The sequence below is a fragment of the Hoplias malabaricus genome, chromosome 16 (assembly GCF_029633855.1).
Source record: "Hoplias malabaricus isolate fHopMal1 chromosome 16, fHopMal1.hap1, whole genome shotgun sequence".
NCBI classification, from domain to species: domain Eukaryota; kingdom Metazoa; phylum Chordata; class Actinopteri; order Characiformes; family Erythrinidae; genus Hoplias; species Hoplias malabaricus.
Window position 1 is genome coordinate 3012464 of NC_089815.1, and position 60948 is coordinate 3073411.

The window sequence follows — 60948 nt, forward strand, 5'->3', positions numbered from 1 at the left end:
TATTGTCCTATTTTTCGAATGCTTGCTGGCATTGCGTCCTCAAAAAGAGGAATGGAAACATACATACACTTGTTTTGAGTCATTCTCCAACACACACACACATACTTGAGTTCAGAACATACTCCTGCTATGACACACAACACTTGCCCAAATCAATTCCAGCCTACTGACAGAGCCCGGCGCTCCTTTTTATTTGTCAGATAGAGGATGTAAAATGTCATCCCTGCATATATTTGAATAATGCATTCTGCATTACTGAGGCACCTTCACCCTGCATTAACTTCTCACCACTGTAGCTTTCGCTGATGGGCCGCACAGACCCATCTCACGGGTTTAGGCTGCAAAATGAGCTCACAGCACTGAAGAGAGTGAATGAATTGCCTGCAGTGATTGAGGAAAGCTATATGTTATTTTTAAAAATAAGAGTCAGATGTGCTGTGGATGTACTTCCATCAGTAACTGCTGCTGTTTGTAAGCTCCTTTAGGTTTTAGGGGTTGGGTCCCATAGCGTCCAACAAAAAACCCCACCCTGTGCCATGGGGAGTGATTAGAGTGGCGTTTGTGATCCAGAACTAATCATGCAAAACAAGTGCATGACTTCACTAATGTTTTTGTGGCTGAAAGCCACCAAATGGTGTGTTCTCCCTGTGTCTGTGTTGGTTTCCTCCGGGTGACTGTCTGTGAGGAGTGTGGTGTGTTCTCCCTGTGTCTGCGGGGGTTTCCTCCGGGTGACTGTCTGTGAGGAGTGTGGTGTGTTCACCGTGTCTGCGTGGGTTTCCTCCGGGTGACTGTCTGTGAGGAGTGTGGTGTGTTCTCCCTGTGTCTGCGTGGGTTTCCTCCGGGTGACTGTCTGTGAGGAGTGTGGTGTGTTCTCTCTGTGTCTGCGTGGGTTTCCTCCGGGTGCTCCGGTTTCCTCCCACAGTCCAAAAACACACGTTGGTAGGTGGATTGGCGACTCAAAAGTGTCCATAGGTGTGAGTGTGTGTATGTCTGTATTGCCCTGTGAAGGACTGGCGCCCCCTCCAGGGTGTATTCCTGCCTTGAGCCCAATGATTCCAGGTAGGCTCTGGGCCCACCGCGACCCTCAATTGGATAAGCGGATGAATGAATGAATGAACGCCACCAAATCCTCACTGAAATGTAGCGGTGAAGGCTTAGGGAAAATTAGAAGCTTTTATGGCAGCAAACGGGGATAAATTCTCTATGAACTGGGCTTCAACATACAAACGAACCCTAGCTGTGTCCGTGCGACTCATCCAGCTCAGAGCATGTCATATACGATGAGGTGAAAGTTGCGGCTCATCTAATGCTTGCTCCAGCAGTGTGTTGAGTACGGCTAGGAAGAAGCTGCCATGCGGGGGTGGCTCCCCGCTGAAGGGTCTCTCTGTTTGCTTCCCATGATTCATGCATGCTGCTGTGTGCTTTTCAAAGACACCCCGGGTTTGGTTATGCAACAGCTGAGTCCCAGCTCACCCCTCCTCCTCGTTCAAAGCTCTGTCTTTAGAGTCTAGATATATGTTGTTGTTGTTTTTTAAATCCTTTAGATCCTCATATCATAAGCCTGCTCTTGGATTCTCTGTGTTCTGCATATATCTGTGTTATACCTGCCCTGCAACACCAGATTAAAGTGATCAGTTTCATTAGCAGGCCTTTCAGGAGGTTGGTGTGGGTGTGACAGGGCAGGTAAAACACAGGAGCATGCTCCAAGAGCAAGACAGGGTAAAACCCTTTTAGATAAAGAGCCACAATTTCACATCCTCTAAACTCAGCTATTACAGGAATCTAAACAATGGCTTACCAAGAAGTGAAAATCGTAGCCGCTGTTTCAGATTTTTATCAACAAGTGTCCAATGAGCGGAAGCAGGGCTTACTGTGTGTTTATAGGCAACTAACGATACCTTTGTTTTTGCAACTTCCTGTAAAAGATCCTTATAAAAACAATGCAGTGTTATTAAAGACGTCAGATTTACACACTGTAGTTGATCAGCTGAGATGTTTGGCTGAGGTACTAAGTGATTGAAACGTATACAGCAACTAGCATCGTCTGCATCATTAAGTCATTGCAAACTTCATTGCAAAGTCATTGGCGCTGTGTGACTGTGGACTCCACGACATTACTCTCCACCCTACAGCTCAGACTCAGCCCAGAGATTTTTTACCTGTTCCAAATCTGATGAAAGATCTCTTTGGAAAGTGATTTTCTGATGAAAAGTTTTCACTTTTTGCGTAAACACAAAATGGATTTTTTTCTTTTTCAGAGAATGGAAAAGCTAATTGCTGGATCTAACAAATGTGTAGAAGTTAAGGGTGTTTACATTTAAATAATTCATTCATTATCTGTAACCCTTATCCAGTTCAGGGTCACGAAGGGTCCAGAGCCTACCTGGAATCATTGGGCGCAAGGCGGGAACTCACCCTGGAGGGTGCGCCAGTCCTTCACAGGGCAACACACACACATTCACACCTACGGACACTTTTGAGTCGCCAATTCACCTACCAACGTAATCATTTTTCCGGAGGAAACCCACACAGACACAGAGAGAACACACCACGCTCCTCACAGACAGTCACCCGGAGGAAACCCACGCAGACACAGGGAGAACACACCACACTCCTCACAGACAGTCACCCGGAGAAAGTCACCCCTCTTATGGTGGAACTGGAATGAGTATAAATAGTAAATCTAGCTCCATAAGGTTTTACCATTTAAAAGTGTAAGAGAATATCTTACAAAAAGCAAACTTTGTAGCAAAAATAGTCAATAATATAAACACTGAAACACTGAGATTAGTTGCTTCTCTTCACCTGAAGGCCTACTAAAAAAAAGAATAGAAGAAAAGTATTGCCTAGGGCCTCCTGTAGTTTAAAACCGGTCCTGTCCATTTTTCTTCACCTCCAACAAAGGCTCAGCATAGGAGCTGTTCTTTTCTTTGGTCTTTCACTGCAGCAGAATGCACCAGCATAATACCTTCGCTCCAGTATATTCCCTTCTCTTTTGACCTCCCAATGCTTTGCAGTAGGCCTCAGGGCTGACACATTTAAGGAGTCTCTGTGAGCTACAGCACCCGTGAAAAAGCAGCTCGGCCTAACTGCACTCTGAACTCACAGCCCACCACATCACACACCCACGGTTCTACCTACAGCCTCCTGAAGGCCCCGCTGCACCTGGAGTCTTCAGCAACACAGAATTTTTAGGCCTTTATCTAAAGGAAACACAGGTTTTTGCTACTCTACAAGAGTTTATGCAAGATTTATTTATTTTTTGTTATAAATACTTGTTTATGTCAATACTTCTGAGAGCGCTACTATGGAAATAACACCACAGATAACCCATGTCATCTATTTGTTGTGGCAGTATGTAATAGACAACCTTTGAAAGGGTGTGCTGTGCTGGATCCAGTGGTTTTCTCCTAGACCAGACTGTCCAGTCATCACTGATTTGAAGACAGCAATCATACTTCCATTACAATAGGCCTTCACAACCCGGCTACTCATCAAGCTGATGACCAGAAAAACAGTCGCAGGAATCACTGAACCCACTAACTGACAGGAATGACCCTGCGATGCACTAATATGCCACCAAATAAACATTCCTCATCACATCATCATTTCCATGCTGTTGCGCCTCGGAAGGGCATTTCCTTCCCGCTGTTTCTCCATCAGAGGCACATCAGCTCTGATTCACGCTCGGCCCCTCGCAGACTGCCACGAAGGTTGATCACATTAGGTGGCTGACATTTTGCCTGTAGCTAATGGAGCTATTAAAAGAACACAAGCCGTCTAGCTGGCTTGCCGTCAAACTGCAAAATGAGGATGTAAGGGGGGGGCGGTACCAAAAAATAAACAGCTGCATTCACAGCCCCTGTTCTGAGATGAAAAAAAAGAAGGGAAAAAAAAGCCAACCTCCTTTTTCCTCTCTTTCTAAACAGATGTTCTGCCATAAGCCAGAGTCGGGCACGGTGCACTTGCTCCTGCAGTTCAAACCCTATCAAGATCAAACACAAAGCAATCACTCAGTTCTACACTCTGCTGTATACGAGGCCATATCCTACATTTGTGAGGTTTTATGGAGATTTAGTCTTTAGAATTAAAATTGCACTTAGAAGTCTGCTTTCTAACTCAACCCCTGTGCATGTGTTTATATTAATAACTATTTGTTTAAATACTAACACAGCAATAATGATTAAAAACTGCATTCGGATTTGGAAAAACCCCAGCTTCTGTTTTAAGTAGGCTAACCACTGTCTTACTAGTTTTACATCGTTAATGACATCTAACTCAACACCACAGCTCCACCTATAGGCAGGATTTTAAATTGAAGGCTGTAACTGAAATGAGCAGGACACTCTCTAATGATTGATTACAGCTCATTTAAGCTGCACCCACTGCAACTCCGGGGGTGGTGGTGGGGAACCAAACAGTACCTCTGAAGTCCAGAACACACCATCCAACACCAGTAAGTGACATGATCTTGGTGTTAATGGGGATGAATGCAGTCAAATCCCCACAGCAATGTTCTGACATCTACGCTAAAGCCTTCCAAGTCTCTAATCAGTTACTGTAGGAAAAAAAAAAGATAGAGTGCATTACATTTTAAAACAAATGAGCAGGTCATTTCAAAATGACCATGTATTAAAAGGTGACACTCGCTAAAGGGAAAACTTATGCATGCTTTTGTATTTCCACTGGGGTCTCCTATAAACACTCAGTGCAAAAAAACAAACAAAAACATCCATTTGTTTTCTGTGAGATTAAAGATTTGTGTCAGGAACCATATGCTTCCACGAGCCAATGATTGGCTCCCTTGTTGTGACATCACAATAAGTAAATTAGCATAGAATCACCGTGGTTTGGGGTAATCCCAATGTTTGGGGTGTGGCCAGCAACAGCTTATTTGCATAAAAGTGACAGAGCCCTTAAACAACTCATTCTGAAAGGGACTGAAACTGGCAAGAGCTATGTGATAGTTATTTTGGACAAAACGCTTCATGAACAATTTTGTATAACCGATAGAACTATTCTAACTTGTTTAAAAAGAGGTATAATATGTCCCCTTAATAATTTGGGGACAGTAATATATGTGAAATGATTGGGGGGAAGCAAGACACAAATAAGGCAAGTAAATTTGTTGTGAATTTTAAACGTAATTTAATGTACACACTTAAAAAAAACAAAATAAATCATCCAAGTACATGTATCCTGTACATCTACTGCACTTCAAAATAAACCATAAACGTTTTCCTACCCCAACCCCAAAAACACCACACACAAACGATTTCTGAACCTTATTTCAATTTAAGCCATCACTTTTTTTTTTTTTTATCTTTTTCTTCTTCCTGTAATGCAATAATCATTGACTGTGTAAACAAAAAAACAAACAAAAAACTAATATTATTCACTTCTAAACTACTGTGCTGCAAAGAAAAGCATAGAAACCCAGGAGGAAGCTTAAAAAGTAAAACAATCAAGAGGCTCAGTCATCTTTTTCCAGGCTTTTGCTTCCTCCAGGACTTCGAGAAGGGGACCGACTGGAATGGGGGAGGGGGGGGGGATAAGAACAAAACCATATAAATATAAATAAAAACCAGTCAAAATCACTCTTACTGGAGCTCAGTCTTCACAGAAACAATACAAAAATCAATCCAGACCCAATGCAACCTCGGGTAATTAAAGAAACCTTACCTTTGTTTCTGAGGAGAAGCTCTAGACTTGGAATGGCTAAAAATAAAACAAATAGTTCCTTCAGTTTACTGAGAGATACTTCTGTTTCCTTGTTTATTTCCCCCTGCCACATCGCATCAGAACATGTAGCATTCACTACACGGGTCATAGATGGTGTGAAATACTGTCAGAATAAGAGAACTCAGAAGACAGACTGCTGTTAACAGAATACTGGACTTGGATGATCATTCCATAGAATCTGATCATTCCTTTCATCGTTTATGCTTCGTTCACTTTGATCACTAGGAAGGTGCATTAATCTTTACTTTAAAGATCGCTAGATCGCCTTGGGAGGATTCATGCGCTCTAATTAATTTGTGCATCCTGGACTAATTAGCTGCACAGGCACTTACCAGTAAAAAAACATCCCATATTTTGCATCACAGGACATTTGAGTTCAGGATTTCTATTAAAAGTTAATTAAAAAAAGAAAATGCTGCAACAGCTAAAGAGCTTAACATTGTTAACCTTTATTTTTTCCATGAACTGGTCTCTGGAGTTTAATTAAGTAAAACCGACAGCCCTTCTACAGTCGAGAGGCTCTGCTTTTCTGGATATCACACGCACATTCTCTTTTCCTTCTGCTTTTTAAAAACAGTGAAAACAAACTCAGAAATAAATAAGAGCTGGCACACAACTAACAAGTTGGTGATGAAACAGTGTGCGTTTACCTCCGAGGTGCAGATCCAGACCTTGATCTCCCAACCGAGCCAGATCTAAAAGACAAAGAAAATAACACTCGACATCTTGGTAATAATCTATTTAAAAGCAATTCAAACAACTTATACATGAATATTAAGCAGTGCGACAAATACGATCATTTTGTGGTGGTTTGATGAAGGGTTTTACCTGCTTCGTGGTCGGGAAGCAGAGCGAGAATGGGACCTGGACCTTGATTTAGACCTTAAAACGCAAGAAGAGTACATGATATCATTAATACAACATAGCCTTGTAATGGACAGGCGGTCCGACCACCTGCCTCACACCCAATCATTTCGCGGTAGGAAATCTTATGTTGGGACCCACCAGGACCTCCTGGGCGTTCCAGATCTGGACCTCCGGGGAGAGCGAGAGCGTCGAGGAGAGAACGACCTCGACCTAAAACGACAAAACACGTTTGCATTCGTTAACTTCACCGCATGAGCGCAGCATGCATTCACACTTCGTAAAACACACTCACAAACACTCACCTCCTGCCCCTGCTTCGGCTGCGCGAGCGAGAGCGAGAGTATCTCCTCCCGCCAGATCGTGAGTGAGAACGAGAACGAGACCTGCTCAAGGCCATAAGAAAGGAGAGATGGAAGAATGGATGGAAGGAGGGGAAGGACAGAGAACTATCTTTAGAGTGTGATCTACAGTTGTCAGCAAATACAACAACAATTTCACATTATTTCTTCTTCTGATTCTCTCCCTGCCTCTGTCTGTTGCTAACTCTCTCTGCCACTGGCCTCAGCAGTATATGAACGACAAAAACAGTACAGTGTTTGACTTTAGCATTAAAGTAGTTGTAATAACTAACACTCTAAAGAATTTCTGTGCATATCACAAAAGGTTTTTTTAATCTAAATCAAAACAAGACAAAATATAAGAGTTTACTACATTACTGATTACACTGTAACTGAGTTCAGGCAAAGGAAATTAAAGTAAAAGAGAGAGACACATTAATTGGTACTTAAAATAAACCTTGCAAGTTTGCAGGTCGACCCTCTTTGGAACCGAGGTCTAGCAGATCTAGGCGGTCTAGAAGTATCTACCATCAGCCGACCTCTGCATCTAGTCGTTTTCTTCGCTTTCTAACGATGATCGCACTGACAGCCAAATCGCTTGATTGAGACTTGATAGAAGTGTGCTTTTTCTAGACGGGACGTGGTCTGGGCGTGGTCTCGATGCTCTCGTTAGCAAAAGCATGGGCCCAAATCGATAGCCGAATTGACTCGTATTGGCAAACAGCAGGTTTGGAGTGGGGAAGGTGGACACATGCTTTTTTTTTTTGCCAGCGTATGAAACATTTAGTTGCAGGTAGAAGTGGCAGGAGTCTACAGGGATCTGTTCACGCCATGGTCAAAGCAGGTGACCGTAAGAGTGGAATTTTGCTAGATGCCTCGTGAAATCGTAAAGGGTCGTGACACTCTGAATCAAACGATGAAACCTGAAAGGTTTTGACCAAGTGAACTGTTAAATAAAATCGCAAACAACATTTGAGCAATATATTCAACACACTGGAAACGAATATACAGGACATAGCAGTCAAATGGGGAGAGAAAAAAGAGAAAGAGAAGCAGCAGTTGCACCAAATAACCAACATGTAGACAGTCCCGCTCTACCCAACAGAAATATGTTACGACAGGTTTTTAACAGTACAGGTTTCATCAGATTCTTTGAGATTGCACAAGTGTAGAACTGTAACAGGTGTAAAGGTACGAACTACTGATCTGTGTGTTCTTACCTGCTTCGTCGGCGACGACTGTAGCGGTGACAGTCGTACGCATAGTGGCCCTTCTCGCCGCATTCGTAGCAGCGGTCATTGGGGTCGAAGGGACGGCGGGTGGGCAAGCGGTCGTAACGGGAGCGGCGCGGCATTCCTGTAGATAACTCCACACGTACACGGGTTCCACAGATCACTCTAAAAGACACCGTTCAAAAGGAAAGAAACATAGATGGAGTGCTGAAGAAACCATAACTGGCTCAAGACAGGACAAGAGATAAACCACTGCTCCAGAAATTGGACGCACACTCATTCATTTACAACATCGTCCCATAGAAAAATATATTTTTAGATTAGTTTTTTTTATTTTTCAACGTTTCAAACACTGAATATTTCCAGGAATAGGTTTTGTTCGAACAGAATGGTTATCCGTCGCTTTAGAATCAACTACAACTTGGTTCATCATTCTGAGCATGTTACACAGTGTTAAAATCATGTTCCTTCATGTGTACCACAGCTGTGCCAATTTTTTAAGCAGTTTCACCCATTCAACCTCATAGCGGTGGCTCTTTAAAACGGTCTGCACTGTTTGAACTAAACTACCCTCTACAGCTAACCTAGGGAAGTAACTGAATTAGATTTCGCCTAAAATGGACGACTCAAATGCTTCAGTAATTCCAAAGAGCAAATTACCAACACTGAATTTCTGCAAACGTAAAATAGAAACCCTCTGACCACTTCCACCTTTCGAATGATGCAGTGTGATGTGGAAGGCTCCTACTGTCCTAGCAACAGCGAAGAAGTGGGATGGCGGCATGTCCGTCCACTTACTTGCCATCGAGGCCACGGACGGCATCCTCTGCGTCTCTGGGATCTTCAAACTCCACAAAGGCGAACCCTGGAGGGTTTCTAGCAATCCACACAGTTCTCAACGGCCCGTAATAACCAAACGCCCGCTCTAGCTCGCCTTTCCCTGCACCAGTGCCCAGGTTACCCACATAAACTTTAGTTTCTGTAAAAGGAGAGGAACAAATATGGTGCTGAGGTTCAGTAGCGTCTCGGGCTGCAAAGTGTACTGGCTTTTCATTTTTACTGCAATACTGTACTTAGAAACAGCAAGATTGCAGAAGCCTGTAAAATGTAATTCACACTAACACATCACGAATCTGATATTTCATGCTGTTAGCATCTTGACCTTGAGATGATCTTATTGTGGGTATTCGGCTGAATCAAATAACGTGGGTCAAAATAATGCATACTACCATTAGCCAGATCTGCCTTGGCTTGCATCAACCTGCTTAAGAGTTCTCAGATAGTGGTGGGAATCTTGCATGTTCCTAACTGTAAAAGTGGTCAACAGGATACAGGCTTGGTTGAGGCACGCCAATGTTCCTGATGCTCTGTCTATTGAATCGACTGTTCTAAATACGTCTGCATATGACACTAATACACATCTAAACACCTCAAACCATGAGTTACACACAATAAGTATCTCATCCATTTTAAGATCCATGCACGAGTATAAAATTACATGAGTCAAAAATGCTCAAAGGGTCAGTGCATTTGCAGAAGCTGTTGTGTTAATAAAATCAAATCGGTAATTTGCTCTTGGAATATTCCACTGCTGCTGTAAGCTGTTATTTTGTCTCTTACAGATATGCATTTAAAGATAAACAATTCAGCTCTGATACATACACAGTTTTCAGTGTTTATTATTTAGACTTTCTTCAATCTTTGCCTTTATTGGAGCCTCTATTCCAGTCAGGAGACTCATACTCTAATTAAAAAATTTATTTTTTTACAATGTTTTTACAAGAGGACTTCAAATCTGCATTTTAGAAATTCCTGTTGTTTTTTTATCCTCTTGTAATCTCACAGTGAATGAAAGAATGGGTGAAAATATTCCTTTAAGTGAAAAAATACACACACACACACACAAATATGCTTTGAAACTGTAGCATTCCAGAACCTTTCAAATGCGCAGATTCAGACAGCCACAGCTTCTTTCGTCATAAACAAACCTAAGGAACTAATCCCATCAACTTTCAGGTTGGATTTTTTGAGCAGGTGATTGGTGGAGGGGACTAATCACATTTGGAGGTTTAGCGGTAAACGGAGGGTGAATTTAAGCCATTTTCTTTAGTCCTCCCTTTTTTATATTTACTTAAACGTTTTGGGAAATATCCCCTCCAATATACATAACGTTTCTTGAATTTACGTTAAACTTGTGTTATTTCTGTTCAACAATTATTGCGACACTAAGATAAGGTGAGATACCTGTGAAACAACTGTATCTCAACCAAAAACTAGGGAACGTAGCTGGTTTTACCTAAAGAATTATTTGTTTAAATGTGTGAGATACGTATTAACAGGAAGCCCGTGGAAATGATAATGAAACCAACAACAACATTCTGTAGCAGTGAACCGTAAACTTTTTTAGAGCAGTTTGCGGTAACGTTATTCAGAATTATTTACTTCAGACAAACAACGGTCTAAATAAAGGCCTCGTTAAACACTGACAGTTGGTATAACACGTTTCTTCGTTTTTATATCAGAAACACACGGAGCTTACACGCTAGCTGGACACTTAGCTTAGCTTATTTTAGCAATCTTAGAACTTATCGGAGCGCGTGCTGCTCCCGCCATTCGTGCCGCCATTACAGCGCGAGCCTCACATTCTGGGCTACGGCTGCTATAAGAATAACCTTCCCGCCTTACACGTCGAGCGTAAAGTCTCTGTTTCTATTTAAGAGACTCACCTCCTCCGTGCCGATTGTATCTTGACATTTCCCTCTGCTACTTCCACTAAACCCGAACGGAGCGCCACAAACAAGCGGAACCAAAATCCCGAGCCTGCCGGAGCACAAGCGCCCGCGAAACCTGTAGTTCATAAACACTGTTTACAGTAGGCTTGAAATGGGGGTGGAACTACAAATCCCATGGTGGCCACTGCCCAAGATATTCTAAAGTGTGCGAGAATACTTACTGGTCAACAACGAATTTGAAAGCTCTAAACAAAGTTAAATGACAAGGAACTGGTCCTTGTAAGGATATGTATGACTGTTTTATATCTGTGCTTAACGTAATCACTTTAGAAGAAACAGTTGGTGTATTCACATAACAAGTTTATTCATGTGTGAAAGAGGTTTTTAAAACTCTACCCTGCCTGGTGCTCTCAGCTCATACAGTTTTTTCGTTAATATAAAATAATATAAAAATAATAATAAATATAAGTTAAAATAAGTTAATAAAAATAAGTTAAAATAATAAAAGTCTGACGTACTCATGCGTTGTTTTCGTAAAACAATATTCTGCCAAAAAAAGCGGTAGTCTTTATCGTCTACAGCCTCTCTCCAGTCCTGAAGGTGGCGGGAATCCATTTTACAGATGAGGGTTTATTTAAATCTGAAGAAGAAGTGAATGTTGACTCTCGGAGCTGTTAATGATCTCTGGTGTTGCCTAGTTCAGTTATTGTGTGTGTAATATAAGTAGAATGATATGTTGGCATTCTTAACTGCGGGTTATTTTACACTTTGAGGTAGATAACCTTCCTGCCTCGCTTACATACATCTGTACTCTGTGTGTGTGTGTGTGTGTGTGTTTGAGTGATGAGTGACTGGTCGAGGATGAAGCCACAGGAGTGGCAAAAGTACTTAAACCACGAGGTGAAAGTAACGGGGATCGATAAACAGCAGAGTGAAGGCTGGGTGTTCACCGTCGACCCAGTGTCTGCCAGGTATTAACACTCGAAAACATCTCATATAGCAACTTTTAGCCCACATCTTAGACAGCAATCGAAGATTTGTGTGTTATGAGTTGTACGAACCTCCACTTGCAACTGTGATCAATGATTTGTTGTTTGTGGGGAAACAAAGATCTAGATACAGCAGCTTGTAAAAAATAATAACTTCAGAAAGGTAATGATTCTGTAGAAGGCATTACATCACCTTATCAAACACCAAAATCTACTCGTTTGACTTGAGTGTGAATGCTGCCCCCTTGTGGAGGATCTTCACACTACTAAATGTGAGTGTTCATGCTTTACAACGTCGGTGGGTAAAATATCTTCAGCATGATTAAACCTAAATGGCTGATTTATTTTTACAAATATACCTCAGCACTAAGTTAAACAGTCATCATGCAGATTTTTAGTATAAATATGTAGTTTTTTATGATATCACAAAATTGGTCGGCAGCATTCACTGTTTTTGTTTCCATTGTATACAATGTTGTGTGTAGTATGTCTTGATGTTTTATGTTTAAAAATGGATGCTCAGTAACAGTTTTTTGCTCTTCATCCTTTTCCACAAGTGTGGTCCTTGTGAGCTTCCAGGAGAAAGGAGAACCCTGCGTGAAGGTGGTGTTGGGTCACGCTGTTAGAGAGATGGAGGTCATCAGGGAGGGAGATGGAGAAATGGAGAAGAAGCTGAGGTCACTCTTCATGCAGGTGGGCGGTCAGGCTTTCAGTGCTGAAGAGCTGAAAGAGCGCAAGGAGGATCTTCGCAGGTGGCTGGAGGAGAACCTCATTCCTGTTACAGTGGAGGGGGATGTTCTGCAGGTGGCCAATGTGCTGACCATCAGTGCCCCCTATGGAGCGGAGCAGTGCAGCAGCAGCAATGAAATAATTCTGGCCCGAGTGCAGAGTCTAGTAGAAAGCAACATGGGAAGAAAGGACCAATAAAGAATGCATCCCAGGCTTTGGGGGTCAAAGGACTTTAAGCTGTACCCTCTCTGTGAGAGCAGTTCATAAATCCAGATTGTTGCTGCCCAGAGGAAAAACATATCTCAATTTCTTGTGTTTATTTTTTTAAGAACTGCTTGTAATTTGCAAAATTGAAATAAATATAAATGTCTTTCCATTTTGAAGTTACTTCAGGTCACTTTTTGGACACCAGATATATCTCATCTTTCCCTAAAAACAACAACTCTAGAAGCTGCACTTAATTTAATGCAAAATGACGAAAGGGTGTGTTGTTTTTGGCTGCAATCATTCAATGTACAGTGGGACATCTGTGAACAAATGACCCAAAGATCCCAAAATATCCAGAAAATGGACTAAATTTGTCCACTTTAAACGGGCACTTTGGAAAGGACCATCCGCTCACTCCGTTATCTGTAGCTCATTTCACTGGCGCTTTTCCAACAATATGGGCATGTAAGGACACCAACGAAAGGTGTTCAAGAGCCTCTGTAACATGGAGGTAAACAGGGTAAGGACACTCACTTCGCCTGTTTTAGTTGGTGTTAGTTAACGTTAGCTTGACTCGCTAAACTCGGTGCTCAGATTATACTCGGCTACGTAGCTGCATTACGGAGGTTTATAGTGTCGGATGAATTCGAGTTCGACTTCGATCACATTTACAAGAATAACGGTACCTCTACATTTGAGTTTAGCTTATTGCTAGGCTATTGTCATGAATAATGTTGGTTATTTAGCTAGATACTGTCATAACAGTCAGTCATAACGGTGTTTTACCGCGGCGTTGTTCAGCTGTTGTCCACCAGTGACGTCACGGTCGCGTTCGAGAATTTCCGTAGAGAGCTCGGGTTTTTCCGTCAATTTAATAAAATTGTCAGTTTTAAAGCAAATTAAGCTGCTATTTTCATTTTAATTCATACTTATATCTGTCAGTAACTACAATAATGTCCAATATTCATTGGAGGTCCATTAAGTGGTGCTTAGTCTTTAAAGCTGCCAGGGTATGAAATGTGTTTAGTGTTTTCTAAGCATGTCCTTTTTTTCTCTCAAGAACCGTATTTGTGGTTCATTTAATGTGTTTCCTTTTAGTTTCAGGTGTTATATTGAGATGTGAAGGTTAAACAGCGGGCAGATGTCAAACTAATATTTATGCACATTTTGTAATAAAATATTTGCAGCAAATTTATAATGTTTTGACTAATTCACTACAAACTACACGTGTAACTACATTATGGTTCAACTACTGAACAAACGCTACAATAAACTCAAGAGAGGAGTGAGTAAAATAGAAATAAAGTCATGTTGATCTTACCTCTACCTCTTCTTAAACAAAATTAGTACAAAACAGATCAATCAGCCATAACATTAAAATAATGTTATTTAATCTTTGGCAATTTTATTAACGGACCCTAAGAAGGTGCTTGTTGCTGTATAATGTATTAGCTCCTTTCCACCCTCGTTCTCAATGGTCAGGACTCCTACGATGCAGATGTTGTTTGCTGCAAAATGTACAAAAACATCATGCTTGGGAATAAAAGCAGCATCCAGGAAAGGCCTAGACCTTTAAGAGCAATGATGAGTTGAGGCTTTGCCAAATAATGCACATTTCATTCATTCATTCATTATCTATAACCATTATCCAGTTCAGGGTCGCGATGGGTCCAGAGCCTACCTGGAATCATTGGGCGCAAGGCGGGAACACACCCTGGAGGGGGCGCCAGTCCTTCACAGGGCAACATATTCGCACACATTCACTCACACCTATGGACACATTTGAGTCGCCAATCCACCTACCGACGTGTGTTTTTGGACTGTGGGAGGAAACCGGAGCACCCGGAGGAAACCCACGCAGACACAGGGAGAACACACCACACTCCTCACAGACAGTCACCCGGAGGAAACCCACGCAGACACAGAGAGAACACACCACACTCCTCACAGACAGTCACCCGGAGGAAACCCACACAGAAACAGAGAGAACACACCACACTCCTCACAGACAGTCACCTGGAGGAAACCCACGCAGACACAGGGAGAACACACCACACTCCTCACAGACAGTCACCCGGAGGAAACCTACGCAGACACAGGGAGAACACACCACACTCCTCACAGACAGTCACCCGGAGGAAACCCACGAAGACACAGGGAGAACACACCACACTCCTCACAGACAGTCACCCGGAGGAAACCCACACAGACACAGGGAGAACACACCACACTCCTGACAGACAGTCACCCGGAGGAAACCCACGCAGACACAGGGAGAACACACCACACTCCTCACAGACAGTCACCCAGATCGGGGCCCCTGGAGCTGTGTGACTGCGACACCTACCTGCTGCACCACTGTGCCGCCCTAATAATGCACCAGTGATAAATAAAAAAATGTAAGTGCAGTGAGAATATGCAGGGATCACTCTCTGTAAAACATCATGTGGGAACTGTACAAATTGATCACATTCATCTTCTAAAATCCTTCCCCAAGGTATGAGGAGGGGAGGATGAAACGTATAGACTTTTAAAGATGCACCCAGCAGTCACAGCGTCTACGGAGTACTGCACATAAGCTTCATAGCATTATAATGCAATTAATCATCAGTAATCAATTAGCCTTTAACTGCCCGGGTCAATCACATGGGCTCTGAGTGGCGTCAAAAACACAGTGTAACAACTTTCCACAGCGAACAGTGGTATAAACACTTTTATTCCCTTGTTTTAAGAAGGCAACCACTTTTCTTCTTAATATACTTATTGGCAAAACAGAAATCATTCAGAAAATAAACGTTCTAACACATACAGAACAATCACTTTTTTGTGTTTCGTGAATGCTTGAAAGTACCTCTTTGGTGTGGGAGGGAAAAACAGAAATGATTCAGAAAAATAAACCTTCTAACACGTAAGGAACAATCACTTTATGTTTTGTGAATTCTTGAAAGTGTAATGGCAATTAAACCACCGTTAAAAATAAAAACATTAGATTTCGAAAGAAATAAAGTGAATGTTTCAAGAATAAAGTCAAAATATTCGGTGAATATATTAATAAACGCTGCTGGATTTTGGCTGAAGGGTTAAAGCCGATGTTAACCACCTCCATGTGTTAAAATAAAGGAAGTTGACTGGATGATTTGAAGTGATAAAGGTATATTCTTACTCCCCTGACACATCAGCACCAGTCTGTTTTAAAATAACACTGAAGTACTTTCTGGAAATAAGTTTGTTACTTTATTTTAAACACTTTATCGCCGTTTAATTCTCAAACACTGATTTTATCGTCAAATTATTTGGACTATTCTTGAAATATTAAAAAAAACATTCTTTCGAAATCTAATTTTTTTTTTCTTTTCATAGCAGTGTCTATTAAACACCGTTTTAAATAAGTACCCTTTTCAGCGTGGTACTCTGGGACTACTGGCGCACAAACCGCTCCCCTTCACTTGAGCGTGAAGTTAAAACAGCTCTGAACACTGCTCCTATCTTCATCGCTCCCAGTCCCTTTTCTTTAAGCATGTTGACGTGTGGTTAACTCAAAGGAACGGAGGTTTTCCAGCATCGTGCTGGCCTCCCAAGTCCACTCCCATTGGCCGGCACTGGAGTACAGTCTCTACAGTACCACTTAGTGCCTGTATCACTTGCAGTCAAGAGTGTGCCGTATTGTGTTTTTAAATTTTTTTTTTCTGGTTTAAACCGGTCTACAGTCTCTTCGTTATCCAGCATAAATTTTTGTTGTGACATATTTTTCCACGTTCTTTTTCTTTAAATCTGGTCCTGGCTTAGAACTGTAGAAGGAGAGGGAGGGTCACGTTCTGCTGGACGCACAATACGGCTGAAAAGAAGCAACATATAAAAACAAACAAACGAATGAACAAAAAAAAAAAAATTGACATTGACAAAGCACACAACAACAGTTACATGAAAGACAAAGGAAAAGTATGTACAGAGACCCTCAAGAGGGCTACGTAATCTCAACATAGTTTGCACTTTATGAAAACACAATCATCTTTGAATGGTTTAAGGGCACATTTTTTGTTTTGTCTTTGTTTTTTAAATTTTTTATTTTTTTTCCTTTTTTCTTCGTTTATCCTCAAGGTCCAACACTGGCATTTCTCACCACAGTTATTTGTCACCGACTCTCACTTCTCTGCCGCAGTCTTTAGTGTTACCTCTCTCGGTTCAGAGAGCATTTACGAAGGGTTTGCATTCTCCAGAAGTGGTGGGCCGTCCCGGTGCACGGAGGGGTGCGCCGGCTCCCTTTTGTAGGTTTTGGGAGGCAGTTTGGGGATGGCGGACTGCGAGGTGCTCTGGCGGGGAGGTAAAGGGGGACCCGCAGCCCCCTGCAACGGCTCATTGTCCAGGGGCTGCAGAGGTGGGGAAGGCAGGTGCTTGCGTGGACCCAGGGGCGACGGCGTCTGAGGGGGCAGGGGCGGAGGGAAGGCGGAGGTGGGGAAAAAGTGGCTCTGCTCGCTGCGGCGCCCCTGAGGCGGAGGCTGAAGCAGTAGAGGGGAGCTGGAGAAGACGTCTGGCGTCCGCACCGGCTCACGCGGGGGCAGTGTGGGGGGGCTGTCTGGAGGCTCTGACACTGAAGTGCGGTCTGAGAGAGAGTAACGTGGAGAGTAGACCTTGCCTGTGGGCTGCCTGGGGGGGATGGCTGGAGGGCTGTCCAAGTGCTTTGACATCATCTGAAGAGAGATGGGAGAGAACGGGCGAATATATATATATTTTTTAAATAAATAAACAAAGTCTTTGTTGGCATTTCATCTGCAGGGATGTGCAATCACGTACTTGGCCTCATTTTAATAATTAAAAAAACGTATTAATTAATACAGAATGGTTCATTAGGTTCAGACATGTTCACTGTTTAAAGGAAAACAACCCTTAAATCAGCAGAAATTCATTCATTAATTTTCGGAAACCACTTCAATCGGTTCAGGGTCATTCAGACCCACCTTCATTGGAAGTTGGTGTCTTTAATTACTACTACATTAATTAGAAGTAGACTAACAACATGCACAGTTTGCAAACGTATAATTAATGACTAAAATAGATGTTGCTTATTTTTAGACAGCGGAACGTTTTACCTTTGAGGGCGAAGACTCAGCTGGGGCAGATTCTGGACGTCTACGAGGTGGGACAGGGGGAGGGATGGGGGCGTCCTCTGCGCACCTGTGGAAACTCACCATGGAGGACACTGATGATGACCCTTGGAAAACAGACAAAAAGAAAAAGGGTGTTAAATGATATTACCTTTTATGACAGTCACGTAGACACTATGGGGAAAGATGGAAAGTGAGAGTGGTTCATACATGGCCTTTCACATGACCCTAAGACACCGAACATAATGTTCATTTATCATTTGCCACACTGACTCATCTAGTGATGTATGATCAGTGGAGCCCACTGAGCTTCTGTGGAGGTCTGACTGAGCGGGACAGTGGAGACAGAAGTGCAAGAGAAGGGGGAAGGCACTGTCACACACCAGCGTGCACACTGGACACGGAGGCTTGGGCATGCATAAAGGGTGGAGGTCCGAGCCCTTGACTGACAGAGTTAGGCTGTGATTGAATTTCGTATGTTTACTGTGTCAGAGCCAATTTGGAACTAAATGATGTACGTAATTAGCTACATTAGCTTTGTAGCTCCAATGCCAAACTAAATAAAAACATACGTTAAGACCTGGGGTAAGATGAACATATGAAATGTTGGCAATGTACTACATAAAATACGTGGTTCTGATGAAGATGGTGTATGAGAGAATGAGAGGAAGGAAGGCAGTAAAAAAGTGAGTGGACGGGGGGCATGAAAGAGTGAAAGACAAATATAAGAAGATAGAGAGAGGGCTTATACTGACGTGGGCCATGAGGCAGAGAAACCGGGGCAAAAATGGTGTCGCTGTCTGGCAGCAAAAAGAGAAGACAAGAGAGAGAGAGATACCCTGAGAGAGGGTCAAAGAAAACAAAGCCTCAGACATAGAGAGGCATCTGAGTGTAGCAAAGTGAAAATGGGACACATTAACCTCATACTAATTAATAAAATGACACGGTATCATTCCACCTTTCATTAATCTGGTAGTTAATATGCAGGTTACATGTCACAGAGAATGTAAAATGGGTTAGTTGACGTCAGTGTAAATGCCATAATCCAAGAAGCGTGCATCTCAGTCCTGATCCTGGTGGGACATTGTCCATCATGTTTAAGCTGTCAGTTTCAGAGGGAGTTGTTCATTAGCTCAATAGCTTCCAGGTGCAGAGCAGAGGAATCTCTAACGTGTGCGGGGCAGTGGCCTGCCGTAACCAGGATTGAGAACTACTGGTTTATGCCAGCTGGTTTTTCACAGCCACACAAGAGGAGCTGCGTGCTTAAGTTTCACCTCAGTATAAGTCAACACATTGGGAATGAGCGTCCATATATGAGTGTGTGTGTATATATGCAAAGCTGTGTATACATACTTGAGTGGAAGGGGCTTGAAGGACCTTGTGGAGAGTCGAAGACGCTGCAGATGTCAGTGGAGCTGGATGCTGCAGATGCAGGTGGGGGTGTAAGGGGTGTGCGTGGAGAGTTGGGGGCCGACGCCGCGCTGCTCTCCGTCTCGCTGTCTGGGATTCGGCTGTAGCTGATCTTCCGGGGTTCGTTCTGTAGTGGCGTGGGGTGGCGCATGGTACCCGGGCGACTGGAGGACGGCCGGACGCCCGGAGACTTCAGAGTGCAGCTGTACTTCTTAGGCTGAAGGTGTGGGGCATTGTGAGAAAAGACTGGTTTTAGCATCAACTAGTGGTATGTTATAACCCGTGAACAGAGCTGATCTATGTTCAAAACTTACAAATCGCGGAAGAGACCGTGCATTTCGGGGCTCAATCTCCAGAGACTTGTTAAAGAGATAGTCTGTAAACTCCTTCTCCACCATATCCTCCATTGGATTCAGGTTCTCAAAAAATTTCTTCATTGTGGTACCATAAGGAAGGAGCAGAGAGAAAAAGAATAATAATAATATTAGAAGTGATCTGGATTTCAGAAAATAAAACAGAACGGAAACCAATTCAATATTGATACATAATACAATGATGTTTTCTTTAAATGTATAATATAAAGGCAGCTGGAAAGAACTGTAGCGTAATGGTAGCTGACCCGTATGTCATTCTCCACCCGTAAGCAGTATGGCTGGTTCTGGTACTGCTGGATCTCTCCTGTAATTTCTGCTACTTTCCGCCTCTTACTGAAGTTGATCAGCTCTTTACCGTGTCTCTTAAGGAAGTCTGGATTGCCTTCCTCCGTTTTCAGAATATTTGTTAAATATATTCCTGAAAACAAGTACATCATGTGAGAACAAGACTAATAACATCCAATGACTTCTATAACACACAATACAGTGGAACCTCTACCTACGAACTTGATCCGTTCCGTGACCCGGTTCGTAAGTGGAAAAGTTCGTTTCTCGAGTCAATTTTCCCCATTTAAAATAATGGAAAAGCAATTAATGTGTTCCAGCCCCCACCCTGAAAGTCACCCTTTTTTGCACTGATATATGTTTACAACACTCTCAAATTAGTAAAAAATACATGTAGCGTTACTAAAAATAAAAGAGAAATACAGTGGAAACAGTAATAAAAAAGAAATAATAAAGTTGTAAGTGGTTACACATCGCTACCTTGACGACGTGACGACTGGCTGGAGGAGTAACACAGGCACTGGCTGTATGACGGGAGGTGGGGGTGGGTGGAATAACGGAGAGTAGGCGGTGAATGTGGGGAGACGAAGCGTAGATACGGTTTAACTTAGCACGAATTTCCATGTCTGCTATTTACGCTAATGCTAAATTGCTAAAGCTACAATGTGCTAATCTTAAAAGCTCACTCAAGTCTGGGCGCTGGGAGACTCGCCTATTGGGGTCAGTGGCCATTTCCAGCCGCCGACTCGGCGGAGCCTCGGGTTCGTTTCTAGAGTCGTGGTTCGTTGGTGGAGGCAAAAACTATTCAAATGCCTGGTTCGTATCTTGGAAAGTTCGTTAGTATAGGCGTTCGTAAGCAGAGGTTCCACTGTACTTATATATATGCTAATTCCCATTATATTTGGTAAAATGAATCTTTTTAAATGTACTCCCATTGAACTTTATAAATTGTGATAAAATAGAGAACTTACCAAAAAAGGGAACACACGGGGGATTAATGGACCTGAGTTTGGCTAAATATTTCTTATAATGGTCCTCACTGAGTTCATGGGCCTCTTCTAAGATCTTCCTTTGTCTGCTTGGTATTTGCTGGATTGGCAAAAAAAAAAAAAAAAAAAAAAAAAAAGAAAGAGAAAAACGCACATGTTAAACTAAGCATATTTGGAAAAAACAATAAAAAAAAAGGCCAAATTTTCAACTAACAAACCTCATAAGAGACTGTGAAAAGGTTCAGGCTTAAAATCTACCCGTGCCTTTCGCCATCTACACAGCGCTTACCTCAAAGGTGTGGTCAAGTCGGTAAACAGGTGAGGAGTTCATGGCACTGACCACCTCCAGCACTCCATTAAAATTATTAAGTTCCTGAAAGACTTGTAGGATCTCAATGATGCGTGCCACCACGGCTACACGCTCCTCCAGATTCTCCGTCTCCACAATGCACCTGAAAAGTACGTTCATGAAACCACTGCTGTTACAGAGTTTGACTTTACGCACAGGTCAATTCAATTCAACTGCCAAAAGACTGGCAAATCCTCTAAATTATTGTCCTGTAAGTCAAATGAAATTAAGATAAAAAAAATCAAATCACCCTAATTATCAAATATGCATCAGCCAATAATGGTTTAAATGCCCATCCTTATAAACAGCCCTATCTTAACCTAAAGCATGTTTAAAATAGGTCCAATAGAAGAGTCTCACTTCTCAAACCACAGTGTGAGGTTGGTGGTATGGCGGATCATGCGCAGCAAGTTGGGGGAGTTGAGCTCTTTGTCCTCTTTTGTCCACACACTGCCCACCAGCTCTGAAGGCTGAACTGACCTAAAGAAAATAAAACACATACAAAAAGGGTCATATTAAAATTCAACAAGTATCTTATTCAGGGGCGGCGCAGTGGAGCAGCAGGTAGGTGTCGCAGTCACACAGCTCCAGGGGCCTGGAGGTCTGTCTGTGAGGAGTTTGGTGTGTTCTCTCTGTGTCTGCGTGGGTTTCCTCCGGGTGACTGTCTGTGAGGAGTGTGGTGTGTTCTCCCTGTGTCCACGTGGGTTTCCTCCATGGACCACGGATTACGGTTACAGATAATGAATGAATGAATGAAAGTATCTTATTCATGGTTTCACAGCTCTTAATGTTTTAACCAAGCAGAGTTTGTGATGTGATTCCCAGCCATGTAAATGTGGCACTTATCTAACACCACGAGTCAATTAGGATTCTTCATGATTAAATCTAATAGCTGCGTTTAAAAGCCTAGGCGGCGGCAGAGGTAGGACGTGTCCTCAGCAGAGCTGTCCTATGAAGACTCGTTCTTAGCGACCCGATCACAAAAACGGAACGATCTAGGGAGGCTGCGTCGTCTGCCTTGAAACACTAGCAAGATTTTAAGTGAAAATATGTTGTATTTGCTTATTAATATTATCCTGAAAGACAATACTATTAAAAAAAATATTCAAACTCATAATTATATATTGGAGACCTATAAAAACTACATCTTCAAACCTTACATTTTAACTGGGATTAAAAATAACACACTACTAAAAGGTATAGAGACAAGTAGTTTAGTTAATGAACTATTTTACACTTCACAAGGTAAACGAACTCTGAAGGTCTGTTTTTCGTCATGTCTTGTTTAATTTCTAACAATTTCTCTACGTGCGCAGACAATCGTGGGTAACTAAGGGCCATGAAGGACACGTCTGCTGTCTTCTTCAAATCGCTCCAAACCTAGGCTGCTTTTCTCGACTGTATATGAAGGATTCCTCACATTGGAACAGCCTCCTGTGACGTAGCGGCCGAGAAATGCAGCCGAACTCGGCCACAGACTAGGCTTTGTAATGCAGCTAATATTTTATAATGATTTGAAACATGTTTTAATACACAAACCAAACCAAGTTAACCCAAAAAAGTATTAGCAGCTTTTCCTGTGCAGTGAAAATCTCCAAACTGTGCTGGACCAGTCAAGCCAATAAGAGGCAATTCAGGGCAGAGTAGTTTTTTCATACTTGCAGAACCTAGGCATTAAGAATCTGTTATTCAAGAGATGTGGTTTATTCTTCCATTACCTTTTATACGTTTTTATTATTATATAAAACATATACACTAGGGGGCAGCATGGTGGCACAACTGGTGGTCTCACAGCTCAAGCATTCAGGGGTTATGGGTTCATCCCCACCTCGGGACACTGTGGGTCTGTGAAGAGTTTGATGTGTTCTCCCTGTGTCTGGGTGGGTGTTCTGGATTCTTCCCGCCATCAAAATATACATGTAGGCAGGTGGATTGGTTTTTCAAGTGTCTATGTTGAGAGTATGTGTGTATATATATATATATATATATATTAAAAAGTTTACATACATACACACGTTTTTAAAGGGGGTTACCCTCAAAGCAATTTATTTCAAAGTTATTGCAATCTGGCACTTTTTCTATATCACGCAGTCTTGAGTAAGCTCTAGAAAAACATCAGAACGTTAGTACAATTGCAAGCTAACACTGTAACGCATTGGCACTTCTAGTCTAAACAATGTTTTAACACTGCTTTAATTACAAAGCTTTAACTCTGGCTCTGACCCAGCAAGTCTTTGAAGCCTCTCAGTTTGCAGACCTTGCTCACTGTGAGTGCACCCATTCAAAGCCTGGGAGAAGAATATGAGGCATGACTGGGGAGAGGGGTTTCGGCCTCAAGGGAAAAAGAAACACCTTGGGTAAGATGGTGAAAGTGCGTTCCCACAGGCCAACAGAGGTAACGGGAAGTGTGTCCCCATATTCCTGTGTGTGTGTGTATATGTATGTGTGTGGATACACAATGTGAACACACTCCACAGATACAATAAGTTGTACTCCCATGTCCTCCATTGTATTAAAGTGCCCCATTTTCTGGGCTGATAGCTGGCAAGTGATCAGAAAATATAAATACAAACAGGAAGTGGTCATGCCTTTCTATTATGCTCAATACACTGAATAAATTGGAAGACATGATTGATATCACTATAGCACAGTTAAAAGCCTTAAGAAAGGAAAGCCTTTACCTGTAGAAGTCTGATTCCAGGAGCGTGAGTTGACGAGCAATTTCAATGGGGTGAAGGGTCATAAGGTCAAACTGCTCAATCTGACCAGGTTTGCTGATGTGCCACTCGATTGGTGGAGGTAAACTTTCAAAGGTGATGTTGTGGCTTGGGCCGTTAGCCTGTGCCTGCTTCTTTCTCTGGATGATCTTGGTAATGGACTCTACCCATTTCCTCATGGCTTTACCTGTGGAAAGAAGCAGGAGAAGCAGCTCTTCAAGTTCACCGCTTGCTCTGTTAAGCCGCTAGAAACCACTTCACCTGTGTTAAAGATCTTTAAAGGTGGACAAACTTTAACGTTCCATGTACTGCTCCTAAATCCATAATTTCGAAACTTTAGACTCAACCTTCATTGTGCCATGGTCTAACCCTGATTGACAGTTAGGAACCAGGGTGTACTCTGACTCCTCACTTTGTTTAGAACCTTGCTTAGAAGACACGGGTAAAAAAAGCTTTCTTCTATCTCTAATATATTGCTAGACTTAGGCCCATGCATTTGTCTCATCCTGTTTTGATTACTGCAACTCTCTCCTCAGTTACCTAACAAAACCATTCTGCCCTCCCAGTACACTTAGGCCCTTTGATGATGGCTTTCCTTCCATCCCCAAAATCAGACTGATCTCTGCAGGGGGCAGATCTTAAATCTACGGAACACATTACCACAATCTCTCTGCTCCTCTCTCTCATCCTTCTCTCGAAGGAAACACACCTGTTTTCTCTACATTTTCATCAGCTTCCTCTTGTAAAACCTTTTTCCCCTCCCCTCCCCTCCCCTCTAAAAATGTTTACTTCTTGCATTCTATACACATCTATGTATCATTTTTCAATAACAATGTTCAAATGGTATTTTAAACAACACTGTTAGATCAGAAAAGCCAAGAGTGGTAGTGAATGCAAAAGCGTACCTCGGACCATGCCGATGAACTCTTCTAGCCGACGCAACAACTGGGCATCTCTCTCAAAGTCATAAAAGTGGTGCTCCACCCAGTGTCGGCATACATTCAGCACCCTGCAGGGAACACAGTAATGACTTTACAACTATTTCAAAGTATTAATTTTAAAATCTGAACTCAGCTTTATTTATAGAGCACTTTAATAACAATGACAGCTGAAACAAAGTGCTGTACATAGAAATAACCAATAAAGAGTAATAAATAAAACATTCAAAACTAACAAAAGTCTTATGCTGGGTCGAAAGCCAAGGACGGCACGGTGGCTTAGTGGTTAGCACGCTCGCCTCCCAGCGCTGGGATCTTCGGTTCAAGTCCCATCTGGGTGGAGTTTCCATGTTCTCCCAGTGTCTGCGTGGGTTTCCTCCCACAGTCCCAAAAACATGGAGGGTAGGTGAATTGGCTTCTCTAATAACTGTCCTGGTGTGTGAGTGAATGTGAATGAATGTATGTGTGAGTGAATGTGTGTGCGCCCAGATATGGATTGGCGCTCTGTCCTGGGTGAATTCCTAGTGCCTGATGTAGTCCTCCAGGTGGACGGTCGTTCCTGGTCGAGAGTACGCTGTGCGCGTTTGGCTGCAGCTTCTCGCCAGTGTGTGTGTGGATTGAGTGTTCTGAGCCGTGTGCATTGTAAAGCGTCCTTGGGTATTTAGAAAGGCGCTATATAAGTGTATGGATGGATGGATAGATAGAATATAAAAGGGTTTTAAGACTAACTTTATAAGTCGATAGCGAGGAAGCCAGCCTAATATATAATGGTAGGTTATTCCACAGTTTAAATGCAGAAATTGAAAAGGTTCTATCCCCTCTGAGCTTATGCTTGACCTTGGCACCTCCAAAAAAAAAAAAGCACTACCGCGATATTTAACATGGATCAAGACTTCTATAATGAAAGGACAGACTTTGAATATTAGTAGTAGCCCTAATTTGTGTGAGCATGTGTACCTGAGTTGAACTGGCTGGACGAACTCTTTGCGAAAGCGTTTAAGCTCAGCACTAAGCGGCTGGTCCCCATTCTCCATAGCCATCTGATCTGCCTCTGTGGGTTTGGGTTCTGGGATTTCAAACCTGCCAAAACACAAACAAATTAATAAATATATACACAAAATTAGACACCCTCACACCCACAACAGTGTATAAAATGGCTCTTCCCACCTTTCCATGAGAAGGTTCAGCAGCTCTTGTGGTTTACAGAATGACCTGTAGGTGGTAAGGAACGTCCGCACAAAATTGGGATCTGCACAGAGAAATCAAACAGACATTAACATTCATTCTTTATTTTTAATTATTCATTGTTCTCATTTGATTGTTGAGTCTGGCTCCTTTGTTTTGTCCTGTTTGGCTTTATATTGTCGTGTTGGTCAGTAGTTGACCTTGAGCTGTTGCTTGATGAAAGGTAAATATAAAAAGTCTTAAAACCACAAGTTACTCTTCTTCAACAACTTCTACATCTGTTTTGTGAACTGAAAGAATAAGTAAATGGAACAAAGCGAACGGTAGGTTTGTAGCCGCTCGAGGTGATTATGTATTCACGTCTTCAATTTGCAACACCACAGTTACAAAAGGTGCCTAAGCCAGCGTACTAAGGATGCAATAGTTGGCAGCACCAAACAAAACAACAGAAAAGAACTCTCAGTAAAGTGGCAAATAAAGCTCAAAGGCAAGCCAAAGCACCTGGCTAAGAACCCTGAGAAACTTTCAGAATCCATATATAAATACCAGGACACAAAATCTAGCTGAAATTGTACATCTCGAGATCACAGGTCAATTAAGTGATTGATTAATAATTAGTTAAAATGTGCAATATAAAAAAAGTATAGTTACTGTCAAACTAAGAGTGTTTTAAGCCTTGATTATTTTCTGAATGTAACTAATATAAAGCAGCCAGTTACAATAGAGGTAATTTACACAACTGTGCATGTTTAATAGGCATAATACTAAATTAGAACAGCTTTAAAAATCACAGTCGGTTTATTTCTAAAAGATAAAAATGCTTGGTAAAAGATCAAGACAAAATTAGATTTATTTTTTGTGCATAAATCCATGTAAGAGGGTTTATAAGTAGAACTCACAGAAAACAAGGCACAGACAGGATGCAGGATAGAGGCCCTTTAATACGCCGTAAACCAAACACCAAAAACATCCTATGATTCAGACCGAAAACACGAGCATTTTCTAACTTTAGCTTCATTTGGCGTTACCACATTACTAGCACTGTTGGTGATGATAGAAATATTTGGTTTAAAGATGGAGCATTTAAAAACAAACTCAGAAGACAATGAATAGAGCAGAAATATGAAACTTGACACAGTTGGAAAAGACAAGAGTTTTGCACAAACCTTATCAGGAGTACACACTGAACAGGGGGTCCATATAAATCACAAAGGCAACTCAAAACCTGCCCCGTATTTATACATTAATGTGTACAGGTTTTAAAGAATGTCATTAATCTCAAAAAAGACTAGATTTGTAATCAAAAACCCTACAAGTTTATTAATTATTATAACAGCATTGTGTATTATGAACGTGAATGGTGTGAATAAGTGGTGCCTGGTTTTCTTTTATAAAATCTATGGTCTGCTCATGTTTTTTAAACATTTGTAAATAGCCTTTTCTGTGAAGCGAACCACAAAGTTTTCATTGTTAAACATATTAACAATGTTGCTTAATTTCAGGCTAAACGAACCGCCTCCCAGCTCCCTGACAGGAGGCGCTTTAATCACTTCATCGTTAAGAGTCAACAAATTGTTCAGCTGCAACTATTTAAACGATTTAAATTGCTGCAATTAAACATTTGCACTTGGGAGTTTATATTTGACTTACATTTATCTTGGGAATTTTTAACATCTCTATTGTGCAAGTGTGTGTGTGTGTGTGTGTGTGTGTAACTGTTTGTTCATATGATGGATCTGCTGAGTTTCTGGGCTACTCCAAGAGGCCAGTGTGGAACAATAGCAGCTTCAGTACGCGTTTACAAACAATCGGCCTGGAATTATTCTGGCCAGGAAACAGACGCTGTTCTGACGCACAAGGCTGCCCCACGACACACACACACCACATAAACACATACACACACTTAAAATAGATGCAGACTCGACACAACTAGATGCATGAGACTTTGTGACACACACTGACTGACCAAATGAATCCAGAATTATACGCTACACCTTAATACACCACCACAGAACCTGACATGACGTAACTCAAATTACATTACATTTGTTTGTGTTCGTGTAAAGGGTTCTTGTCATGTTCTCTTCACCTGGAGTCTTGTATTTTGACATGACCCTGCTATTTTTAATTTTATTAAAGCCTGTTGATGTCAGTGTGTGTGTGTGCTGTAATCAGCCGTCAAGCCAAAACATAATACAGATTTTATTGTGTTTCAAAACACAAGGTTTCCTTTTTCTCCCCTCTATAGGTTGAGGTTTGGGTTGTTATTATATACACAAACCAGAACACACACATAAAGTACAATAGAAACCCAAATTGTGTGCGTGTGTTTTATATAACGGTTTCCTGGTGATTTATTAAGATCTGCTAAACAACTGTGTGGAGTTGTGAGGTGAAGCCAAAAGGTGAACTGCACAGGAAGCATCTTTTTTCCAAATGGCAAAAGATACTCACACAACACCCATACCTTTTTTCCTCAAAAGTACTGTTTCCATGAAAGAGGAAATGAAAGAGGCACAGGACATTGAGAGTGTGTGGAGTAAGTATAGGTCCCAATTTTCCCCCAGAGATTCCAGAGAGGAAGTTTATTTAGGGGTGTGAACAACCTGGACCACCCACTATAGGAATCCTCTCAGAGACACTGCAACTCACTCCATGACTGGAGTATAAACTGCTGATTTGATTAGATTGCTTTAGAAATGCATGATAATACATCAATGTTAATATTACACTAATATATTAACACATCCTGTGTCTGTAGCTTTCTCTATGAACATTTAGCAACTCTTAATTTCATTAGACACTTGACTCCAAACTGAACAAAGCTTCATTTGAGTGAAAAATAATTATATTTTGAGCACATTGAAAAATACTGGGAAGGGAATTAAATGAATAACTCACTCAAAGCTGTAACAGAACACACTGTTTTAAAAAGGGAAGAAAAATAATCTTCAAAGTCCAGTTTGTACCGATAAACACAACTGTGCTTAATAAGGATTAACCACACAAACTTAAATTAATTAAAGGCGACCATTTTGATTTTTTACTTAGTTCTACAGGTACGTGTAAATAAATATTTTAATTAATTATGTCCAAATCTACAACTTCACAATTTGTGTTACTGTGTTGTTATATAAGTTCAGGCCCCAGATCTCAGAGATGTAAACAGCGTTGGACCTGTATAACAAATGCAGTTCTCTCGTTTGTTTACATTCAGAAGCTCAGCATCTTATAAAGTGGAAAGATATGTTTGATGTGTTTAAATTTAACAAAATCCTCATTTCATTTTATGATTTTCAACATTTGGAGGGCTCTTTGTCATTTCCTTTCCCATGAGTAAAGAGAGAGGAAGCCTAGCATGGCCCAGTGAGCCACATTGTTTTTGTACTTCGTAAAGACATTAGACCTATTTTCAGTTCGCAAACAGACTGGAGAGCTAGCAAATGGCAAGGAAACCTTTAAGAAAGGTTTATCAATAAACAAACAAACAAATATATAAATAATATGTGCATGCACACACAAACACATCTTACCGTGTGTTGCATCACTTCTGTTTCTATTTACAAAGTCTAAGCATAAAAGAAAGATTTGCACTTTACTCTCTCCTTCTTAGACCTATTAATAGATGTATAATTATTCACTGGGGCTTAATGGCCCTGTCACAGGCTTCTTTGATTAAGTAAAGCAGCCCATAGGACTGAGAGGATTTGGGTCGTGCTATTTAGGCCCCTGTTCTAAAGGATTTACGCTCAGGTGCTCCACGCACACACACACACACACACACACTTCATTGCTTCAGAGAGGTAATTAAGCAAAGGAAAGACCTAACAACCCTGACAGATACTGAATGTGAAACACAGCAGTCAATGTCATTTTCAATGTTTCCTCTAGCCTCTTATCGGCTTTTAAATACGCTATCAGTGCCACAATGACACTAAAACAAAGCAGGTCATCACACCACAATCTATGACGTACAAGGTGTCCAAATATTTAGCGAGTGTGAGAAAACAGCTTGAAATAGGAACAAAATGATAAATTGTGGAATTGAACAAGGAGCCCTTTGAGCCTCTCGCCTTTTACACTGTGTGTTGATGTCGGACATGGGCTTGTGAAATATGGGAGTAATGAGCTTTAGGTGTTTAAGGAAAATGGACAGCGGTGCTGGGCAAATGGTTCACCAATGAAACATGAAAAAGCCATAGAACTGCAGAGAAGGTTTCACTGAAAAAAAGCATTACCACTCCCCTTACACGGAAGTGGACAGGTCTGTAGTGCAAACTACATCGTTAATAAAACAAATAACAAACAACTCGCTCTGACCTGCATACATGTGGAAGGTGAGCCTCTCAATGAGCTTCAGCACTGTGCCGGCCTTGATGATAGGAATACCAGACTTGGACTGTACATTCTCTTCAAACACCACGTTCTCCTCTGAATCAGGCTCAGCAAAGCGGTAGATCTCAGCTCCTGGCAATCTCATCTGCTCTTCTTTCTCCTCCTGCAGCATAGCTGTGTCCAGCATGCGCTCCAGCGTGGAGCGGTACTGCAACGAGATAAGCGCCGCCATCCAGCCATTCTTCTCCTCCGCAGACTTGGCCGCAAACACCACGCTGTTGCCGTCCTTCAGGATGATCTCGAAGGCGTGCCGATACTCGCCTTCTTTGTCGTCCTTATCGTTGATCTGGACCTGGTAGAAAAGGAGAGGGCTCATCAAGGTTTAGCTTTTATATATGTACAGTAGTAGAGTAGTGAGTACCAGCTGAGTAGTGCTTGCTAACAATAAACAGATTGGCAGCACTCACGTTCTTTCTCTAGGCAATATCCAATGATCCAATACAAGTGACAACTTTATGAAACCCAAATCTGGCTTTGATGATATAAGATGACAGTTTGAACATTAAACTATCACAGAGCCACTAAGGAGTCAACTGGTGGTCCTCCAAGTCATTCTATGTCCATACTGGAGCTATGCAGGTTACCTAAAGGCTATTTATGCACATATGATAGTTTTGTTTGTTGGTGACATTAGTCTGAACAGACCATGCTCCACAACTGACACTCATTCACCCTACACATGGTGCTCAAACCCCAACAGAAGTCCAACTTTAGATTAAACAAAAGATAGGAAGCTGTTCATACTAGACTTTGAATAAATGTAGGATATATGGTTTTACTGAAGCATAAACCAATTTAGAAAGTGATGCCTGCCATACACAAAAACACGCTCTGTCCTGGGTGAAATCCTAGTGCCCGATGCAGTCCTCCAGGTGAACGGTCGTTCCTGGTCGAGAGTACGCTGTGCGCGTTTGGCTACCGCAGTGTGGGTGTGTGGACTGAATGTTGTGTTGATTGTAAAGCGTCCTTGGGTTTCTAGAAAGGCGATATATAAGTGTAACGTTAAATAAATAAATAAAATACTATAGAATAAAAGAAAGGAATGATGGGCAGGAATATGTATCAACTGCAAAGAGTAGTACAGTAGTAAAAGATCATATTATTCATTCATTCATATTCTGTAACCGCTTGTCTAGTTCAGGGTAGTGGTGGGTCTGAAGTCTACCCGGAATCACATTATTATATTATATTTAATATTTTTTTCTATTTTTTATCGGCAATGTACACATTTTCCTTTTGATTCTTAGAATTTTGTTTGCCAATTTATTTATTTATTTTGTTACATTTGTGTCTCATTTTGCCATTGTCCCAACACAATGTTGCAGACATTGCATTGTTATTTTTATATTTTAAAAAATAAATTAAGTTTGTCAATGACCAAAGATTGCCCAACGTTTCTGGGAATGGGGTTTGTGTTTTGTTTACTCGAGTACACCGTTTGCTAAAATGGTTGGCCCTCCTTGAAACAAGGCTCAAATATGAGCCATCCGTCCAACCATTCATCTCTAACCTCCATGGACCCTTGCTCACTTTGCGCATGAAGAATTTCTCCTTCAGCCTGTATTCGGCAGCACTGGCCCCAGGAAGGCGCGGCTGCCCATGGTTGGACTTGCAGCAGATCATCAAACCGTCGAAGAGGAAGATGTGGCGCTCGTGCTTGGCGCCCACTCGCGTCAGCGTGCCTTCCATGATGAACTCGTTGCAGCACTGGCCAATGTCTTTGCCCTCCCAGCCGTCGATGTTTCTTTGGATTTCGTTCATCTTCTTTATAGCCAGGTGCTTGCCCTTCATCTGCTGACTGTAGAAGCGGCAGGCCGACTCGCTGTGGGGGGTAGCGGTAAAGAAGAAAAAAAAAAATATTACTGGTGGAAAGCCAAAAGGGTGGAAAGGGGAGGGGGCGACAGAGCAAACCACAAAGTTTTTGTTCCCACAATACCTCTCTTAGTAACATTGTTTCAAAGCACTGAAAATAGAAGCCTTCTGAGATTGAGAGGAAGACTGGCTTTCTATAGAGTCATGGTGACTTAAGCCAAGTCCTGGAGGTTTCTCAGCACTAAGTCTTTGTTGAGTTTACCTAGCTAGTTTGGAGCAAATCATGAAACACTTCGACAAACCCCTCCAGAACCTGAAAAAAGACACCAGCAATGAATTAGTTCAATTAATACCAATCATGAAGTGGGGAACACTCTAGAAATACTGTCGACTCCAAAGATATCTCATGCTGATTTTAGCACAAATGTTGAGAGCCAGCAGGTTTTATTTACTTTTTCTAATTACAGGGAAATGTATTAAAATCATTGTCTGTGCCAACAGAATATATGCCAATGCTGTCACAAATAGATTGGGTTGAAAAATAATGCATGCCTTTGACAGATTCAGTGAATCACTTTTTTTTTACTCAGAGCTGAATTACATTATTCTCCTTCAACGGTTGATTATCAAGATTTCCTTTTCTTTGGGACTGATTTCTGGTTTTAACAAAAACATTAAAAAAAAGACAATGGTGCGAAGGAAGGAGAGGGTTTAAAAAAAATCTGAAGAGCAGCTAATGGCTGTCTGCACAAGACTAGCTTTGTACAAGCAGGGACCCCAAAAAAAAAGAAGCTTACTGTTGTGTTCAGTTCTGGGATGCTCAAACGTGGATGGCTGCCTCACTCCTCATACAAGTACCTCAAAGTAGAGCGTCAGCCTCACTCGGCCTGCCACCTGCACATAGCGGCGCTGCAGGCAGGGCACAACTACACTATAATCTCTAAATTATTCAACAGCAAGTATTGCAGAACAGCAGTAAATGGAAAAAATACAAATCTCCAGCTCACTTTAATCCCCAACATTAGCTTTTATGCTCTTATTTTGGTGGCCATTTCTAAATATACACATGCACATACACAAAATAAATGTATTTCTGGTTTAACCTGCGCTCTTATTCTTAGTAATTATCTAACGTTTATATTATATCCATAAAAGTAATAATCATTTGTAGTAGATATTCAAGTCTTGAGAATTCTGTTGTTAATAGCTTAATAAACCCTTAACAACTTAATGACTTTATATAATTAGAGAATGATTGATCAAAACTTATTTTATAAATTCATCCTTTAACTATTGCCTTCAAATGGCTTCACTTCACACATCACAGGTTGACTCTTTGTTCTGACTCGCACACAAAGAAACCGAAAGGGTTCGGGAATGCAGATACTAGCTACTGATATTCCAATACAAAGTATCAAAAAAAAAAAAAGTACCATGTATTATATGCAAACGTGTATAAAGAAAATGCAAATTTAAAAAAATGTAAAATATCACATACCGTAAGATAAGCCATCCTTTCCCCATAAAAAAACTTGAAAACCCAGCAAAAATTTAAGTCACCAAAAAGAAAGGGAAACAGATTTCAATGATAATTCCTCATCTTTAATGCTGTCAATTCCTTCAAGAGGACAGAATAACCACTGGCTTCAGAAATGGAAAAGATATGAGACCAATAGATGCTGAAGACTGCTCCACAACAGTGGTTTGAATGTCTCACTCTCTCACTTAGTCTCTCTCACACAAAAAAAAAAACCCTGAGAACAATAACAGCGGGGCTGGACTACCCAAACCCTGACGCAACATCCCTGGGACAACACAGTGCAGGCTGACCCCAGCACCCCCCCACCCACCATGTGCAGCAGCTATTTTAGGGGCAGGGGCGAAACTCAGGACTGAGGCTGGGTGGAGTGTGGACGATGGGAGGGGTACAGGAAAAGAGTTGTGTGTGTTTGTGCGTAAGTATTTGAATGTGTATTTTTTGTGTGCGAATGAGTGTGTGTGTGTTAGAGAGAGAGAGAACAATCTTATTTGAGTTTCAGGTGAAAACACTTCATAGGCGAAACGGTGCAAGATAATTCAATGTGTTCTTCATTTGAACTAACTACTTTTTGAAACTGAAAAACATTGCAGCTGACATGCAGTTCTCTCTCTTTAATACAGCTCTTTATACATCATTTCACTTAAAACATATAATAAATAAATCATTTTATTAAATAAGCTGTCAACCCTAAGAACAAACAGGTTTAGCTCACAGTGATGTTTGCACATGATGCCACTTCACTGCTAAACTTTTAAAGGCTGTATTTTAAAGGCTAAGCAGCAGCTCTATGAAAGTGTGAAACAAATAAATACAGTGGAGTTTGAGTTCCTAACTTGTGTTTATTGATAGTCAGAAAACATGTTATTTCTCACTAATTGAAGGAATAAGGTTTAAAAGACCGTTGGTCCCCCCCCCCAACCCGATAGGCGTCTTGCCTGTGACGTAGATGGTGGACAACAACTCTAGAAGCTGCACTTAATTTAATGCAAAATGAGGAAAAGGTGTGTTGTTTTTGGCTGCAATCATTCAATGTACAGTGGGACATCTGTGAACAAATGGACCAAAGATCCCAAAATATCCAGAAAATGGACTAAATTTGTCCACTTTAAACGGGCACTTTGGAAAGGACCCTCCGCTCACTCCGTTATCTGTAGCTCATTTCACTGGCGCTTTTCCAACAATATGGGCATGTAAGGACACCAACGAAAGGTGTTCAAGAGCCTCTGTAACATGGAGGTAAACAGGGTAAGGACACTCACTTCGCCTGTTTTAGTTGGTGTTAGTTAACGTTAGCTTGACTCGCTAAACTCGGTGCTCAGATTATACTCGGCTACGTAGCTGCATTACGGAGGTTTATAGTGTCGGATGAATTCGAGTTCGACTTCGATCACATTTACAAGAATAACGGTACCTCTACATTTGAGTTTAGCTTATTGCTAGGCTATTGTCATGAATAATGTTGGTTATTTAGCTAGATACTGTCATAACAGTCAGTCATAACGGTGTTTTACCGCGGCGTTGTTCAGCTGTTGTCCACCAGTGACGTCACGGTCGCGTTCGAGAATTTCCGTAGTGAGCTCGGGTTTTTCCGTCAATTTAATAAAATTGTCAGTTTTAAAGCAAATTAAGCTGCTATTTTCATTTTAATTCATACTTATATCTGTCAGTGACTACAATAATGTGAAATATTCATGGAGGTCCATTAAGTGGTGCTTAGCCTTTGAAGGTAGTAGAAGATTAACAGGCTGCACTGCAATGGAACTGTGGTGGAAAAACATATTGTCTTTGTTTCACTTTCACCACAAGTCCACCTTCTCATTAACACCATGTCTGTAGTTAAGTCAGTATATATTTCTTTAATAATCACAAGTTATAGAAAGTAAACTCTCCATTGGTTGGTTTATTCACCCAGTCCTAATGTACTGTGTAAATATATTGCTGAACAAAGCTGATAATAAATATTTTTGTACTGCTTACAGGTAGTTCAGATTTGCAGTGTATGTTGCATCATGGATAGTGTGTGTGTGTGTGTGTGTGTGTGTACCTGAGCCTCCTCTTGGCCAGGCTTTTGGAGCAGATCCTCTCCATGCTGCTCTGCAAGTTGAGAAGCGCAGTGATGGCCTGCTTCAGACATTCTTTATCTTCCTCATCCTCACTCTTCTCTTCCAGTTGCTTTAAATTACAAAGCAGAGTGTGAGGGGAGAGACGAAGGTAAACAATACAACATCAAAATAAAAAGTCTGTACTAACTAACTGTTTGGTCTGAGAAGGAAAATTTAAGGTGGTCACCAGCGGAACCTTTGTAATCCTCCATTAACTAATAAAACATTATATATATAAAGAAAAGAAGTGGAGCAGTAAATGGAGTGGTATTAGTGAGATGTGCAGTGGAGAGGAGGTGGCCTCTACAGGATAAAGATGCTGTAAGGCCTTCCTCATGAGCCAGATTAGACCAGAAAAGAACATGTTTGCTCACTCTGCCTCATTCTTTAAATACCACTGCACAAAAAAGTATATCTACATCAAGAAATACAGCATCAACTTAGACAAGAAATACAATGTCCAAATAACACACAGAGAAACTCTGTAAACACTCTGTAAACTCTTCTCTCTCTAATCCACCAAAAGCTTCATCTACCGAGTAGGAAGCGTCTATTTGTGCAATTCTGAGGCTACTTTTGTACACAACAGTTACGGGATTTGGGTATGAACAGAGAAAAGTGGTCCCAGATCAGAAGAAAATGACTGTTTTGTTGCAGAGTAGCAAAAAAGATTCATAGAGGTATTTCAGAGAGATTTACATTCCTCTTTTCCCTCCTGCAAAAGAATCCTGAAAAGAGGCTTATTGCCGCAGGGCCTGATCGAGCCCTTGAAAATCTCCGCCAAAACAACGCATTTTAAAGCATGTGGTGTGGCCCTTGTGACTCCTAGAACAAATACTGAAGCATATAGAAAAAGGTAGAAGAACACAGCACAGCCGGGGCAAGCAGGGTTAAGCTGGTTCCAGCCACCTCACACTGCAAACAAAGATTTACCTTACGCAGACCTTCTACCTACTGATCCCATTTTTACCAGTCCCATTGCTCAATACTGCACTGTTGCCAGCTGTTGAAATATGTTTACTTTAAATTGTGTGATATTTTCATAATATGCCAAAAGCTAAGGCACAAAATGGCCGCTTTCTCTTTTAAAATATGGGATTTTGTTTGGATAGCAACAAAAAGTTTGCAAGCAGGAGGCACTACACGAACGAGTCAGAAATGTCATACAACCATGGTCATTACTATCAGGCTACAAAAGCCATGATAAAATGCACCCCATTGAGAGGTGTCACTCACCTTTAATATCTCAAAGTAATGGAGGCAGTGGTACACTGGAGTTAGGAGCAGCCGTGGTAAAACATACTGCACTGCTTCTTTGAAGCCTTCACATATAGACTGCAGGTGATAGAGAGAGAAAATAAATATCTTTCAGAAAACACCACAAATACAGTTGATCAGTGTGTGTGTGTGTGTGTGTGTGTCTTCCCTTTATATAAGGAGGCAGTTATTTAAATCTGGTTTAATACTGTTTTAACGTGATGTAACGCGTAAATAACACGGGTGTGAGTCATCTTGTTACTAAGTAGTTGTGCACACGGAAATATCTGAGTGACCACTAGAAGAAAGACGACTCTTGACCGTTCACCTGGAGGTAGAAGGCTGCACCAGGTTTTGAGAGCTGGCTGAGGAAATGGTCATGGAAGCCAAGCCGGAGGATGTCCTGAGCATACGTCTCGTATGGGTCAAAGGCCAGCTCCTGAAAATTACCCCCCACATTGAGAGTTAACAAAACCCTTCACACCAACAAAACCCTCTTCACATCTTTAATCTTGTGCTTAGCAACTTTAAAAAGGCACTGTCCACTGTAGACTGATCTGGAGCCTAAGCTTGTAAAAATGAATTCAATTGAATTTACTGGGACCCACACCTCAGCCAAGTCTTCAAAGCAGCTGCCCACCAGTGGATGAGGGCTTCCCTCATCAGTCATCTCCACCGTGTCCTCAATCAGACCCAGCAGTTTCAGGGTCACCTCATGAATGTCCACTATACGACTGAAGATGTTCTCCACATCCTGTAGAGGGCAGCAATGAAAAGCAACAGAAATGTATGTCACAGGAAATGAAAGGTACAGCGTTGAAGATTTATAGTCTCAGGTTTGTAATGTTGGTCACCCCAAATTCACGAGCCATGTCTATCACTGAACTTTGGGCACTCATGACCTTGCTGATGGTTCACCAGTTATATTAAATCACTTCATCTCAAATGTGAACTGGATTATTTTAATGAAGCATTAATCTTACAAGCTAAGGAATAAAAGCAGGCACGGGCCTTGCATCCGTGTTCTCTGCCTCCTGTGAATGACACAGTAAATGTGAAGAGGACCAGCAGACTCACGTGGTGAGAGAAGAGCATGGTGTTGGTAGCGAAGGGCTCACGGAATACTTTGATAATGAGGTTGAGATCTCTCAGGTACTGCCGCACCTCTGTCATGAAAGTCTTCACCAAATCATAGTAGGTTTGCTCTTCGGACGCTGAGGGCTCCTCGTCCATTAAGGGAAATCCACTGATGTCTTCCTCGTCCTGGTGGAACATGTCCATCAGCACCTGTAACCCCCCAAAAACAGACATCGCCACCATTAGAGCCGGCCAAAACCAGCACTCACAAAATGAATCCACTACTAAAGCCGGTAATATAAACATAGCCAGACATGCGCCTCTCACCTTATCGGCGCACATGGCCACACTAATATCTTGCTGTGAGATTTCATAGTGCCGTATGTTTCGTACATAATTTCCAGCCAACTTTAAGATGTCTGCCGAGATGTATTCTAACACAGCCACGATGTACACAGACACCTGATGATCAATTTTATAGCCTAGTACCTCCTGTCACAGAAAGGAAAAACAACAAAACAGAGTTTGCAAGTCATATTTTATTAATTATTATCATAAACAGATTTATTCAGGCAAAAGCCGCCCACTCCACCCTACCACATTCTTTCACTAACATATACTTGGCAAAAAGCAGTGAAAAAATAGTTCAAAATACCAGCTTACAGGATTTATGCTTAGTCACTAGAGAAGAGAACAGTTCGGTCACAGCCCCCTCTAGTGGCGAATAGGAGCAGTCTTTGGAAAGTCCCAAAATTACAGTTAAAGGTTAGCTTTGTTTTAGAGGTCGATTTTAAAGAATGTACAGCCACAAACAGATTGCTGCCACAAAAAGATTTAAACGGAAGGTGTGTATGACCCATGGGAAAGTAGTTAAACAGAAAAGCCTTGATTGGGGCGACCCAAGACGTGTGCATTAAATATATTGAGTACGTATGATGAATACAAAACCATGACAGCGTGCACCTTTAGAAGTGGGTGAATCTTATCCACAGGCAAAGCTAAAGGATTCCGCCTCTTCCTCTTCTCAATGGCCGCCTGGGCGTCCGCAATGGCCCACTTATCGATGGGGTGAGGAAAACTCTTCTGTACACGCTCCTGAGAACACCAGAGACAGAACGTGAGCAGGGAGACGGGAAAAGCACATGTATTAGCACCTTCTGAGTTGAATAATCATGCTACATAACTGCCCAAATTCACTTGAACTTCATCTAAAACCATTCTCTGGACACAAAGACTTGGGCTGAGCATCCTTGGTTTGCTCTGTACTAACATGTCTATACACATATGCATACTTTTATGCATTCCAAAGATGTGGACAATAACAAATGAATGAAATTCACTATGAGAGAGAGATGAGAAAGGGCAGAGAAAAAAAACTAGAGGCGGGAACAAAGGGAGATACAGGATACAAGTTGCTCACAGGGTATGGAAAATGTGAATGACATCCAAATTAAAAAAAGTGAAAAAAGAAAAAGAGTTTGTGGTAGTGTTACCATGTAACATCACCACAAATAAAGCACCTTTCAATCTCACACGAGCCGTCTGTGTGCAACAAAATGAATCAGAAAACATACAAAAGCAAAGAGTTGAAAATGGGTTAGTGAGTCACATAACCAAACTAGCGCTGTGAACAGACAGGATCTGTATTTTTTTGTATGGAACCATGTATGAATCTGGAAATAAATGTACATTTCAACAGTCATTTGATTTTGAGAACTGAAAGACAGTAGCACTTTTACAAAAGAGATGAGTAATAAAGATGTGATATCACTAGACGGCTTTTATCGACATTACACTGTCCAGGAAGTACACCAGTCGTGTCATGTCAAGAACTGACAAAAGACCGAAGTTAGTATCATCGAACACTGATAGAATGTAGGCTGTATTTCCTGTGTTTATTCTTCTGACTGGAACAGAGTCTGATGACCAACTGGAAATGTTCATACAGGACCTTAGCCTAGCATTCAGAGCGCAGCTTTAAAAAAAAACAACGCAACAGGAGAATTATCAAGGTAGTCTATTTTGTTTGAGGAAAATGTTTCTACTGAGAAAACCATTAGGGTAGACAGCATTAAGGGAGTGCGCATCTAATTTCTCTAGGAACAATTATTTTTCTATTTTTAAGCAATGAAAGCTTGGATGCACACAGCTGGCGTGGTATCTGTATTGTCACTAAGGCTCTGCCAAACAGGCCACGAGCATTGCTGTAAATATGTTTTGGAAACAGAGTTTGCATGTTGCTGGACAGTTGTCATGGAGATGGTGTGGCCATAGAGGCTCCAGTCCTTACCGCCACATCCTGCACAGTTCGGGGCTGGGCCTGACAGAGCATGCTCAGTAGCAGCAGAATCAGCTCCTCAATGTACTGTAGAGCCTCCTCCTGAGACGACAGCTTTGGATGTACCTGGCTTAGCACCTGTTCAAAAATATGAATCACACCACACACACACCAAATGAACACTGTTTCTGTATTACAATGTTAATACAGAGATGGGTGATAAATAATAGCGCAATAAGGGTACTGCAGAAGTAAATGGTAACTCACCAGAGTGAGTGTGAGAGTTGTAAGGACCTGTTTTGGCATTCTTGTAGTAATAACATTATCATAATTAAGCCAGTTATTCGTTAAATGTTTTCCCTAATGTTATTTAATTAAGTTAAATAACTTAATGAATTCACCTATGCTTTAACTCAACGGGCAGGTCACTCCAAACCTTTGCAACCAGTTGCACACACTTTTTTAGCACAACATGCTAAAAAAAATTTGCTTTTTTAGAGTGAGACATAATTGTAGACATGAAAAAAAAACAATGGTGGCTTCACTTTTTTAATACAATGCTTAGTAGCTCATAAGCAGGAGTGTCTTGCATGATCTTATATATAATGGTATAGGGTTGGGCGGTATAAGGGTAACAGTATACTGCTGTATTTAAAATTGTGGATAAAAATCTCAAAATGAGGGCAGTATTTATGACGTGTGTGTGGTGTTTCAAATTTCTGTTCTGTGTCCAAGTACACATTTATGTGGCACAGGGTGGGGGCACTCACTGGGTGGGTGATGTCACACACTAAAAAGTGTCTGTGTGCACTGAACTGCACAGCGCCGAAAACCCTTCACATGACCCACACTCACAATATAAATGTATAGTAAACATTTGAGATATTAAAAAAAATAATGTGGATACTGCCCACCACTATACGCATTTGCTTATGATGGGTCTATTTTGCTTCATACAATTTTCCAAATCTTCTCCCCTGAAAGACAACTGGTCAGTGTGCATGTCGGTACAAAAGTATAATAAACAACAAAGCACCAGTCTGACAAAAGGCAGAAGTGCGAGTTGCGAGACTCTGAAACTATGCAAAAGTCAGAACTAGGGTGATGTAATATTGTGTAGTGAGTCAAGTGACACTCCAGTTTGTATGTTTACGGCATAATGAAATTTCACATCTTTAACAGCTTATGTTTTTCCAGGTTGGAAAAGGTCTTGTGATTCAGTCCGGCCTGCTTTGGATATCTGCGTTGAAATCACTGAACTTGTTTCTTCCCTGCTGCAATGCTGCCCTCTGCTCAGTCTTCGTTACGCAAAGTAAAGCTTCATGCAGCGTCTTACCACCACCCCCACCTTCTTCTTTCTCTCGCCTAGCCAAGGCCTCCTGTCACAGCATGACTAAGCAAGCTCCTAGTGTCTATTTATCCTTCTCTCTTTTCACCATATCACTCTTTCTCTGCTCACCTTGCCTTCACTTCAGACAATGCAAAATAAAAGATGGAGTGAGAGGGTGAAAGAGAAGAACTTTTTCAGGTTTGAACCAAACATGGGCATGGGAACGCTAGGCCATAAATCAACGTCAATTTTTATTGCAATAGTTATCCTTGATAACCACAATATTAAATGCCAAGAACAAGAGAGTCTTTTTTAAACATGTAATACACAAAAACAGCCAATCAGAACGCATAATTCTGAAATTTGTAAGAGATAATAAACTTTAGAGTATGTCATGGAAATGACATACAACTGATGACACCACATACGCACCGTTACCTTGAAGGGCTTACCAACATGGTGGAAAAACCACAAACAAGTCAACAGTCCACTTCATATGCCAATTACAGCAAGTACCCGAAAATGTACCTGCACCAGCCCTAGTACATTAACCTCAAAAGAACTGCGAGATCTGGGTATATGCTTCTGTTATTACAGCTGAGGATTTAGTTGTCATAAAAGGAGACGTTTCAACATCAGCTGCCTAAGGACACCAGCCTGGGAGACACGTCACATGCTCTTAAAGTTCAAACCAAAATATCAGTGCAACCCAATTGCTCTGTCTTACAGTAAGAAATAGAGCCTGATGAACACATCTGTTTCAAAGAATTTGGCCACATTTTAGCAGAACTGTCAAAGTTAACATTTTATGAAAGTGTCAATACAATTATTGACAGCTGTATATTTAACTCTTTGAAAATGTCATGGTAGGACCACGTTGTTCAATTCAGCTTTTAAAAATATACTTTCAGGACCTTTGGCAGATTACTTTGGACAGTCACCACAATGGATAAATCAATGAGTAGCAAACTAACAAAATATAAATATACAGAAACTTCCAGAGCCTCCACTGTAATGACAACATATAACCTGTAAGAAGTAGAGCATAAACAGAGCAGGTTATTGACTGAATTTTATACATATAAAATACAAAATGAATGAACGAATGAATGAAATACATATGTATCATGCTGTTTAAAAAAATGTTATAATGCAAATTAATAATTTTACCAAGTTTGGACAAAATTTCCTCCCATAATTCACTCTAGTAACATATTTGAAATTTACTCATTCATTATCTGTAAGCGCTTATCCAGTTCAGGGTCACAGTGGGTCCAGAGCCTACCTGGAATCATTGGGCGCAAGGCGGGAATACACCCTGGAGGGGGCGCCAGTCCTTCACAGGGCAACACACACACACAGATACACATTCACTCACACACTCACACCTACGGACACTTTTGAGTCACCAATCCACCTACCAACGTGTGTTTTTGGACTGCGGGAGGAAACCCACGCAGACACAGGGAGAACACACCACACTCCTCACAGACAGTCACCCGGAGGAAACCCACGCAGACACAGGGAGAACACACCGCACTCCTCACAGACAGTCACCTGGAGGAAACCAACGCAGACACAGGGAGAACACACCACACTCCTCACAGACAACCCACAACCTCCAGGCCCCTGGAGCTGTGTGATTGCGACACTACCTGCTGCGCCACCGTCCCACCCGCATATTTGAAGTTGTAATCAGCAAATTCAACACTGCATTGCTACCTTTGAATTTAGAAAGTAAATTACATTTTATTTTGCTTTAAATCACTGTCTTCTCTTGAACATTACACATTTAACTACCTCGGAAAAATAAAACATTAATACTTTAACTTTATTTGTGATTATGTTTTTTAAAATCAATAGACACTACTACTATAAAGAATTAAACTCATTCTTTTATTTCCATTTAAACATCCATTATAAAAGTTTCGGTCTTAAGAAGGGACAATGCGATTAAAAGTGATTATCAGTTCATTTTAATTGGTCAACTGCACTTGACCAACACACTCATATGTGTGTGTGTGTGTGGTTTTATTTTCTCTCTTCATTGACAATTTATAAGTCTTATAAATCATCAAAATAAAAGATATACTAAATATATCTTGATACTAAAAGATATACAGAATACTAAACTACACACAACGTTAACCAAACACATCAGACAATGACAACAGGCACTTGCTCTCGATGTTTAAACCCAACTCTCAGTAGATGGTTCCCAGAAGGCCATGTTACTGTCAGCCGCTGTCTAAATTTACCAGCATAGCTGTCAGTCTCTCGATGAAAAGAAATCCCGCTTAGTTGGCCATTGGGTAATTGCTGCTTGGAAACCCCCCAACAATCAGCTGACAGAAAGCTCTTAAATCAAATGTTATTTCATAGGTGAGGCCACGTAATTACATTTAACAAGTGGAATGAAGTAAGGCCGTATAACAAATAGCGTACAGACACGGTGATTCTGCCTTATACACAAGGCGTCAAGACTCTTCAGCAGAGATATCATCAAATGAGCACCGTGATCAAAACTATTACCACTGTGTTAATATTCTAACAAATCATAGGCTTCCCCTAAACCCTCATTATAATATGACCCAGCTATACTGTAATGGGTTACTTTTTCTGAGCATCAACTTCACCATTTGATATGTTCATAGCAATCAAGAATTTAAAGATTAATTTAACAGTAAAGGGTTAAAACAAAGAGTAAAATCAGTGTAAAAAGAGGAATAAAGTCATTCTGAGCAGTTAGAGAGAAAAAAGTAGGTTGATCTTTATCACAGCAGTGATGAAAACAAGGCGTTTTTATGGCATATATGTATTTATATTAATAAATCATAGTCTAAAACCAGAAATAAATTAATTGTAAATCTATTTTGGAAATTAGGAAGCATACTTTCAGAGGTATTGAAATTTTGGATGTCTGCTTCCCATCAAAACCACTGTATAGAACTGAAATCTGATAGTTCCCCTAGAACAGTGCAGTGCATTTTGAAGAAAATTGTTAAAAATCAATGCAACATTGGCTTATGTCATAGCTGTCTATATATTGTATATCTGTGTTACACAAATACAGTGTTGGGGTCTTAGTGCAGCACAGTGCGGCAAACAAACAAAACCCATCTTGCTGGATGTAGGGCAGTGTTAAGACATTAGGGTACTGATCCGTTTCATTGATATTATCTACCATCGATTACAAAAATGCAGAGCCAGAAACTGCAGTTATTCCTTGCTTTTAAATACGTCTACTCCATGTTTAAAAACTGTCCCATTTCAGGGCATTAAATACACTGTCTCTCGTGGCAGAGGTGTCAGTCTCACTAACCGCTGTAAGTAGGCGTGGTAGCAAGGCGCTGGGTTTGTGCATGCTAGGCTAACCCAAAACTATGCGAGGCATTCCGTTCTCAGGAACCGCAGCCAGCGCTGTCCTGCATGCAGCCACATGCTAACACAACACAGCTCCAAGGGCACATGAGGCAGCTAGCTTAGCATGACAATGCTCTAATGCAGGTTTAGCAGGCTACACCTATTGAAATCACCAACAATGAGGGAAACGAGAGTAGTGTAGGTTAGTAGGACAAGTGCCAGCCTGGCACACCGTGAGAACGTCTGGAGTGACTCTCAGACAATAATGAAGAAGTGCTTATGTAGATTTGTTGTCATTTATTAAGGGATCACTGACACTGCACTGTTAATAGGGTTAAGCCAAAAAAAAGCATCTTACTCTTAAACAGAATCAATGACCTTCTGCGTTTTGTGTTAACAAGCCTTTCACTCATCACATGAGAAAGTAGTTAGTGAATTACTAAGCAGATTCTGGCAGTGTTCACAATGCCACAGAAGTCTCAAGCATTTGAATTAATTTTTAAAAGCAAACAAGGCTGAAAGCCTGCTGTGGCTGTGTCGCATAGCAGGAGTAAAGGGAGGCCTGCCAGGCTGGTGTTGCAACCCTGACAGCACGGTGCTTTTCAGAGCATGTGGGCTTTGTCCAACTCACCACGCCAGCACATTCCCAGCCAGTGGAGCAGTGTTTGAACCATGCAAGTCAATGCCAAAATTGACAGGCGAAGTGAGGGTGTGTTTCCACATTTTGCTCGTCTGGAGCATGGCGGGGGATCAAAAACGGGCATCTCGTGCTGGGATCTTGTCTGAAGTTTCCCATAAAGCACGTGCTGAGGTCGCCAAGGCATTTTTACAAAGTAGGATTTCCCAGTTAAACAAAACAGAACTACACTTTTAATGAGGCAGGTGTTTGTTAAGTATTCACTACATCCAAGAAACCCTCCAAAAGGCATTTTATTACAATGTATCGCAATAAAATTGTCGTATTCCTTGCTATGCTTCATAATCTCCCATGCTAAACAAACCCAATATGTTTGATCAAAGTAAAGCACTTGGTCAAGCCACCAACAAAATCACAGTTTAATCAACACTTGATCTATTGAAAAATCTTATGTGATAAATAAAAAAATGACGTGTATAAAGGACGGCTCAGTGGTGGAACGGGCGGTGCCGCTGTCACACAGCTCCAGGGTCCTAGGGTTGTGGATTTGAGCCATGCGCCAGGTGACTGTCTGTAAGTTTTGTGTGTTCCTGTTTCCTCCCAAGGTCCAAAAACACGTGTATGTCAACTGGCTACTCCAAAGTGTCCATACGTGTGAGTGAATGTGTGTCACCCGCCCTCCAGGGTGTGTTCCCGCCTTGCACCCTGTGATTCCGGATAGGCTCAGGAGCCACCACTATTTCCCTGAACTGGATATGCAGTTACTTACTTAATTAATGAATGAATAAAAGAAATTATTCTCTCGGGCAGTACGGTGGTGCAGCAGGTAGGTGTCGCAGTCACACAGCTCCAGGGACCTGGAGGTTGTGGGCTCGATTCCCCCTCTGGGTGACTGTCTGTGAGGAATGTGCTGTGTTCTCCCCGTGTCTGCGTGGGTTTCCTCCGGGTGACTGTCTGTGAGGAGTGTGGTGTGTTCTCCCTGTGTCTGCGTGGGTTTCCTCCAGGTGACTGTCTGTGAGGAATGTGGTGTGTTCTCCCTGTGTCTGCGTAGGTTTCCTCCGGGTGACTGTCTGTGAGGAGTGTGGTGTGTTCTCCCTGTGTCTGTGTGGGTTTCCTCCGGGTGACTGTCTGTGAGGAGTGTGGTGTGTTCTCACTGTGTGTGCGTGGGTTTCCTCCGGGTGACTGTCTGTGAGGAATGTGGTGTGTTCTCCCTGTGTCTGCGTGGGTTTCCTCCGGATGCCCCGGTTTCCTCCCACAGTCCAAAAACACGCGTTGGTAGGTGGACTGGCAACTCAAAAGTGTCTGTAGGTGTGAGTGTGTGAGTGAATGTGTGTGTGTGTGTTGCCCTGTGAAGGACTGGTGCCCCCTCCAGGGTGTATTCCTGCCTTGTGCCCAATGATTCCAGGTAGGCTCTGGACCCACCTCGGCCCTGAACTGGATAAGGGTTACAGATAATGGATGAGTGGATGGAAATTATTCTCTCAAGATGTCCGTGCAAAACAAGTGCCAAGAGACTAGAGTACAGATGCTAATTTAATTAACACACAAAGCATATGATGACTTAAAATGCGTGGACCTGTGAAATACTTGAGTTTGAAAGTCTTAGGTAAAGGTTATATAAACCCGTGGCCTCGACTGTCTATACCTGGGCTTTTATAGACTCAAGACATCTTCAGACTGAAACATTTTTTAGAAACTGAAAAAGGTCAAAGACATGTGTTGATAAGCTTCACATTTCTACAGGACAATGCTCACTTTGGTGAGAAATCTTTAATCAAATAACCCCCTGATCCAAGCCAGAGCTCTCCAGACATTCAACTGCAGCAGACATACACTGGGAATACACTGTTAAAAATGAAAGTGAAAAACACCACATGCAAGATGTGAAACTTTCTTCCACTTCACCACCATCTGTTTTTACCCCCTTTCCTTCTACCCTTTCCCGTTATGCGTTTCTGATCTCAATAAACAAACCAGATGATGGTGAAGACGGCTTAAACCCCATGCCCACCACTTCATTTCTGGCATTCCTGTGGGCCACCATGGCACCTCGGTAGCTGCAGGACTGGACAATAATGTAGAACAGGAGCCTGTATGGGTCTCATATCATACTCTACTACAAAATCACCATGCCTTTAATCTGAAATGACTGTTTCAAAATGACAGCTTAGCATGGTTTGAAGTGTTTAAAAATTCTCTTCTCTCTGAGCTATAGGAGACCTACTTGTGGGGAAAAATAACACTTTTGTGCACATCAATTTTTTATATTGTTCAGCAGTACACCATTAATTACCAAAATTTTTAATCAATGCTTTAATTAAAAAAAGAAATCCCAATAAATATGTGGTATATGAATAGTTGGGTTTATCATTCAAGCTGGGGCACATTTTTATTGTATGCATTAGGGCGAAATAAGCTAAACAGCTAGAAATGTGGTGTTTACAAGCCCTTTTTAAAGCACAAAAATGATGCACTGTACTGAATACAAACACCTCTAAGTTAAAAGACTGACCACTATTTTGTCCAGGTTCTACAGCAGGAATTTTGATGCACAGCACTGTGAGGACATCCCATAGATGAGCACAAATATATAGGTATTTTTATAAAATTATATAGTATACATTTTATAAAATATTGTTGGGAAGATGATTAATTAAACAACTACAGAACTATCATCTGGAATACAGACACCGTGCATGCTGAGAGTACACACAAACAAAGGCTTTGTACAATAAATGTCAACTGAATGTAGCAATAGCGGTCAACAATCAATACACTGATAAGTGGCTGATGAAACTAATGCAGATGAGTTAGTGGAAAAGTACTATTCAAAACTGCCACACACACACACACACACACACACCCCTATGGATTCGTGTTTATAAAGGTGGAGTTACTTTAGCAGCACACTGCGGCTGAAAGCGTGATCTTAAGCCTTCTCAGAATCACACCCTGCTTTCAGCTGTTACAGCAGCGCTCTGCACTCACATCTGTGAGAAGGGCCATGGCTTCAGAGCACAGTCTGGTTTAGCAGCATCTTGCCTGATGGGGAGAGCCCAGCCTAGACCACATGCCAGCATTATGGCCTCTCACAGCGAAACCACAAACAGCCCCTGAGACTGCAGAAACAACAGGGCAGAGAAAGCCCTCCAAACACACAGGACAAAGCGACGCCCAACTTGACTGCCTCGGTTTAAATGTTTCAGTTCTTAGACCAGCCGTGCAGTGGAGTCTTTCCAGCCTGGAGTCTCTAGCTGGCCACAGAAAGGAGCCTCCAGGTCTCAAACCTATGCAATTAATATTCTACTCACCATTATTCGATTAATCAGCTAACGTAGCCTTTCAGTCTTCGGCTCTTCCCATCCATCCATCCATTATCCACCGCTTATCCGGATCCGGGTCGCGGGGGAAGCAGTCGGAGCAAAGAAACCCAGACCTCCCTCTCCCCAGCCACCGACGCCAGCTCCTCCGGGGGTATACCGAGGCGTTCCCAGGCCAGTCGAGACATATAGTCTCTCCAGCGTGTTCTTGGTCTGCCCCGGGGCCTCCTCCCCGTTGGACATGCCCGGAACACCTCTCCAGGAAGGCGTCCAGGAGGCATCCGAACCAGATGCCCGAACCATCTCAACTGGCTCCTCTCGACGTGGAGGAGCAGCGGCTCCACTCCGAGTCTCTCCCGGATGTCCGAGCTCCTAACCCTGTCTCTAAGGGAGAGTCCAGACATCCTGCGGAGAAAACTCATTTCAGCCGCTTGTACCCGCGATCTCGTTCTTTCGGTCACTACCCAAAGCTCGTGACCATAGGTGAGGGTTGGGACGTAGATTGACCGGTAAATCGAGAGCTTTGCTTTTCTGCTCAGCTCTTTCTTCACCACAACGGACCGGTACAGAGCCCGCATTACTGCTGACGCTGCACCGATCCGCCTGTCAATCTCACGCTCCATCTTTCCCTCACTCGTGAACAAGACCCCGAGGTATTTAAACTCCTCCACTTGAGGCAGGATCTCACTTCCAACCTGGAGAGAGCACTCCACCCTTTTCCGACTGAGTACCATGGACTCGGACTTGGAGGTACTGATCCTCATCCCTACCGCTTCACACTCGGCTGCAAACTGGTCCAGCAAGAGCTGGAGGTCCCGGCTCGATGAAGCCAACAAGACCACATCATCTGCAAAAAGCAGACATGGGATCCTGAGACCACCAAACCGGACACCCTCCGCCACTTGGCTACGCCGAGAAATTCTGTCCATAAAAATTGTGAACAGAACCGGTGACAACGGGCAGCCCTGACGGAGTCCAACTCCGACTGGAAACCAGTCGGACTTACTGCCAGCCATACGAACCAGACTCCTGCTCTGTTTGTACAGGGACTGGATAGCTCGTAACAAAGAGCCCAGTACCCCATACTCCCTGAGCACCCCCCACAGAATACCCCGAGGGACACGGTCGAATGCCTTCTCCAGATCCACAAAACACATGTAGACTGGTTGAGCAAACTCCCATGCACCCTCCAGGATCCTAGCGAGGGTAAAGAGCTGGTCCTGTGTTCCACGACCGGGGCGGAATCCGCATTGTTCCTCCTGGATCCGAGGTTCAACTATCGGTCGGACTCTCTTCTCCAGTACCCCCGCATAGACCTTACCGGGGAGGCTGAGGAGTGTGATCCCCCTATAGTTGGAACACACCCTCCGATCCCCCTTTTTAAAAAGGGGAACCACCACCCCAGTCTGCCAGTCCAGAGGCACTGCCCCCGATGTCCACGCGATGTTGCAAAGACGTGTCAACCAGGACAGCCCCACAACATCCAGAGCCTTGAGGAACCCGGGGTGAACCTCATCCACCCCCGGGGCCCTACCACCAAGGAGTTTCCCTACCACCTTGGCCACTTCAGCCCCAGTGATAGACGAGCCCCCCCCGGGGTCCCCAAGCTCTGCTTCCTCTGCGGAAGACGTGCCGGTGGGATTGAGAAGATCCTCGAAGTATTCCTTCCACCGTCTGGTGACGTCCCCAGTCGAGGTCAACAGTTCCCCACCCCCACCATATACAGTGTTGGTGGAAAACTGCTTTCCCCTCCTGAGTCGCCTGACGGTTTGCCAGAAACTTCTCGGAGCCGACCGAAAGTCGTTTTCCATGTTCTCACCGAACTCCTCCCACACCCGAGTTTTTGCCTCAGCGACTGCCGAGGCTGCGAGCCGCTTGGCTCCTCGGTATCTGTCGGCACTCTTCCCCTTTACTTTAATGTAAACACCATGATAGTTTTATAAGTAATTTCTCCTTCTTTTAGTAAAACGATAAACACCATATCACACCCTGAGCATCCTGCAGAATGTCAGAATGAATGGCATTCAAAAAAACAATACAAATACTGTTGATTTAACATAAATTTAAAAGAGTGATCGTGTATAACCGCTTGCAGTGCCCATGAAAATTCAGAGAACTGATGTAAGACGTTTGCTGCCTACACAGACTCATATGAACAGGAATCAGAAAAAAGAGAAGTATGAGAATAAGAAAATGAAAGGAACACTAGGTACGACGATGCGTTTTTTTTTTTTTTTGCTCATGGGCCTCTCCCTAGTGTAATTTATTTTTAGAGCACTGTGCTAAAATAAGCGGAGAGTGTGTGGTTTTCAATTCCGAAACTTTCATAGTGCAGTTTCTGCAGTGCTGAGCCAGAGTAGCAATGACAAAAAGCCCTATTCCCATGTTACACGTCAGCGAACAATTTACATTGTAATTACATTTAGAAAACAGGCAAAGCTATACCCTATTGTTTTCCAACTTCATCACTGCTCAAGCTGGCACCAAAAGGCCACGTTTTAGTCTTCTGTCAAAGCCAATTCATATTTTAAATAGCAATACCATTCGCCAAGATTGTTTACAGGAGTCTAGGGTTAATATGTAATTTATGGCAAAACTACTTAGCTGTTTGTCACACCTATAATTGTCACCAACGTCAAGGGAACCACTAAGTAAATCACCACAACGGCTGGTATGCAGAGACCAAAGACTGGGACGATGGTTTGCATGCTGTAGGATGTGACAAAACCATATACAGCATTAATGTGAGCCATCCCAAAATACAGTAAATTTAAAAAACCATCTCGGATTATCATGCTGTAAACTCTTTGAATACGATGAAGCAGTTACGGAATATGATAGGAGTGAAAAAGTGTCACTGCATTTAATATAATTACTGTATTCAGGAGTTGGAAAAGATTAGCGCCCCATCTTTTTCAAACGCCAAATCAGAGGAGAGTGACTAGACAGGGACGTACGTACGAACTAAATAAAAGAAAACAGTTCGTGTTTAACTGAAAACTAGCTGCTATCAATCCTGGCCCAGCAGTTGCTATGGATTCAAAGTGACAGAAGATGGAGGAGAAAGAGTCTGAGTTTTTGGCCAAGAAACATTCTGTGAGTGTGAGCCTGTCCTCCTCCACAGTGGACCACAAGCTGCAGTCACACAAAAGATAACACCGCGATGTCCCACAGTGAAGCTCCCGCTGCCTCACAAAACCCATAAACCGCCTTCCATTATTGTCATTAGGTGTCTATCAAAACCGATACGGTTCATAGGCTTCAACTTTACGTGTTGTTTCTGCATTCGTGATGCCATCATGTGAACATTGGAGAATCCCAAAAGCTGAAATTGTTTTTTTTTATCTCTATATGTCAATAAGAACATTGACATAATGTTAAAACTGGAAATACATCTACTTGGTTTAGCATTAGAGCATAGACTAATCCTTTAATCCATTATCTGGGTTTTCATTTCTGGGTTTTTTAGTCAAATATAAGACACATGATTTCAACAGGCCCAGCTTGACTTTCCCTCATTTCAATACGGTACAAGAGACTAGAACGAGACAAGGAGGAACGTTGAGGAATATTTCATGCACTTCCTGCTCAGAAATGGCATAATACTAGGAGATTTAGACTGGCTTGGTGTTTACTATCCAACTAAGGGGTGTACCACAAAGCAGGTTTTCTCAATTTAGCCAGAAAACGTAAGCCCAAGTCTCACAGACTATCTTCTGCAAAGTGCAGCTGTCTAAAACAATGTGAAAACAGATAAAGCCAAAAACCTGATGTCCTACACTGTACCTGTATTACATCTTCATGAGGGGCTCTTACAAAGTGGGATTGGAGATAGTAGAAACAATCGTTATTCACTTTTAAATGCTCTCCTTATACCTCAGAAATGAACAGGCTTTTTGTGCCTTAATGAGCACATGTAAATAAACCTTGTTCTTATTGGCTGCTCTGTATCAGGCAATAATTAAAAAAAGCTGTCCGGGTTCAAACACTCTTCATAAATTAATCATGAACTAATGGAGATACAATACTGTGGGACGAAATGGTTTAAAAACATTTAACGCAGATGTTACTCAGTCCTAAAATTTGGGATAATTTAAGAATTCAGAATGAGTGTTATTTAAAACATGAGGAACCAGGTTTTAAAACCTAAAAAGGCCACAGGTTCGGAAAAAGAGGGAACTAATAACAGCCAAAGCTGTTCAGCGTAAGTGTTTATGAGATTTGACAGTGGCCCCCAGGGTCTCTCACCTTGTTCAGTGACGGTACCAGTAGTCCCTTCCATTTGGGCGCGTTCTCCTCGCTGAAGAAATCGTACTGGAATTGGGCCGCTTGCATGACTCCGGGCCTCGGTCCGAGCTGCTGCGCTGAAGCCCTCTCTGTCTCCGGTGATCCGTGTGTCACACCACAAGGGCAGAAACGGGGCCATAAACAGCCCCGGGGCCGGGAAAGAGCCTGGGCGAGCGGACCGACAGCAAAATACACCAACTTAGAGCAACCATCGCATCGCTGGAGACCGTTAAACTTAACTGTGGAGACGTTAACTCAAAGTTACTAACGTTCAAGAGGACGTTAAAGCTTCCGAGCGGAGGTCAAAATCAAATACCAGAAATTCACTTTAAGGTCTCTGAGAGCTTCAAAAAAATATCCAAACGCGTTGTTCGAGGCTTTAAAATCAACTAGAGCAAAAACAAATTGTTGTCTGGTCCAGCCTCGGTCCCACTTTTACAGAAGAGGGTGATGCTAGCTCAGCTAAGCTAACAACAATAATAATAAACGGTTCGGCTGGGTATGCTAGGCTAAGCTAAGCAGTGGGTTTTATGCTACAATACGTTTCAGTGAAATGCTGCACCACAGAATTAATTAGAAAGACTTGCTTCTCCTCAAAAGAACGGTTGCTGCCAGGTTAGTACAAAAAGAGGCTCCAGGTCGGCGCACGCTCGTCCATTTCAGTCTGCTGCGGATATATTCAGAGGGTGGCTAACCGTGCATGTATCCGCGGTGTGTTCGCTCAGACGGGGAGAGTTTATTCTCTTAACCGCAGACACAGCCCCGGGGCCGGAGCATGAGCTCGAGGACACGGTTGGAGGTCTGTTTCAGGTTAAAAGCAGCTCGGGTATATTTCGTGTTTATTTGTCAGCTGTTGCAGAAGAAAGCGGAGCCTGTCTCTCTCTCACTCCCGTTAACTGTTAAACAAACTCGGTCAAAACGGAGCGGTTCTCCGCGCCTGGCTCCGTTCACACGGACCGGTTAAGTGCAGGGAAACCTCCAACATTTCAAAACAGACCACGAAACGCTGAACTCGGTGCCTTCTGTCCGCTCCCAGCCTCATAAAACTATACACTCCACTAAACCCCGAGGAGATCCGCGACGCCGAAGAGGTCACAGGCTCAGCCAATAGATGGTCGAAAAAATGAGAGAGAGAGAGAGAGAGTGTGAGAGAGAGAGAGAGAATGAGGGAGGATTGCCGAGAAAGAGAGCGACCCCCTCCCCCAAAGGCAAAGGAGTGTTTGTTTTGAAGCTGTAAACACTTATTTTCAGCAAAAAATAAAATGTGTGATATTTAACAGCACCCACAGATTAACTGGCAGAGAAATGTAGATCCTGAAAATAATTTAAACTGACATGAATATTTCCTTTGAATATCATTGTAAACGTTTTTATTGTTATTGTTCCATATTTTATTTGATGTTATGAATGTAATATATTTGATATTGTATGTATGTTTAATTAGTGTTTATACGGAAATGTATTCACAGTCAAACGGCACATACACTTTCTTCATTCATCATTTCTTTCCAGTGACACACATTATAGGAGCATGGACCCTGCAGTTTTCCTAATGATTTCAGTCAGGATTAATGATTGGTAACTAATAAATAGGGCTACGAGGAACAACCCATGTTTACATGGCTCTGCTGAAAATAAGACAAATAAGACATAGGAAGCCTTTAACAATCGTCTTCAAATGTCTAATCTAGTTTACCAAGTAACATGGTTTTGCTAAGATAGTGACAGAAATCACACTTCTACAGTAGCATTTGTAGAAACTGATATCACAGGTTTTGGTTTGTTTTTTTTTACAGAGCTTTAACGTGTCAGATTTTTGTAAGTAAACATTTCTCAGATAGTGAAGTCAACCCATTGATTTTGAGATATTAAATATATTCTTTAAGAGAACAGGCCAATATCTTGAGAAAAATAAATCATATATACAACGTTACAAATCGTTATTTAGCAAAATTACATAACAATAATCAATAGATATAATAAATCAATACATTGGGAAGCTATCATTTGAAATAATGTAAATATTAATGTCCATATTCAAAATATTAAATTAAATACATTAAAAATGGTCGGCGTACTTCGCAAATATTAAAAAAGAACTGAAGATGTCTAGATAAAGTTTTGATAAAATAAGAAATAATACGGAGATTATTAAATAAAAGGCTGTGTCCCACACTGTACACTGCTGTACTACACTCACTGCACCAACGAAGGAACTTTTAACTGTAGTGCACTTGTTTTGGCGCACTGTGAAGTGCGGTAGTGCGCGGATTAATACGTAACCAAACTACTGCTTAAATAATTGGACAAAAACAGCAGCCAGTGATATTTGCTCCGCTGTCTGTCCTCATACCAGGCAGATAAGCACTAGCGTGTCCGTCAGTCCCTTCATCCGCAGTGAAGCAAATTAATAAATACCAAAGGGAGAGAAACCCGAGAGGCCAGATGCGTAAACAACTCGGAACCTGTCCCTGCCAAAGTGACGTCGCGGTGTTGACGTCATTTGCGCGCCTGGCGGGAAACTGACGCTTGTTTATTGAGTTTCGGAAAAGATACAGGTTAAAAACTACAGAAACAGGCTACCGCGGCGTTGTTTTGCTGAATGTGGGGCACGGTAAATGTATTTTTGTTTAAACGGTGGCTTATACTGTTGATTTAGTCCTAGCAAAAAGCGGGAAAGGAGCTTATTAGTCTGATATTGTGTTGATGCTGCTGCTGCAGAATAACAGACGGCAGTCTTTCTACTGTTCACTGCCCGTTGTTGTACCCCTAACTCATACTGCTGTGTATTGTTGTGTTTCTAAGTTGTTGGTTCTGTTGAGAAGAAACCATGCAGGCTTTTTTGAAAGGATCAACACAAAGTGTTAAACCCCAGAAAGATAAAGCCTCAGCTGGGAGCAGTGGAGAGAAGAGACAGAAACCACTGCCATGGGTGGAGAAATAGTAAGCAAGCTATTCTCTCATTACAAATACATTAAAGTGACGTGTGTACCATCATTGTCCTGTTTTTTTTTTTTCAGTTCTACTTACTATATACGTGCACTTTGAAGGTCTACATGTACAGACTAGTCCATCTGAGGATCTGCATACAAAGTTAGCCCTCATTCACTCTGGTTTTCAAAGCTCAGGACTCCCACGCAGCATGTATGATTTTGCCGGTGGATTACACTTAGTGCTGCATTGACACTGACATGGTGGTCGTGTGTAAACGTGTGTTGCATTGACATGAGTGGGTTAGACACATCAGTTTTGCTGTCACTGCTGGACTGAGAATATAATCCACTAACCAAAAATATTCAGCCAACAGTGATCTGTGACTAGAGGATGTCCAGCACAACACGTGGGCTGACTTTGCAAAAAGCATTCATTTTATATTTATAAGGTGGACGAAACAGGGAGTTGTGTGGAAGGTGAGTGGGCAGGGTTTAAATATTCCAGCAGCACTGCTGTGTCTGATCCTCTTGTACCAGTACAACACAAACTAACACACAACCACTATATGGCGGTCACTGCGGTGCTGAGAGTGATCCAGTAACCTATAATACCTGCTCTCTGGTGGTCCTCTGTGGGCTGATGAAGAACAGGGCGAAATGGGGCTGACGATCACACCCCCTGTGTCTCCATTCTTGTGTCATTTCTAAATAACGGGCACATGTTTTCTTAAAACAGCAGACCCAAGTGTGTGGATGAAGTTGCCTTTCAAGAGGAGGTAGTTGCTGTATTGAAGAAGTCACTAGAGGGCGCTGATGTGAGTGTTTTAACTTATGCTGTTAAATACTTCTCTTATTTTCCAAGGAATTCTAAGTATAGACACTTTTATTATTGTGTGAAGTCATGTATTTTACTGTAGTGCCAAAAATCAGCTGTTTGTCTTCTAAAATATTCACTAATACATAATGTGAATTAGACTCATTATTAAGTAGATTGAATTAAAAAATAATGTTTGTCAGTAATTGTGTACTGTATATATTGTTTATTTTCTTTAATATAGCTCCCTAACCTGCTTTTTTATGGACCTCCTGGAACAGGAAAGACCTCCACTATTCTTGCTGCAGCAAGAGAGCTTTATGGGTAAAAAAAAAAATGACATATTTGTTTTTGTGCTTTAGAAACTACATTTTATACTTCAACGTTCATTTTAAATGTTTACTGATAGTTCCAGAAAACTACCCAATGAATTTGGTGCAGCTATAAACACATAGGGGTGTAGTGTCTTGGATGCAGTTTCAAAACTATTTCCAAATGTAAATAACAGTGGAATAACAGTTCACTTCCTCTGCCGCATGATAGCGTGGTAAGTCTGTGTGGATAATTGTAAATGTAAAGTTAGCACTGACCATCCCCTACTTTGCCTGCAGACCTGAGCTGTACCGGCAGAGAGTGCTGGAGCTGAATGCCTCAGACGAAAGGGGGATTCAGGTGATCAGGGAAAAGGTGAAGAATTTTGCTCAGCTGACAGTGGCTGGTACACGATCAGAGTAAGTTTAGTTTAAACGTCTAAATCAGACTTGGATTTATCACATTCTTAATATTCATTTGCATTTCTGTTTTGTTTTCGTTGTTGTTCCAGTGGGAAGTCATGTCCTCCGTTTAAAATCATCATCTTGGACGAGGCAGACTCCATGACTGGTGCGGCTCAGGCTGCTCTCAGGCGCACCATGGAGAAAGAGTCACGCACTACACGCTTCTGTCTCATTTGCAACTACGTCAGCAGGTCAGGGGACCTTTATGCTCTTCACACTTATTCATTCATTATCTGTAACCCTTATCCAGTTCAGGGTCACGGTGGGTCCAGAGCCTACCTGGAATCATTGGGCGCAAGGCAGGAATACACCCTGGAGGGGGCGCCAGTCCTTCACAGGGCAACACAGACACACACACATTCACCCCTAGGGACAATTTTGTGTGTTTTTGGACTGTGGGAGGAAACCGGAGCACCCGGAGGAAACCCACGCGGACACGGGGAGAACACACCAACTCCTCACAGACAGTCACCCGGAGGAAACCCACGCAGACACAGAGAGAACACACCACACTCCTCACAGACAGTCACCCGGAGGAAACCCACACAGACACAGGGGGAACACACCACACTCCTCACAGACAGTCACCCGGAGGAAACCCACGCAGACACAGGGAGAACACACCACACTCCTCACAGACAGTCACCCAGAGGAAACCCACGCGGACACTGGGAGAACACACCACATTCCTCACAGACAGTCACCTGGAGCGGGAATCGAACCCACAACCTCCAGGCCCCTGGAGCTGTGTGACTGCGACACTAACCTGCTACACCACTACCTGCTACACCACCGTGCCACCTCTTCACACTTATCTCAGGTTTATTCAGAAATATACGTGCGAGATGTGGTCTGCTGTGAGTTCAAGAGGTGATAATGAGTTCTTCATTTTCAGAATTATCGAGCCTTTGACATCCCGGTGTTCGAAGTTCCGCTTTAAACCACTCGCCGACAACGTTCAGCACGACCGTCTTATAGAAATCTGTGAGAAGGAAAGCCTCAAATACAGCAAAGAGGTAAAACATCCCTGGTCAAAAGACCTTGGAATTCAGGCTCACAGTTTGTTTGTGAACTCTCTGTATCAGTCGCACATTCAAATTTAAAGGATATTCTGGACAGTTCTCCTTCCATATTCCGATGTCTGTTCTCTTGCAGGGCATTGAAGCACTGGTGAAAGTCTCAGAGGGTGATCTGCGCAAAGCTATAACACTTCTTCAGAGCGCAGCCAGACTGAGCACAGAGAAAGAGATCACAGAAAGCATCGTCATAGAGATTGGAGGGGTGAGTCTTCGTAATGCCGTTACGGCTGGTTCATTCTGTATCATATCGCTTTGTATCATTTGAAATTGCGAACGCTTTGTTTTTGTAGGTGATTCCTCCTAAAGTGATTGAAAATCTGCTTCAAACATGTTACAAAAGCACATTTGAAAAGCTAGAAGTTGCTGTGAAGGTACGTACTGAAGTGTTATTTACGTGTGTAACTCCTTCACCTGTTAATTCTTAACTGACTAATAACTTTACTCCTCTCTTTTGTGGCCACCCCTCTTAAAGTATATGATAGATGAAGGTTACGCTGGTACACAGATCCTGAATCAGCTCCATGATGTCATCATTGAGGAGAACCTGAACGACAAGCAGAAGTCTGCTATCACTGAGAAGATGGCGGTAGGTAGTGGCGTATAAATGATGGTGTTCAGCCACAGTAGTTGGATGATTAGATATGGATCACAAACACCAGTCTAGCTCTTCTCAAATGTATTAAAGATTTGTTATGCCAGAGAAAGCAGTTCCACTGCTGTTCCTGCTTCCATTGAATACCTACTAATGGTACTACTCAGGTGTTCTTGCCTGCTCTTCATGTTCCAACTTGATTAACGCCTCAAAAACGGTGATGTCCAGATCAGATGTCTGATAAATGTTTTTTACATTTGTTTTTAGGTGGTTGATAAATGCTTGGCAGACGGTGCTGATGAATACTTGCAGCTGTTGAGCCTCTGCTCCGTCATCATGCAGCAGGCCACTCAGAGCAGCTAAGCACACTGGATTATAAAATGGACCGTTTAACATTTTGGATTTTTTTTTTTCCTACTGAAAAAAATGTCATTAAACTTTCTCATCTTTCGTATATTCCCTCAGTGTCAGGAATTTCTGTGAATGTGATATTAGATTAATATTCACATGTACGTTCATTTTGAGAGCAAAAAGATGTCTCTTTATTTGAGAAGACAGGAGAAAGGCTACATACCAAAGACTAAAATGGACCATTCCAGATGATAAAACCCCTGGCACTGCTACCCATTTAACTGCTGCCAGCAGCTCCACACATTTGGTGGAGAACATGAACTGCCAGTTTCTTTATTGGTGAACAGACACCCATGTTGTCTGAATACTTGGAAAAATCAAGGCCAGTTGTGCTCTCTTGGACACCCAAACCACGGATTAATGCAGTATTAGCTTGTATCACTTATGTAGATAATTGGACTTCATTGATTAAGGAAAGTGGCTCAATCTCTCCCTCCAGCCTATGGGCTGTTCTTCAAATTTAGTCATAGGTGTACAGCAGTCACACAGCTCCAGGGGCCTGGAGGTTGTGTGTTAGAGTCCCGCTCCAGGTGACTGTCTGTGAGGAGTGTGGTGTGTTCTCCCTGTGTCTGCGTGGGTTTCCTCCCCACGCAGACTCTTTTCCTATTAATTGGTCCCGAAATAAATTACTTGTATAAAACGATTATCGATTGGTCACCACTTAACTAACTTATTAAGATGGATTTTGGACGTCCATTGATGTTTAATATATGTCCTTGACGGACAGCCCAGTAAACAAGGAACGTCCCTGGACGTTCAA

At 42.1% G+C, this 60948-nt stretch overlaps 4 protein-coding genes across 6 annotated transcripts; 2 read left to right on the forward strand and 2 right to left on the reverse strand.

The window, feature by feature from the left end:
- Positions 1-5136: 5136 nt before the first annotated feature.
- LOC136671927 (serine/arginine-rich splicing factor 7-like) lies at positions 5137-11021 on the reverse strand. Of its 2 annotated transcripts, XM_066647816.1 has the most exons (9): positions 10906-11021; positions 8978-9158; positions 8168-8344; positions 6912-6992; positions 6748-6819; positions 6571-6624; positions 6393-6437; positions 5683-5718; positions 5137-5528 (listed from the first exon to the last, which is right to left on the reverse strand). In XM_066647816.1, the coding sequence occupies exons 1-9, from the start codon at positions 10931-10933 to the stop codon at positions 5474-5476; spliced, it is 729 nt and encodes a 242-aa protein (XP_066503913.1). In that variant the 5' UTR covers positions 10934-11021; the 3' UTR covers positions 5137-5473. The 2 variants fall into 2 exon arrangements, with proteins under 2 accessions (XP_066503913.1, XP_066503914.1); XM_066647817.1 differs by lacking the exon at positions 6912-6992.
- On the forward strand, positions 10304-12980 carry gemin6 (gem (nuclear organelle) associated protein 6). Its single transcript, XM_066647818.1, has 3 exons — positions 10304-10414; positions 11753-11882; positions 12458-12980. Exons 2-3 carry the CDS (start codon positions 11755-11757, stop codon positions 12825-12827), a joined length of 498 nt encoding a protein of 165 aa, XP_066503915.1. The 5' UTR covers positions 10304-10414; positions 11753-11754; the 3' UTR covers positions 12828-12980.
- Positions 12981-15531: 2551 nt separating this feature from the next.
- On the reverse strand, positions 15532-54703 carry sos1 (son of sevenless homolog 1 (Drosophila)). 2 transcript variants are annotated; one of them, XM_066647638.1, is made up of 24 exons: positions 53545-54703; positions 40659-40784; positions 39332-39463; positions 38696-38860; positions 38369-38578; positions 37902-38045; positions 37620-37730; positions 37271-37369; positions 35977-36104; positions 32111-32402; positions 30506-30872; positions 26168-26249; positions 25958-26080; positions 24968-25071; positions 24027-24249; positions 21706-21825; positions 21286-21448; positions 20979-21096; positions 19968-20140; positions 19663-19779; positions 19292-19565; positions 18694-18738; positions 17924-18045; positions 15532-17524 (listed from the first exon to the last, which is right to left on the reverse strand). In XM_066647638.1, exons 1-24 carry the CDS (start codon positions 53629-53631, stop codon positions 17030-17032), a joined length of 4020 nt encoding a protein of 1339 aa, XP_066503735.1. In that variant the 5' UTR covers positions 53632-54703; the 3' UTR covers positions 15532-17029. The 2 variants fall into 2 exon arrangements, with proteins under 2 accessions (XP_066503735.1, XP_066503736.1); XM_066647639.1 differs by lacking the exon at positions 18694-18738.
- A 1218-nt stretch (positions 54704-55921) lies between these two features.
- On the forward strand, positions 55922-60487 carry rfc4 (replication factor C (activator 1) 4). Its single transcript, XM_066648064.1, has 11 exons — positions 55922-56197; positions 56389-56526; positions 57253-57331; positions 57575-57654; positions 57942-58061; positions 58154-58297; positions 59002-59122; positions 59262-59387; positions 59476-59556; positions 59658-59771; positions 60045-60487. The coding sequence occupies exons 2-11, from the start codon at positions 56414-56416 to the stop codon at positions 60138-60140; spliced, it is 1074 nt and encodes a 357-aa protein (XP_066504161.1). The 5' UTR covers positions 55922-56197; positions 56389-56413; the 3' UTR covers positions 60141-60487.
- The last annotated feature ends 461 nt before the right edge of the window (positions 60488-60948 follow it).

Bases quoted from the DNA above. Each gene is read 5' to 3' on its own strand.
- gemin6 (XM_066647818.1), top strand. From the start codon at position 11,755: ATGAGTGACTGGTCGAGGATGAAGCCACAGGAGTGGCAAAAGTACTTA. The intron at 11,883-12,457 runs GTATTAACACTC...CTTTTCCACAAG, and splicing joins GTCGACCCAGTGTCTGCCAG to TGTGGTCCTTGTGAGCTTCC.
- LOC136671927 (XM_066647816.1), bottom strand. From the start codon at position 10,933: ATGTCAAGATACAATCGGCACGGAGGAG. The intron at 8,345-8,977 runs GTAAGTGGACGG...GGTGTCTTTTAG, and splicing joins GTCCGTGGCCTCGATGGCAA to AGTGATCTGTGGAACCCGTG. The intron at 6,993-8,167 runs GTAAGAACACAC...GGCCTTGAGCAG, and splicing joins AGTCGTCGCCGACGAAGCAG to GTCTCGTTCTCGTTCTCACT.
- rfc4 (XM_066648064.1), top strand. From the start codon at position 56,414: ATGCAGGCTTTTTTGAAAGGATCAACACAAAGTGTTAAACCCCAGAAA. The intron at 56,527-57,252 runs GTAAGCAAGCTA...TTCTTAAAACAG, and splicing joins CTGCCATGGGTGGAGAAATA to CAGACCCAAGTGTGTGGATG. The intron at 59,557-59,657 runs GTACGTACTGAA...CCCCTCTTAAAG, and splicing joins AGCTAGAAGTTGCTGTGAAG to TATATGATAGATGAAGGTTA.
- sos1 (XM_066647638.1), bottom strand. From the start codon at position 53,631: ATGCAAGCGGCCCAATTCCAGTACGATTTCTTCAGCGAGGAGAACGCG. The intron at 37,370-37,619 runs GTGAACGGTCAA...TATCACCTGCAG, and splicing joins GTGCAGCCTTCTACCTCCAG to TCTATATGTGAAGGCTTCAA. The intron at 19,780-19,967 runs GTCAGCTACCAT...ACCACAATGAAG, and splicing joins GGGTGGAGAATGACATACGG to AAATTTTTTGAGAACCTGAA.